Source organism: Coregonus clupeaformis, chromosome 12 (assembly GCF_020615455.1).
Source record: "Coregonus clupeaformis isolate EN_2021a chromosome 12, ASM2061545v1, whole genome shotgun sequence".
NCBI lineage: Eukaryota > Metazoa > Chordata > Actinopteri > Salmoniformes > Salmonidae > Coregonus > Coregonus clupeaformis.
The window spans coordinates 34,301,250-34,368,860 of NC_059203.1; the positions used below are offsets into that span (position 1 = coordinate 34,301,250).

Consider the following 67,611-nt stretch of genomic DNA (forward strand, 5'->3'; position numbering starts at 1 on the left):
AATTGATGGTCAGTCCTTGCATCCATAGCTCTGTCTATGAATCTGTGTAGATGAAGGGGAGTAGGGTTAAAGAAGGATTGAGACAATTGAGACATGGATTGTGTGGCTGCTTTGTTATTGTTTCAACTAAGGATTCTACACACAAGAAAAGGTGCTATCTAGAACCAAAAATGGTTATTTGTCTGTCCCCATAGGAGAACACTTCGAAGTACCCATTTTGGTTCCAGGCAGAACCCTTTTGGTTCCAGGTAGAACTGTTTTTGGTTCCAGGTAGAACCCTCTGTGTAAAAGGTTCTACATGGAACCCAAAAGGGTTCTACCTGGAACCAGAAAGGGTTCGGCGCTGCCATTTCAAGGTCTTTAAATACACAGCAGTGGGATGCTGCTTCCCTACATGCCATGTTGGCCTCTGTGTTCAGGGCTCTGTGTGTGCAGAACTGGAGAGGACACTAAACATAGTATTCCCAATGGTCTGAGTCTCCTCTTTCTTATACCGCCTCTGAAAATGTTTGTTCCCTAACCAGTCTTTTACAGCACATTCAATTTGGCTATATGGGTGAAATAGAATATGCACCATATCCATATAGTGACAAGTGCTGGAAAGAAAACAGAAGCATACTGCAAATGACACATACAGTAAAACATCACACTGTAATAGCTCACCAACTTTTAAAACAAACACATTTTTCAATGTCTACCTTGGGTGAAGAGAAGCCATCATGACACATTCCATCTCATGACACAATAGAGACAGAGTCAACTCATTCTTAGTTTTTATGGATTGAATAAAATGACTCTCTCTCTCTCTCTCTCTCTCAGGCTAACACAGATGGCTTTTTCCCACTGCCAATGATGTCAGTCTCCTGGGCCAAATCGCCACGTCAAGTCATTCTTTAATCTTTACTGTCTCACAGTCCCAGTAAACTCTTAACAGTCTTGGTCACACTTCCATAGTAGCACTTCATTTTGATAGAACACATCTGTAGAGGCTCAAACTATCCAAAATATCCACAAACAAGTTATTGAATATTTACAGTGCCTTCAGAAAGTATTCACACCCCTTGACTTTTTCCACATTTTGTTGTGTTACAGCCTGAATTTAAAATTGATTACATTTAGATTTTTTGTCACTGGCCTACACACAAGTATTCAACCCCTTTGTTATGGCAAGCCTAAATACGTTCAGGAGTAAAATTCTTAACAACTCACATAAGTTGCTTGGACTCACTCTGTGTGCAATAATATTGTTTAACATGATTTTTGAATGACTACCTCATCTCTGTACCCTACACATACAATTATTTGTAAGGTCCCTCAGTTGAGCAGTGAATTTCAAACACAGATTCAACCACAAAGACCAGGGAGGTTTTCCAATGCCTCGCAAAAAAGGGCACCTTTTGGTAGATGGGTAAAAAAAAAAAAAGACATTGAATATCCCTTTGAGCATGGTGAAGTTATTAATTACACTTTGGATGATGTATCAAGACACAGCCATCCTTCCTAAATCAGTTGCCGGAGAGGAAGGAAACCGCTCAGGGATTTCACCATGAGGCCAATGGTGATGTTAAAACAGTTACAGAGTTTAATGGCTGTGAAAGGAGAAAACTGAGGATGGATCAACAACATTGTAGTTACTCTACTATACTAACCTAATTGACAGAGTAAAAAGAGGGAAGTCTGTACAGAATAAAAAATATTCCAAAACATGCATCGTGTTTGCAACAAGGCACTAAAGGAATACTGCAAAATAATGTGGCAAAGCAATTCACTTTTTGTCCTGGATACAAAGTCTTATGTTTGGGACAAATCCAAAACAACACATTACTGAGTACCACACTCTCCATATTTTCAAGCATAGTGGTGGCTGCATCATGTTATGGGGAGTTTTTCAGGATAAAAAATAAACGGAACGGAGCTAAGCACAGGCCAGGAAAACCTGGTTCAGTCTGCTTTCCACCAGACACTGGGAGAGTAATTCACTTTTCAGCAGGACAATAACCGAAAACCCAATGCCAAATCTACACTGGAGTTTTTATCAAGAAAACACGCACCACTGGCTTAGTGCGGGGATCAGTGGTGCGTGTTCCGAAGTGGCGAAGTTACAGTTTTGACTTAAATCTGCTTGAAAATCTATGGCAAGACCTGAAAATGTTTCTCTATCGATGATCAACAACCAATTTGACAGAGCTTGAAGAATTTTGAAATGTTGCAAAATCCAGGTGTGGAAAGCTCTTAGACTTACCCAGAAAGACGCACAGCTGTAATCGCTGCCAAAGGTGATTCTAAAATGTATTGACTCAGGGGGTTGAATACTTATCTAATCAAGATACAGTGCCCTCCGTAATTATTGGGACAGTGAAGAATGTCTTGTTATTTTGGCTGTATACTTCAAAAGTTTGGATTTGTAGTCACAAGTCTGATATAGTCATTGTGTGCTATAAATATGGGACCAAATACTTCATTTTTAACTACTTTAATACACATATAAGTGAATTTGTCCCAATACTTTTGCTCCCCTAAAATGTGGGGACTATGAACAAAAAGTGCTGTAATTTCTAAACGGTTCACCCGATATGGATGAAAATACCCTCAAATTAAAACTGACAGTGTGCACTTTAACCTCATTGTCATTGTTTCATGAATTATTTTACAAATGTTCCAATTATTCTTCCACTTTGACAAAATAGTATTTTGTGTAGATCGTTGACAAAAAATGACAATAACATTTTAATCCCACTTTGTAACATAGCAAAATGTCAAGGGGTGTGAATACTTTCTGAAGGCACTGTATGTTTTCTGCATATCTGTTGGCTTAATCTTCAAACGAACAGCTACGGTTCCTCTTTATACACTGATTAACGTTAAACACTGATTAAATGAATAATTGATTTAGACATGCTACTTGAAGAATGGTGACAGAGGTCCTATACCACTAGTTTTTAACTCAATAATGCTAAGCTGTTGCTAAATAAACAAACCCCGATGTAGGTCCATAGCATACTTTCTATGTGTATCAACAAGATGAGTTCAAACTAATCCTTGAACTATCTCTTTAAGAACATTGAATTCAGACCATATCTTTAGTATGGTGAAAGTGTTTACAAGTGAAACACACAGGAACTCATTATAATTGATGATATGACTCGGTTAGACCAGTTGTACCTCCCCTTGCGGCCTCTAGCATGATGGCTTGCAGCACACAATGACTGATTGATACATGTAAATCATTTGACGCTTGTTTAATTGTGGTTCTGTCAAAGTTACATTTTATTCTGACAGAAAACATATTTTGAGAACGATACATCTCAATAAACATGACCACAAGAAAATTATTTAATTGTTGAGCACACTTTTTTCGCAATAATTCTGTAAAATCTATTATTGGGCCAACTGAGAACCATTGCAATTATGACCTGAACAAGAGTCTGAAACTCTTGAGGGCCTCAATTTCAGAATAAGCCAGAATCAGTGTTTTGCTTAAACTTTTATGAGATGGGGTGCAAAGGCGGCCTATTAACCCACATGAAAACATACTACAGTTTACTATAGAATACTACAGTACTTACTATAGAATTATGTAGTATACTGTAGTATACTGTAGAATACTATACTACACATTGTAGTATCCCTCGATCATGTGTAGTACTTACTATATAATGTTGTAGTATACTGTAGAATACTATAGTAAATACTACAGTATTATCCACAAACACTGTAGTAAATACTACAGTAATGTCCGCAAGAACACCACAGTCCACAAAAACACTATACTTTTTTAACTATAGTAAATACTACATTATTTTATTTGCATATATTCCCTACAGGTTATCCGTTCAGACCCCAGTTCTACCTAGTATTTCTCCAGTAGGTTTCCTCAAGGAGAAAGCCTCCACTTCTATGTCAAAGATAATAAAACAAAAACACTACAGTAAATACTACAGTAATGTCCGCAAAAACACTACATAAATACTACAGTATACTACAGTCCGCAAAACACTACAGTAAATACTATAGTATACTACTGTCTGCAAAAATACTACAGTAAATACAACAGTATACTACAATCTGCAAAAACATTCATTACTATGGTATATACTCATTTTCTTTTACTACAGTATTTATACTATAGTTTACTGTAAATACTACAGTATACTACAGCAAATGCAACAGTATTCACTGTACTGTTTTTGTGGACTTCAGTCTGCAAAACACTACAGTGAATACTACAGTAAAGTCCGCAAAATACTACAATGAATACTATAGTATTTATACCATAGTATACTATAGTATTTTTTCATGTGGGAAGTGATTTTAGTAAAACACTGTGAAGGTGGGGGGAAACACAAATGAAAATATCCACATTCTGGATGCCTTACAAATGCTATTTCCAACCCAAATTCAGGCTTGTGATGAAACATCAATATCCTAGAACTGACCTCAGTTCTGGGGCATAACACATTCATTAACAGCACCTCTGGGTATTGGCAATGGCGAAAGAACATCTTTATCTCTTTGTGTACTGATTAGAGGCTTCAGCGGTAGTCCAGTGAGCATGTGCTGTTGTTGATTATCACCGATGAGGGAACCTGTCCAAATAGCACAGTGATTAATGATTGACTTCTGAGTGCCAGACAGGTAGATGGAGAGTGTGTATTTCAAAATGAATGACAATTGTAAGAAGCGCGTTCTACTATGTGCATATGGATATAGGCCATTAGACCCCAACCTGTCTCTCTGTGATGAACATTTCCCAGCTGTCGAGAATCCCTGTGCTGAATCTTACCTACCGGTATTCAGAACACATTGTGAAATTAGCCTAATGATTCCAAAGAAGCCATTTTGGATAAAAAAACTGACAAAGACAATTTAGGGTTAGGCTATGTATTTTTTTTATTCGTTTGGCATATTTTGGTCAATATCATGATCACTTTCACTTTAAAATCAACCTAAACAAAGAGAGGAGTACTCAGTACTCAAACGGATGTTTTTCTTGGTCTAACATTATGTAAATGTCAATGAAGAAGGCCCAAAGCGTTGTTGCTTTCTTCAGTGACACACAGTGTACAGTAGATGCTTTAGGATGGGTTAGGCCGTTGTAAAAACAATGGCTGTTAAGTGAATTAGTCCAATCCCATCCATTGCACATTATGTGCCAGGCATGGGTGCCTGGCTGGGATAGAAGCACAGTCTTCAGGACCTCTTCTGTCCCCACACAGTACTGAAAACCTGGGACAATGAGCACTTGTGTCAACAAAGAAGGGGTGCGCTACAGAGGAAATGTAATCATGAGATGACATGACTGTAATCACTGTAATCATATGAGATGACGTGACTGTAATCACTATAATCATATGAGATGAGATGACTGCAATCATATGAGATGACATGACTAATCACTGTAATCATATGAGATGACATGACTGTTATCACTGTAATCATATGAGTTGACATGACTGTAATCACTGTAATCATATGAGATGACTGTAATCATATGAGATGACATGAATTTCACTCCATGATAAGAGTCACTGACTCAAAGCCACAAGAGGGTAGAACATACAGTATCTCATTATCACTGTAATTGTGCAGTAATTCCTGTAAGACGATGAGGACAATATGTCATCTGGGTATGTTGGTTGGTTGGTTTATCGAGTCCGGATGACTGTTTCAGGTAGGTGTGTGTGTGTGTGTATTCTTGTCTATGTCTTTTTGTTTGAGTAAGTCACTCGCTGTGTTTGTGTGTGTATGTTCATGTTTTTTTGAGTAAGTAAGAAGCCTTAAATGAGTGTGTGTGTCAGGATGGGTGTGGTGGACAGGCTACAGTGAATCCAGTAATCTGCTGGATTCAAACAGGCTTTCCCACACCCTGCCTGAGGCTACACCACACCAAAACACATTCCCTTCTGTAGGGACTAACAGGGAGAGATAGTGCAGGTGTGTACAGACAAGGAGACATGGCATTATACACCAGTGGTTCTCAACCTGGGCTAGCCTAGATGGACCCATGGAAGTACTTGGCCTATCCACAGAGGGTACTTACCTGGGAACAAGTTTCAAGTTTCATGTTTTATTGTCAAATATATACTGGAGTGGTAGAGGTAGGTAGGTATGTATAGGGTTAAGGTGACTAGGCATCAGGATGTATGATAAACAGAGTAGCAGCAGCATATATGGCATTATATAAGTCGCTCTGGATAAGAGCGTCTGCTAAATGACTAAAATGTAAAATGTAAATGTATATAGGTCCAAAAGACTTCTCAACTAGGTCCAAAATACTTCTCAACAGCTTCTACCCCCAAGCCATAAGACTCCTGAACAGCTAATCATGGCTACCCGGACTATTTGCACTGCCCACCCACCCCCACCACCCCCAACCCATCTTTTTACGCTGCTGCTACTCTGTTAATTATTTATGCATAGTCACTTTAACTCTACCCACATGTACATATTACTTAAACTACCTCAACTAGCCGGTGCCCCCGCACATTGACTCTGCACCGGTACCCCCCTGTATATATAGCCTCCCTACTGTTATTTTATTTTACTTCTGCTCTTTTCTTCTCAACACTTTTTTGTTTTTATTAAAAATAAATGCACTGTTGGTTAAGGGCTGTAAGTAAGCCTTTCACTGTAATGTCTGCACCTGTTGTATTCGGCGCATGTGGCCAATAAAATTTGATTTGATTTGTATATGATGATTGTATGTGAGTGTGTGTGCGTGTGTAGAGTCAGTATGAATGTGTGTGCGTGTTGTGTGTGTGGACAAATCAAGTGTGTGTGTGTGTGTGTGTGTGTGTGTGTGTGTGTTGGAGTGTCAGTGTGTGTTTATGTGTGAGTGAGTGTGTAGAGTCCTGTGAGTGTGCATAGTCTGCAAAAATAAAAATAAAAGGGTCAATGCAGACAGTCCGTATAGCCATTCTGTTAGCTATTTAGCAGTCATGGCTTGGGGATAGAAGCTGTTCATGAGCCTGTTGGTATCAGACTCGACGCTCCGGTACCTCTTGCTGTGCGGAAGCAGAGAGAACAGTCTATGGCTTGGGTGGCTGGAGTCTGTAACAATTTTCCGGGCCTTCCTTTCACACCGCCTGTTATAGAGGTCCTGGATGTCAAGAGCTCGGTCCCAGTGATGTACTGAGCTATCCACACCACTCTCTGTACGACTGTGTGCGTGGACCATTTTCAGTCCTCACTGCAAAATGTGAAATCTAAGCAAGCCTAAATATCTTATATTGAGTGATATTTCAATCTTGAAATATATCTTGAAATAAGATCAATTACTTGTATTAAGCCTTTTTTAGGTTAAAATAGTTTTAGTTTAATCAGACTTGTCTATACGTGAGTAAAATAACTACTACCCGTGTATCTTTATGAAGGCAAATGTATTGCTATCTTGACGTTGCTTCACATTACAAGCCACATGAGCGAGAGAAACACTTTCCTCATGAAGCCCTAAATTCCCACAAGCGCTCATTAGCATATGGCCAATAAGGATGCAATAAGCAAATGACACCACATCTCCCCTTTTTAGAGAACAAAGGGTAGACTGCCTTTGTCTCAACAGACAAGGGATTATTCTGCCCTTATCTCAGTAGGACTCTTCCTGACTAGTTCTTCTGGAACATTTCAACATAGTCATGAACATAAATATTTTCTGTAAACTTGAACCCAAAATGCATCTCTCACTTCTTTTAACACAAATCTACCCACAGGTAAGTTAAAACTGTAACAACTTGTCAGCTGTTTTTTTTATAAAGTTTTTTTAAACTTAAAGATCAGTCTTTTGTTCTTGTTTCCTCTTTGAAGTTTAACTATTGCTCGCCCAGACCTTGTTCTGGGTGTAGCAGGTACATTCATAATTACCTTGGGTGTTGGTGGTTCTGGCAATGCGGTGTATTGGAGTGGTGAAAACACTTCAATCTTCTCCTGCGTAGCGTTGTTGTTCTCAGGTCCATCCATATGGATGAGGTTATGTCGGTTTCTGCGGACAGACCAGTGGGGAAACTTCCACCATGTAGGATTGTGGTGCTGCATGTTCCCTCAGCACTGTTCCTGTGACTTTTGAGTCAGTCACCCACACCTGTTTTCCAGGTGGGAGTCTGCTCAGATCGCTGACTCTGTGATGCTTATTGAAGCGTTGCTGATCCACACTCCTTCTCTCCTTTTCCTTTGATCTGACCGCAGCTGTGTTTGGGAGTGATGGGTCTAGCAGCGATGGGAGTGTTGGCACTGTGGTACGAAGCTGTCGTTCCATCATCAGTTGTGCCGGGTTGAAGCCTTTATGGAGTGGAGTTGACCGATAGGCCAGCAAAGCAAGGTAAGGGTCAGCTGCTTTCTTGAGGAGGTTCTTCACCGTCTGAACGGTGCATTCCACCTCTCCATTGCTTTGCGGGAACTTTGGATTTCTAGTGACATGGCAAAATCCATACTCTTCAGCGAAGTCGGAAAGGGGTCTTCCAGAGAACCAGGACCTCAGGTATCCCATGGCAGGTGAAGATGGACTTCAGATTAACTACGACGTCCGCAGACTTTGTTAGTGACTGGTTTGCGATTTCCACATACCTTGAGAAGTAGTCCACCACCAGCAGGTAGGTGGTGCTTTCAGAGTGAACAAGTCCGCTCCCAGTCTTTGCCAGGGTCTCTCAGGAAGTTGTGATGGTATGAGTGGTTCTGTGGGGTTTGTGCACTCTTTGATGCATGTGCTGCAGTTAAGCACAATCAGTTCAGTTGCTGGCTGAGTCCAGGCCACCACTATTGTGCACATTCTATGCAATTGACCACACCTTGATGACATCGTTTTGTAAGGCTGATTGAATGTTCTTGTTCCTTTCAACAGGAGACCGTCGTGCACTGTGAGAAAATCACGTTCTGCCCAGCACAGTTTCAGTGGTCCTTCGCATCCGCTGAACTCAGACCATTTTTCCTGACACATTGTCATGACTTTTGAGCACACACTGTTGGCTTTGAGTTGTTCTCTCATATTGTCCATGTAGGAAACACTCACTGGAAGCTGTTACATGATGGCATCCACATAGATATTTGTGCTCTCCATAAGCTCCTTTTCTGCAGAAGTAGCTTTGGCTTTGACTGGCCCACGTGACAGCGTGTCTGCAGTGTCACAGACTCTTTCCAGGGACATGAGCAATACTGTAGGAGTATCTCATGAGTCTCATCCTGAAGCGTTGGATTCGTGGGGGAAGGTTGTCCAAGGGTTGGTTCCCCTGAAGGCTCAGGAGAGGTTTGTGATCAGTTTCCAACTGAAAGTGTTGATTAATGAGAAAGTCTTTGAGTCTTTCACATGCCCATGTCAGCCCCAGAGCTTCTTTTTCCACTTGATCGTATCTCTGCTCGGTCGGTGTGAGAGACCGGGAAGTGTAGGCAATGGGTCTCCATTCCTCGCTCTTCTTCTGTAGCAGCACTCCTCCTAGTCCGTAGGAAGACGCATCGGCTGACACCTTGATCTCTTTGTTTGGCTCGTACAGGGCTAGCACAGGTGTGGATGTCAGCTTCTCCTTCAGCTCTTTGAGGGCTCCGACTTGGTTAGCCCCCCAGTATCAGTGTTTTTTCTTTGAGAATAGGTCTCTGAGAGGTTTGTCCTTTTCTGCTAACTGAGGGATAAACTTTCCCAGCTGGTTCATCATTCCTAGGAAACTCTGCAGCTCGCTGACTTTGGATGGCTCCGCCATCTCCTTGATAGCCTCTGTCTTTGTCGGGTCGGGCTGTATTCCTTTGTCCAAGATAATGAGGCCCAGGAACTTCCCTTCCTGCTTTGACAGGTCACATTTGTCCATGTTCAGAGTTAAGATGGCTTTTTCCTTCTTCTGCAATGCGGCATGAAGTCTTGCATCATGCTCCTCCTGTGTTTGGCCCCAGACTAACACATCATCCATGTGACAGACAACACCTTCTAGGCCTTCAGTGACCTCTGTCAACATTCTGTTCTGGAAGTGTTCAGGTCCTGAAGCGATGCCTAAAGGCAGACGGTTGAAGTAGTAATGCCCGAAAGGTGTGATGAAGGTTGTTAGCTTAACTGACTCCTCGGCTAGCGGGATCTGCCAGAAGCCCATGTGCGCATCGAGCTTGCTGAGGATCTTCGCCCCGGCTAGTGAGCCAAGGGTCTGTTTGACAGTGGGAAGTTTGTATTTTTCTCTACACACTGACTCGTTGAGACTGGTGAAATGGACACATATCCGCACGTCCCCATTCTTCTTTGGGACAACCACCATGCCGGCGCACCAGTCCGTAGGCTCCTCCACTCTGGTGACAACCTTGAACCCTTGCATGTGCTCTAGCTCTTAACTTTTGGCAGCAATGTCAGAGGAATCCGTGGTGGAGTGTGGAGTGAGTAGGGCTCTGCGCTGGGTTTCAGCTTGATGGTATATGGTTGTTGTACTGTGCCAAGACAACAGCACAGCTTTGGATAGCTTCTTTCAGTGTCTGTAAATCAATGCTGTCGAGTCGAGCAACTAGCTCAAGCTTTGTGATAGCTGGTCTGCCTAGTAAAGCTGTGTGTAGATCTCTGAGGACATACACGTCCTCCAGTTTCTCCTTTTCTCCCTGTCATAGAACCATACTTGCGACGCCGATCACATCCTGCGGTGCTCTTCCTGGTCCTAGCAGAGTTTTTTGGGGGTTCTGCAGAGCTGGCTTGCTGGTACCTGCAAAAATGTGATTACCCACATTTGTCAAGGATAACAGTCACATCGGCACCTGTGTCTATTTTGAATTTCACATTTCTGTCCATCACTTAAATGTCAATCATCCATAAGTCACCTCCTGCTGTTATTGTTCCTAGGAAAATGCTATCATCCTCTTCTTAAAACTCGTTTACGGCTCTTGATGATATACACACACGTTGGTAATGTACTTTTTTTCCCCACAGGAGCGACACACTACTTCATTAGCTGCACACTGTGCTCTTGGATGTGCAGGGCTTTTGCCACAGTTTCGACACTGACTGCTTTTTGTCATAAGTATTTCCATGGCTAGCTGTCTCACCCTGGAATTTCTGTTTGCACTGATACTGGCTGCCTTTCTGCATAACTCTATCCACTGAGCATGCCTCTTTTGTTGTTACTGTTTGTTGTTTCTAGTCCACTTCTGACACCATATCGGGTAATCAGACTTGTCCATACGTGAGTAAAATTACTACTAACGGTGTATCTTCATGAAGGCAAATGTATTGCTAACTTGACATTGCTTCACATTACAAGCCACATGAGAGATGCTTTCCTCATAAACCCCTAAATTCCCACAGACCGTCATTAGCATTAGGCCAATCAGGATGCAATATGCAAATAACACCACTAAAATAATTAAAAAATTACGTTAGATAATTTTGCTTGGTACGAAAAAACAAGAAAAAACAGGACATTTTAAGAGAATTATCAATCAATATCAGATATTTAGGCTTGCTTAGATTTCACTTTTTGCAGTGTAGGGTTTTGGACACCGTGGAACTTTAAGCTCTCGACCCGCTACACCACAGCCCAGTTGAGGTAAGGATAGGGGTGTGCACGCCCCCCCCGTTTCCTGTAGTTCACGATCAGCTCCTTGGTCTTAATTTTTTTAATGATGTTTATTTATTGTCCTGGCACCACACTGCCAGGGAGAGGCTATACAGACATGCTGGTGCCCAAATTGATGACGTGCAGTACCAGTCAAAAGTTTGGACACACCTACTCATTCAAGGATTTTCTTTATTTTTACTATTTTCTACATTGTAGAATAATATTGAAGACATCAAAACTATGAAATAACATATATGGAATTACATAGTAACCAAAAAAGTGTTAAACAAATCAAAATATATTTTATATTTGAGATTCTTCAAATAGCCACCTGCCTTGATGACAGCTTTGCACACTCTTGGTATTCTCTCAACCAGCTTCACCTGGAATGCTTTTCCAACAGTCTTCAAGGAGTTCCCACATTAGCTGAGCACTTGTTGGCTGCTTTTCCTTCACTGTGCCATCTGACTCATCCCAAACCATCTCAATTGGGTTGAGGTCGGAAGATTGTGCCAGGTCTTCTGGCCAGGTCTTCTGATGCAGCACTACATCACTCTCCTTCTTGGTAAAGTAGCCCTTACACAGCCTGGAGGTGTGTTGGGTCATTGTCCTGTTGAAAAACCAATTATAGTCCCACTCAGTGGCGGCTCCTGAAAGAATTCTCAGGAGGGGCAATTTTTCTGATGATTTAGGTGACCTACACACATTTTAAAAAAGATATGTCCAGCAACAACATGAAGACAGGGGCAGCATATAAGTCAATACCAGAAGCATTTATTGACTGATCTCAAAAGTGTTGGCTTACCAGGGTTGGTGGAGCCCTCAGTTTCATCTTTGCCTCGCAAAGCTAACTCAAACACAAAGCTAACGCAAAACTTCACACACTGGATTAGCCGGCTGAGGATGTGGCGGTTCTTGCTAATGTCGTAGTAAATATATTTGTTATAGTGAATATGGAATATGATATGTTGAGTAAAATGTTGTGCTAAGATCTATTTAGGTCAGGAGCTGGTTATAAGTTCTGTTCCTATCCAATAACAATGGACAAAAGGGTCCTATCTTGTCAGCCTTGTCAGTTTCAGTTCTCCAGTAAACTTGTGATTATCAACACTAACCTCATCGTTGTGGCGGCGGACAGCTAGCCTGTATCCCTCATCCAGTTGAGTGGGAATGTTCACTCTCCCCAAAGCAGACAATCTCAAACAGCTATCCATGTGGGTCTTTGACAGCTCATGTTTCTTAATCTTTCCTGAAAGATGGTGCATGTCCGTTACACACCAGTCGCTGTCCAAGCGGTGCTGTCTGCCGTGCCGCCTTCAGGGTGAAAGAGTAAGCAGGGGGTAGCAGAAGACTGCATTAGCTACATCGCAGCCTGCTAGCCAGGTTTTTCGTTCGTACCAATTTTTGGAAAATCCTCGGGTGTAGGACTTCCCCCTTTAGTAGAAACCTGTTGAATTATTAAATTTGGTCTGGGAGGTCCTAATTGTTTCGTTGCCAATTTATCTTCATTTGTTCGCCGACAAAAAGGAACTTCTTTCAAAGACACAATCGAGTTGCACTGAAGCCTAGCCATTTTGATAGAAGTAGTGAATTGATTGACGCTGCTACCCGCTCTTTTCTTAGTTACGTTCATGGTTATATGTTACGTATGACGAAAGCGCGTAAGTGCAAGCCCTCAGAAAACCCATAGAGATTGTATTGAAAGCTCTGATATTTGAAAAAATAGATTTTACATGGGGAGTCTATGACAGACTTCTGGGCGATTTTCAACCTGACTGAAATCGCCCCAAAAGGGGGGGGGGGCCATTTGAAGCACGACTTTAGCCTGATTGGACATTTAGTGGCACTGTGGCAGATCAGACGTCTAGATTACAACACTGATAACTACTGTTGCCGTGATATAATTGATTAGAAAAAAAATCCCTTCCTTTTCCCGTTTGGCAGTGCGTCGCCCATATCGCCCTATTGAACACACCGCCCCTGGTCCCACTAAGCCCAAACCAGATGGGATGCCGTATCGCTGCAGAATGCTGTGGTAGCCATGCTGGTTAAGTGTGCCTTGAATTCTAAATAAATCACAGACAGTGTCACCAGCAAAGCACCCCCACAACATAACACCTCCTCCTCCATGCTTTACGGTGGGAACCACACATGTTGAGATCATAAGTTCACCCTCACTGCGTCTCACAAAGAAACAGCGGTTGGAACCAAAAATCTTAAATTTGGACTCCAGACCAAAGGACAAATTTCCACCGGTCTAATGTCCATTGCTCATGTTTCTTGGCCCAAGCAGGTCTCTTCTTCTTATTGGTGTCCTTTAGTAGTGGTTTCTTTGCAGCAATTCGACCATGAAGGCCTGATTCACACAGTCCCCTCTGAACAGTTGATGTTGAGATGTGTCTGTGACTTGAACTCTGTGAAGCATTTATTTGGGCTGCAATTTTTGAGGCTGGTAACTCTAATGAACTTATCCTCTGCAGCAGCGTGAGGAGGTGCCTAAGGTTGTCAGAGGATGACACCAAGTGGGTCGCTCCGGAACTGCGACCCACTCCTGTAACACAGAGGTAAATCTGGGTCTTCCATTCCTGTGGCGGTCCTCATAAGAGCCAGTTTCGTCATAGCGCTTGATGGTTTTTGCGACTGTACTTGAAGAAACTTTCAAAGTTCTTGAATTTTCCGTATTGACTGACCTTCATGTCTTAAAGTAATGATGGACTGTCGTTTCTCTTTGCTTATTTGAGCTGTTCTTGTCATAATATGGACTTGGTATTTTACCAAATAGGACTATCTTCTGTATACCTTGTCACAACACAACTGATTGGCTCAAATGCATTAAGAAGGAAAGAAATTCCACAAATTAACTTTTAAGAAGGCACACCAGTTAATTGAAATGCATTCCAGGTGACTACCTCATGAAGCTGGTTGAGAGAATGCCAAGATTGTGCAAAGCTGTCATCAAGGCAAAGGGTGGTTATTTGGAGAATTTCAAATATAAAATACATTTTGATTGGTTTAATACTTTTTTTGGATACTACATGATTCCATTTGTCTTATTTCATAGTTTTGATGTCTTCACTATTATTCTACAATGTAAAAAATAGTACAAATAAAGAAAAACCCTTGAATGAGTAGGTGTGTCCAAACTTTTGACTGGTAGTGTATGTCGCACAGCTGAGTCAAGTTTGGAGATTAATGGATTCGGTTCAGTCGTCTTGATGAGCCCTTCCCAGCTACCTAGTTTATATGCTGGGCTTGCTAGCTGGCAACAACAGCATCATGGCACTAGTTAAAACTTGTTTTTAAAAAAGTGTTTATTTTGATGGGAGAGGGAGAAATAACTTGTAGTATTGGTCACTATCTGGATGTCACCGTGACATGCCAATTAGCTAACGTAACAAGCCGGTGTGAATGACCAATGCAACGGTGTTGTATCGAGGTGTTTTCCGACATGAGTTGCATCCCACTGGGCAGCAGTTGCTTCAAACCGGGAAGCTGTACGCTATCACATGTCGCAGGAGGTAGCTAACATGGCCAATTTCTTCCATCCCACTTGATTTTATTTAGAGTAGGATAGCAGCCTACATGAAAAAGAACTTGTAATATTGGTAGTAACCATCTGGATTACATTTACATTTACGTCATTTAGCAGACGCTCTTTTCCAGAGCGACTTACAAATTGGTACATTCACCCTATAGCCAGTGGGATAACCACTTTACAATTATTATTATTTATTATTATTTTTTTAGGGGGGTAGAAGGATTAGTTTATCCTATCCCAGGTATTCCTTAAAGAGGTGGGGTTCCAGATGTCTCCGGAAGGTGGTGAGTGACTCCGCTGTCCTGGCGTCGTGAGGGAGCTTGTTCCACCATTGGGGTGCCAGAGCAGCGAACAGTTTTGACTGGGCTGAGCGGGAACTATGCTTCCGCAGAGGAAGGGGAGCCAGCAGGCCAGAGGTGGATGAACGCAATGCCCTCGTTTGGGTGTAGGGACTGATCAGAGCCTGAAGGTACGGAGGTGCCGTTCCCCTCACAGCTCCATAGGCAAGCACCATGGACTTGTAACAGATGCGAGCTTCAACTGGAAGCCAGTGGAGTGTGCGGAGGAGCGGGGTGACGTGAGAGAACTTGGGAAGGTTGAACACCAGACGGGCTGCGGCATTCTGGATGAGTTGTAGGGGTTTAATAGCACAGGCAGGGAGCCCAGCCAACAGCGAGTTGCAGTAATCCAGACGGGAGATGACAAGTGCCTGGATTAGGACCTGTGCCGCTTCCTGTGTAAGGCAGGGTCGTACTCTCCGAATGTTGTAGAGCACGAACCTGCAGGATCGGTCACCGCCTTGATGTTAGCGGAGAACGACAGGGTGTTGTCCAGGGTCACGCCAAGGCTCTTCGCACTCTGGGAGGAGGACACAACGGAGTTGTCAACCGTGATGGCGAGATCATGGAACGGGCAGTCCTTCCCCGGGAGGAAGAGCAGCTCCGTCTTGCCAAGGTTCAGCTTGAGGTGGTGATCCGTCATCCATACTGATATGTCTGCCAGACATGCAGAGATGCGATTCGCCACCTGGTTATCAGAAGGGGGAAAGGAGAAGTTAGTTGTGTGTCGTCAGCGTAGCAATGATAGGAGAGGCCATGTGAGGATATGACAGAGCCAAGTGACTTGGTGTATAGCGAGAATAGGAGAGGGCCTAGAACTGAGTCCTGGGGGACACCAGTGGTGAGAGCATGTGGAGCGGAGACAGCTTCTCGCCAAGCCACTTGGTAGGAGCGACCGGTCAGGTAGGACGCAATCCAAGAGTGAGCCGCGCCGGAGATGCCCAGCTCGGAGAGGGTGGAGAGGAGGATCTGATGGTTCACAGTATCAAAGGCAGCAGACAGGTCTAGAAGGACAAGAGCAGAGGAGAGAGAGTTAGCTTTAGCAGTGCGGAGAGCCTCCGCGACACAGAGAAGAGCAGTCTCAGTTGAATGACCAGTCCTGAAACCTGACTGGTTTGGATCAAGAAGGTCATTCTGAGAGAGATAGCAAGAGAGTTGGCTAAAGACGGCACGCTCAATAGTTTTGGAAAGAAAAGAAAGAAGGGATACTGGTCTGTAGTTGTTGACATCAGAGGGATCAAGTGTTGGTTTTTTGAGAAGGGGTGCAACTCTCGCTCTCTTGAAGACGGAAGGGACATAGCCAGCGGTCAAGGATGAGTTGATCAGCGAGGTGAGGTAGGGGAGAAGGTCACCGGAGATGGTCTGGAGAAGAGAGGAGGGGATGGGGTCAAGCGGGCAGGTTGTTGGGCGGCCTGTAGTCACAAGTCGCAAGATTTTGTCTGGAGAGAGGGGAGAAAGAAGTCAAAGCATAGGGTAGGGCAGTGTGAGCAGGACCAGCAGTGTCATTAGACTTAACAAACGAGGATCGGATGTCGTCAACCTTCTTTTCAAAGTGGTTGACGAAGTCATCCACAGAGAGGGAGGAGGGGGTGGGGGGAGGAGGATTCAGCAGGGAGGAGAATGTGGCAAAGAGCTTCCTAGGGTTAGAGGCAGATGCTTGGAATTTAGAGTGGTAGAAAGTGGCCTTAGCAGCAGAAACAGATGAAGAAAATGTAGAGAGGAGGGAGTGAAAAGATGCCAGGTCCACAGGGAGTCTAGTTTTCTTCCATTTCCGCTCAGCTGCCCGGAGCTCTGTTCTGTGAGCTCGCAATGAGTCATCAAGCCACGGAGCTGGAGGGGAGGACCGAGCCGGCCGGGAGGATAGGGGACACAGAGAGTCAAAGGATGCAGAAAGGGAGGAGAGGAGGGTTGAGGAGGCAGAATCAGGAGATTGGAGGGAGAAGGATTGAGCAGAGGGAAGAGATGATAAGATGGAAGAGGAGAGAGTAGTGGGAGAGAGAGAGCGAAGGTTGCGGCGGCGCATTACCATCTGTGTAGGGGCAGAGTGAGTAGTGTTGGAGGAGAGCGAGAGAGAAAAGGATACAAAGTAGTGGTCGGAGACATGGAGGGGAGTTGCAGTGAGATTAGTAGAAGAGCAGCATCTAGTAAAGATGAGGTCAAGCGTATTGCCTGCCTTGTGAGTAGGGGGGGACGGTGAGAGGGTGAGGTCAAAAGAGAAGAGGAGTGGAAAGAAGGAGGCAGAGAGAAATGAGTCAAATGTAGACGTAGGGAGGTTGAAATCCCCCAAAACTGTGAGGGGTGAGCCATCCTCAGGAAAGGAACTTATCAAGGCGTCAAGCTCATTGATGAACTCTCCAAGGGAACCTGGAGGGCGATAGATGACAAGGATATTAAGCTTAAATGGGCTAGTGACTGTGACAGCATGGAATTCAAATGAGGAGATAGACAGTTGGGTTAGGGGAAAAATTGAGAATGTCCACTTGGGAGAGATGAGGATTCCTGTGCCACCACCCCTCTGACCAGATGCTCTTGGGGTATGCGAGAACACATGGTCACCGTGATACAATGGGGAGAGTTTGCGCTGCAAGCCGGCAACAAAACAATACAGGGAACAGTGTCCTTCGCTCCCACAGTACTTCTTCTTCGGTGAGGTTTAACGGCGGTTAGCATCCAATTTATGTTGCATTACCGCCACCAACTAGACTGGGATATAAATCCATTATACTTTGTAAAATTGAAGAATTTCAAAGGAAATAAAAATAGTCATTAAAACCCACCACCCTATTCCACTATTTAACCCTATCTGGCCCTACCCCAGGCCAACGGACAGCACCATTCAACACGCCCTGTAACTCTTCTGAAGTCAAATCTCGTAACTCCAAATACTTCTCTGCCGCTGCCACCACAACATCTATTTTCTGTGACTTAAATTCCATCTCTGCTGTACAGTTGATAACCATAGCTATAAATGCTAAAAATTCAACCTTACTGAAGCATGTATCACTCATTGATCAATCCCTCTGTGCTGGCACAGATCTACTACTCGCGGGGATCCTCTCAGGATCCCTCACCCTTGATCCATCTTCCTCTACTTTTTTCACTGCCTCAGCATATGACACCTGCCTCTCTCGCACCGGACACTTCTGATCCCTTCCTAATTGACCTGGCCCAGGTATCCTGGATGGATATAGATCTCATTCCGTCAGTAGAGGATGCCTGGTTGTTCTTTAAAAGTAATTTCCTCTCAATCTTAAATAAACATGCCCCATTCAAAAAATACAGAACTAAGAACAGATATAGCCCCTAGTTCTCCTCAGACTTGACTGCCCTTGACCAGCACAAAAACATCCTGTGGCGTACTGCATTAGCATCAAATAGCCCCCGCGATATGCAACTTTTAAGGGAAGTTAGGAACCAATATACACAAGCACTTAGGAAAGCAAAGGCTAACTTTTTCAAACAGAAATTTGCATCCTGTAGCACTAACTCCAAAAAGTTTTGGGACACTGTAAAGTCCATGGAAAATAAGAGCACTTCCTCCCAGCTGCCCACTAAACTGAGGCTAGGAAACACTATCACCACCGATAAATCTACAATAATCGAGAATTTCAACAAGCATTTTGCTACGGCTGGCCATGCTTTCCACCTGGCTCCCACTACCCCGGCCACCAGCTCTGCACCCTCCGCTGCAACTTGCCCATGCCCCCCCCGCTTCTCCTTCACACAAATCCAGACAGCTGATGTTCTGAAAGAGCTTCAAAATCTGGACCCCTACAAATCATCTGGGCTAGACAATCTGGACCCTTTCTTTCTAAAACTAGCCGCCGAAATTGTCGCAACCCCTATTACTAGCCTGTTCAACCTCTCTTTCGTAACGTCTGAGATCCCCAGAGATTGGAAAGCTGCCGCGGTCATCCCCCTCTTCAAAGGGGGTGACACTCTAGATCCAAACTGTTACAGACCCATATCCATCCTGCCCTGCCTTTCAAAAGTTTTTGAAAGCCAAGTTAACAAACAGATCACCGACCATTTCGAATCCCACCGTACCTTCTCCGCTATGCAATCCGGTTTCCGAGCTGGTCATGGGTGCACTTCAGCCACGTTCAAGGTCCTAAACGATATTATAACCGCGATCGATAATAGACAGTACTGTGCAGCCGTTTTCATTGACCAGTGTCCTTCATCGACTCTGTCAACCACCGCATTCTTATTGGCAGACTAAATAGCCTTGGTTTCTCAAATGACTGCCTCGCCTGGTTCACCAACTACTTCTCTGATAGAGTTCAATGTGTCAAATCGGAGGGCCTGTTGTCTGGACCTATGGCAGTCTCTATGGGGGTGCCACAGGGTTCAATTCTTGGGCCGACTCTTTTCTCTGTGTATATCAATGACGTCGCTCTTGCTGCTGGTGACTCTCAGATCCACCTCTACGCAGACGACACCATTTTGTATACATCTGGCCCTTCATTGGACACTGTGTTAACAAACCTCCAAACGAGCTTCAATGCCATACAACACTCCTTCAGTAGCCTCCAACTGCTCTTAAACACTAGTAAAACTAAATGCATGCTCTTCAACCGAACGCTGCTTGCACCCGCCCACCCGACTAGAATCACTACTCTCGACGGGTCTGACCTAGAGTATGTGGACAACTACAAATACCTAGGTGTCTGGTTAGACTGTAAACTCTCCTTCCAGACTCACATTAAGAATCTCCAATCCAAAGTTAAATCTAGAATCGGTTTCCTATTTCGCAACAAAGCCTCCTTCACTCATGCTGCCAAACATGCCCTCGTAAAACTGACTATCCTACCGATCCTTGACTTCGGCGATGTCATTTACAAAATAGCCTCCAACACTCTACTCAGCAAATTGGATGTAGTCTATCACAGTGCCATCCGTTTTGTCTCCAAAGCCCCATATACTACCCACCACTGTGACCTGTACGCTCTTGTTGGCTGGTCCTCACTACATATTCGTCGCCAAACCCACTGGCTCCAGGCCATCTATAAATCACTGCTAGGCAAATCCCCGCCTTATCTTAGCTCATTGGTCACCATAGCAACACCCACCCGTAGTATGCGCTCCAGCAGGTATATCTCACTGGTCATCCCCAAAGCCAACACCTCCTTTGGCCGCCATTCCTTCCAGTTCTCTGCTGCCAATGACTGGAACAAATTGCAAAAATCTCTGAAGCTGGAGACACTTATCTCCCTCACTAACTTTAAGCATCAGTTGTCAGAGCACCTTACCGATCACTGCACCTGTACACAGCCCATCTGAAATTAGCCCGCCCAACTACCTCATCCCTATATTGTTATTTATTTTGCTCATTTGTACCCCAGTATCTCTATTTGCACATCATCTCTTGCACATCTAATTATTTTGCACTATAGCCTATTTATTGCCTTACATCCATAACTTGCTACATTTGCACACACTGTATATATTTTTATTTCTGTTGTATTTTTGACTTTGTTTTGTTTTACCCCATATGTAACTCTGTGTTGTTGTTTTCATCGCACTGCTTTAATTTATCTTGGCCAGGTCGCAGTTGTAAATGAGAACTTGTTCTCAACTGGCTTACCTGGTTAAATAAAGGTGAAATAAAAATGAAATAAATAACAAACAAAAAAAAAAATACCCAGTATCATGTCCACCCCTACAATTAACACACACCACTTCTTTCCCCAATACTACACATTCCTTTGTCTCATGCCCTTCTGCACACTTCTCACACATAGGAACCTCCCTCCTACACACTGCTGCCACATGTCAATAAGCTTGACACCTGTAACAACGTAATGATTTGGCACAAAAGCTCGTACTGGATAACTGAAATATCCTAACATCACTTTGTCGGGCAAAGACTCAACATCAAAACTCAAAACAGACAACGACTCTTCTGTCTCACCACTCACACCACCCTGCCTACGTTACTTCAAATGACGAGCATCACAAATACTGGGAATCTTCTCCTTCAGCTGGTCCATCTTCACATTTACCGCTACCCCAGTAATCACTCCTTTCAATGGGGCCCTGTTCCTAAGAGCAAAGCAAGAAAACGATCTTGCCCCCAGTTGCGTGACATGGAGTGCCTGCTCCATCTGGTTGGAAGAAACACACAAATATCACAAGCTCACTACGGGTTACCTTCACTGACTCAACTGCACCCAACTCCTTTTCCACCCACCCTGAAACCACAAATGGATCCGCCAAAAGGCAAGGATCTACTTTCTCCAAAAATGTCACTCCTACTGGACCAGATTCTTCTTTCTCATGTCCATCGATGCAAGGCTCAGGCACCGAGCTCTTCACCACACCTTCCCCTTCACTTAGCTTACCCTCACTCACTTCCATTTCACCTCCAGCACTCAACCTGGCGTACTGCTCACTCTGTTTGTACTTGCCACCAGTCTTATTCGCCCCCCCATCTCCCTTTCTATCGCTATCTTCATCAAATTCAACCTCAACCTCTGCTTTCCTCATTCTCTTCAACGCCTTCTTCCTCTTTTTCCTCTTCCATTCCTCACAGCTGAAACAGAAGACTGTCTCATGCAGCAGTAACTCCCCACACTCATAACAGAAGTTCCTGTGGTTCCCGCTTGTCTCTGTAGCCTTTTTACACTCGACCGTCCCCACAAAATCCATGCTCCTCTGCTCCCGCAGTAAGGAGAGGGAAGTACCTAGATAGTGTCGCCAAAATCAGGCCAGTGTGACAGCTAAAGCACATTTATTGTAGGCAAGTTATTTTTACCGAAATCTCTGATTTCCAATTTCAGTGTGTTCAAGACAACTGGGAACTCTGAAAAAAACAAGCTCCGACTGGGAAAAATCATTTTGAACAAACATCCAACTCGGAATTCCAAGTCGGAAACTCAGGCATCTTTCTAGAGCTCCGACCTGAATATCACAGACGTCATGATTTTACCTCGTTTTTTCCCCAGAGTTCCCAGTTGTCTTGAAAGCACCATTTGAGTCGTGCGTGGCCACCCGCAGGTTAGCGTTTTTCGTCATAAATCTATTTATGGAGGCAGCTCTGCAGAGTGGTCACTAGCCGGCACAGCCACAAAGTAATAAAATCTGATTTTAAACCTAACCTTGACCTTAACCACACTGCTAACCCTAATGCCTAACCCTAACCTTAAATTAAGACCAAAAAGCTATGTCATAAATTTGTACAATATAGCCAAATTTGACTTTGCAGCTGGCCTATCTAAGGGGAAATCACTCAGTTCTGCCTCCAGGACAAGACTCATGAAAATAAACGTCAACCTGCTGACCACTCAGTCCTGGGTGAACAGGCAGTACAGGAGGGGACTAAGCACACACCCCTGTGCTTCATAACAACATAAGCCTACTGGTAAAATGTAAATGTAAATGTAATCTGGTCTAAGGAAAATATGTAACCAAAAAAGGTTGAGACAGCTGCTCTTCCATGGTTACTGGTTTGGCCAGTATGCCTCTAATATTATTTACTATGAGGGGCTCATCATGTTGAATATGGCTAGTCTTTTATGAAACCCTACAGTGAAAATGAATTGTTTTCACTATAAATTATTGTAAGAGAATATGTATTGTGTCAGTGAAAAGCAATGGAAAAAATCATAGAATTTAAAGTAATACCTGTCAGTAGTAAATAAATGTCAACGATAAAAACGTTGTAAGTGTCAGCAGCATACATTTCCACTAATTCCAAGTGGACATTATGATACCGTATTGTTCTATGATGTAGTAGTGGACAGACCACAGCTGATTCGATCCATACATTTCACTTCTCCAAAGAAAGAGTTCTACAATGACAAACTAACATTCATACACTGAGGGAGTGAAGTCTCTGAGGAGGGCTGAAATTACATATGGTTATTAGAGAGGAAAGAAAAAGTCAGACCAATCAGACTTCAAAAACTAGAACAAGCCCTTGTGGGAGTCCCTCCCTTGAATTTGTGCTAGGTAGAGTATCTATATGCTCGGACATAAGACTGACTCAGAGAGACGATGGTGGAGGGTTGGTAAAGATGGCGGCGCTCTCCGAGGATGGGAGGTATGGACTGAATTGTGGCGGACAGAATACAGACCGAGTCACTGTATTGCACGTAAAATTGACAGAGACAGCTTTCAGAGCGATAGAGAGGTACCAAACATCTAAGGTAAGTTGAATACATGTCTTATAGCTTACCTTATACGACTACCGATGCTATCAAAACTGGTGAACAAACTGCCACGCACAGTCAGCTTGAGCTAACGTTATTCAAGTTACCTAGCTAGTTAAGTTACTAACTGTCAAACCGAGAATGCATATGCCATGAAGTGAGTTAACAATTTGTGGATTACAAGTAAAAGTTTGAGAGAAATGCCTGAAATTGGATTTGTGTAGTCGATGTACTGTAGTTAGCTAAATTAGGCAATGTAGCTAACGTTAGCTAAATTAGCTGGCTAACCAAATGTAATTTCGCCCACAACAAAAAAGTAACGTTATCCCCAGCAAGTCCACTTTTTTCTACTCAAGCCAGGCGAAATAGATGACTGACTATTTGGATGACAATTTCGTGACATCTTTACTTAACTTTTAGCTAACTTACCGTATGTTCCGAAACCAGCTTCAGTATTTTGGCGTTTGGAGATGTTAGGAAATCAGTTTAACAAGTTTAGCTAGCTAGCTAACGTTAGTTAGCCCCCAACTAGCTAAGGTAACTATCGTAATCCTTGATCGTGACTCCGTTCCATTACGTTTTCTGTACGGGGGAGTTTTGTAAAGAGCCCAGATACTCGGTCTGAACATTAACACGCATCGGTTGTGGAAGCATGATAAGGACCGTAACTTTAATATCAGCGAGAAACGATTTTCAAAAAACAAAACGTTAAATGAATACACACCATTATAGGGTTAGTGTTCCCACACGGCCATATCTCCATGTTACAGCGCGTGTTTACGGAAGAAGAGGGACCACCTGTGCTAATTAGCTATCTAGCGTGCGCTAAACACCTGTGTGTAATGGAAGGCGGCCAGAAACGCGTTGTCACTGAAAAGTACAGTAAGTGTGTATTTTGAATTTGTGAAATTATTTTGATGTGATATGAAAGTAAAGGCCTTTATGTTTCTAGAACCAAATCGCAATTGATAATCGATTCACGTTTAGATTGAGTTTTTGGCTGTTTTGTCTACCTGTAAATAACATATAAAAGGTCCTTGGACCTTAAAGGTGCAATATGCGGAAATCGCGCCGCCATTTCCTGGTTGCTAACATTACAATAGTTTGCCTAATGTCAGTTTGTGACAAAAGAAGCTGTCATTGTGTAGAGAATAATTGTACCATCTAAACTGCTGTGAAATATATTTTCCATAACAGAAAATATTGTTGAAGTAAAAGATGCAAAAACAAATTAAGAACAGCTAGCTTGCTAGGTAATGCTAACTTGCTGGCAAGCTAGCTAGCTATACTAACACAGTTTTAGTAGATACATTTAAGTGACAGTAGCTAACTTATTTTGTAATTTAAGTGTGATGTTCCTTTTACCTTGAAAGTAGTCAGGGGTACTGTTGTCAACAGTTGATATTAGTTTACTTAGCTAGCCACTGTCACCAGCTGCTACCATTAGTAGGTCAAACCTGTTTTCAACATTTCTAAATGTATAGTTTACATATTCGCACACCACCATGTCTACCAATTATTTTTTTATTTTTTTGATATACATTTACATTTTAGTCATTTAGCAGACGCTCTTATCCAGAGCGACTTACAGTTAGTGAGTGCATACATTTTTCATAGTGCCCCCCCGTGGGAAACGAACCCACAACCCTGGTGTTGTAATTACCAACTGAGCTACACGGGTCATCAGAGTCCACTACATTAGTGTGTCTGTGCCAATATATATGTGTGTGTGGTGTGTGTGCATGCATTCGTGCATACTTTGGGTGTCTGTGTGCTATCTGTTTCTTAGGCTAAACGTCCTTCTAAGCTACTGGGTCAATATGTACGTCAAGGACAAGGTAGATATTTAAAAGGATAGATTTTGTCTTTGTTTTGAATATCAATATGAATCTCAAAGTAGTTATTTTGACTTTTAGAATTTCTATCAAAAATATCAAATACCCCCACCAACGAATAAGGCTTTTGAATGTTTTGATAAAAATGTATATTTGTATATCTGAAGACAGTAGATTAACATGATTTACAAAACAAACATTTAAACAACTATGTTTATTCGTATAGAAATGTTCATGTTTTACTTACATAGCTTTGTAGTAACATTGTTAAAAATAAAGAATAACACTATTAGCATCATCACTAAGTTTCTCTCAGATGAATGAGCAGAGTAGATTTCATTTCAATGTTATTGTGTGACATGTTCATTGATATACTCTGTGTGTGTGCGTGTTGCAGACCTACTATTTGAAATAATTTCAAATACTTTAACTGGGCTTGACGGAGCTTGCCTGTTGCAATTTAACCAGAAGAATTGTCCCACACTCCAAACCCCTCCCATCTGGCAGTCCAGGCAGGCCTAAAGCAAACCAATAAAAGTGTTTGAAAGATTTCAAATAGTATTTGAACCCAGGTCTGGTGTGCTGTGTGTGAAATTAATTTTCCGCATTAAAGATAGCGGAAGGAATCTACAGACAGACTGTCTCAAAGTCCTCTCCACCACCGTCTCCCTATTCATGTACTGTGGGAGGAAGCGTCATTGAGAAACAACAGGGCCCAATCCCAGATGGACACTAGACACGTCCTATACACTTGTGGAGATCTGAGAGGACCTGACTGGTAGAAGCAATATGGTGAAACTTCCACCTAGCCTATCAGAGGGCAAATGGAGCTATTACCAGATTGATTGCACCTGTCAAATCTTCTCAGATCCCCACAAGTGCAGAGGGTCTAGGGGTCCATTTGGGATTGGGCCAACAACATCCACTAGTCCTAGTGCAGAGAATTTATACAAACCAGCTGTGTATTCTGTTCATACCCAGTACATCATAATACAAACCAGCTGTGTATTCTGTTCATACCCAGTACATCATAATACAAATCAGCTGTGTATTCTGTTCATACCCAGTACATCATAATACAAACCAGCTTTGTATTCTGTTCATACCCAGTACATCATAATACAAAACCAGCTGTGTATTCTGTTTATACCCAGTACATCATAATACAAACCAGCTGTGTATTCTGTTCATACCCAGTACATCATAATACAAACCAGCTGTGTATTCTGTTCATACCCAGTACATCATAATACAAAACCAGCTGTGTATTCTGTTCATACCCAGTACATCATTATAGTTAAGGTATTCAGGCTACATGTGTAGCTAGCTATGTTAGCACGTTTTATGAAATGATCTCACCCAAAAATCACCTTTTTATACAAAAATTATTTCAAATTCACTCCATTGTTACTTCCTATTATCTGCATCAAAATGTTGGTTTTATTCCAAACTATTTTTGGAATAGCAATACACCTTATTATAACATGCTGTTTTGGCTACAGACCTATCCAGTTGCTCTACACTCTGAGTTTGTCAGTGTACGTTATGTTCATGATTAAATTATGTTCATGACTAAACTCTTGACTTAAATGTGAATGTTACATTAGCTAGCTCCCCAGGCAAGAAATGTTATTACCAACTTTGCCAATCTTTATAGTAAGCATATAGCCTAGGCTACTTGACTGTGTTGCAGGTTGACTGCGATTTGTTATGAAGTGATAGGCCTATTGAACATTGATTGGGTATTTGCGGTTTTCTTCAAAATACTAGTCGCTGTGCACGACTTGAGTACTGGTGTTTTCACTCCTTTTACTTCTAATCTGGTGCTGTTCTCTCTTAAAGCTACAGTAAAAGTTCAGGACCGCATGATCACTTTTAAACTAGTGCTTTTCAAGGGGATCCTGGACGGGAGAGCGGTTTAATTTGCACACTGTTTAATCTAATATAACTGAAAGGCTATTTTATTGTAAAAAAAACAAAAAAACATTACAGATTCACACGTTAGACCTACAAGATATTCACAGAAAAGGGTTAACAGCAAAAAATATTAACATTGTTTAGCACATTGAGGCTACCATTATTTCCTCCCTGTATTGGCCAATACATTTCCTCTGTCCTGATGGACAGTAGTGTTGGTATGTGATGTGGATTTGGTCTCATTCCACGCCTTTGCATACCATGCTTTTCTCAGTGGCAAACACAGAATCATGACTCAGGAAAAATAAATAGTTGTCACAGTTTCGCAGATTCCTATCACGTCAGCCTCTGGTGATTGTGGGCCCTTACGGGCGCTGTTACCAAACCAACCTGTAGGTACGAAGTAAATCTAACGTGTTAATCCCATGGCCGTACAACCTGTATTATCTGGAAGCACCTCAACAGAGATGCGCTAAATGGGCCTGTGATCAACGGAGGCCAGGAGCCCTGGGAAGTTCAATGGACTGTCAACACTTACATAATTCCAGCAACAAGCTAGTCAGACTCTGTAGCATAATCTCAGAATGTTCAGGCCAGGGCCCAGTAAAATCATTTTTAAAAATCCCAATCAAAATTATTTGGTTTGAAATTGAGAAGCTGGGCCTAAAGGATTTAATTCAGGCACAGTTAGGACTTAGAAAGTTTGTTGAATCAAGAAGTTAAGACCTTGTCCAGTTAAGTAGCCTATGTTTGAAAGTGGTCAATGGTCAGAGGTGAAATTGCCCTCGGGTCACTGTTTTGCCTGCTAAATGCAGATTGCCTCTGGTGTTGGAAAGGGTGTCAGGAGGTGATATGGGAAGGAACACTGCCTTGGCCAATAGGAGCTTAGAACAAGCTGACAACAAGCCAATCGAAGTTGGAAAGTGAAGGGGATAGCGTCACTGTATATGACTGGTACAGGACACAAAAGGAAATGATAAGGTGAGCAGATACTTACGTGTTTGTGTTGCCTATTCTTATATCTGTATGGGTTCTGACCATGCTGCAAAGCAAATAGCAGTAATGGGGATAATGAAACATCTCTACTAAACTCTACTCCAAGTCCTAGTAGTTAGCCTAGGCCTAAATTCTGATGACCCAACAACCTTATTACCTGTATGCTGCAATGACCAGCCTACCATCTCTTGCTGACTGAGCAGCCAAAACTGCCTGCTTTTCGTTTCTTTCTCTCTCTCTGATTTGTGTGCAGGCTGAACTATCCGCTGGAGTGGGAAAGCTGGCTAGCCCTGGCTCTGTGTGGTGGCATGAAATGTGATCAGGAGTGTGCGTGGACTGGATGGTCTGCGAGTGTGTGTTGGGGGATGGGTGAAATGCTGTGGCTGGTTCTACAAACTTCTGTAGAGGAAACTGCCGAATTCAGCATTCAGGCCAAATGCGAGAGAACATCATTTAGGCTACTCCACATCTCCATTGAACTTTGCTCATCATGGGCCAATAGATTGTAGCTAGTTGGTTTGGTGAAGTTGAATACATATTTTTTTAGTGTAACCTATCACTCACTTATTGTTTAAGGACTGATATCAATAAGAAAATTGTGATACTAATTAAAAACATTAGGCCTTAGGGAATCTCAATTTACAGGTTTCCTCACGTTGGTTCCTAAATGCCTGAGTGATTGAGAAGATTTGGGAGTATGGTAACGCATAATCTCGGAAACCCAGAACTAAAGTCTTGTGTAATTGTGTCAGATGCTCGATTAAGTTCTGGGGGCAGATGTGTTAGCGTAGCTCCTCGTTCTAGTATATTTTCTAACTCTTGAGTTTTCCATTATGTGTCAATGGGACATTCATTTTTGAGATTTGATGTTGGAGCTCAGAAAATGCTTTGAGGCCTCTAAGCCCTGCCCAGGAAACAAACAAAATTTCAATATGGCCTACCACTGTGCATTTTTTTGTGTTGCACGGTATACCGAAACTTCTGTACTTTTTAAGATACTAGAACATGACAAACGGTTTGGTACTATAATTTGTATTACTTTCGGTACTTCTATCAAATGTGTTTCGCGTTGTCTGCTGATTTGAGAGAGGATCAAGTCTATCAGTGCAGCCGATTTCCCCTTATAGTGTGAGTGTTCTGTTCCTGCTCCTAGGGCTGTGATGTTCATGGAGTTTTGAACATCACAGTGCAGCCGATTTCCCCTTATAGTGTGAGTGTTCTGTTCCTGCTCCTAGGGCTGTGATGTTCATGGAGTTTTGAACATCACAGTGCAGCCGATTTCCCCTTATAGTGTGAGTGTTCTGTTCCTGCTCCTAGGGCTGTGATGTTCATGGAGTTTTGAATGATGGAAAATGGCCAGCCAAATGACCGCGGTTTCTGTAATAACTGCTCGACTAGCAAAAAATAGTTTTTCTTTATTTTTTAGATGCACATTTGATCCTTTCCTCCTCTCCTGACTGCATGTGCTGCTAAATAAATAGAATGAATAGAACGGGCGTCCCCATTCAAGTCAATGACTGGCGGCCATTGCGAGTGTAGCCATAGGAGCAAAGCAGGAAGTAAAAGTAGGAAGTGTACCCATCAATATGTCAGTTGAATCAACAAATCACAGCACATTACACAAAATACATTCATTGCATGAGCAACATCCGTTAACATCATTTGAAAGAACATTCTACATTATCATGGAAATTATTGCATCACAATACAAGGCAGCCATTGCGAGTGTACCCATGAGTTTACCAGTCAAATTGCCAGGGTTAGAGGTTCCAAGTCCGTATTATTCATTCTATTTCTATGTGTGCTGCTGCATTGTGGGGGGCGTTGCCTAGTGTGGCAACAGAAGACTCGTTTGCTACAACACCTTGCTTGTTTCAGCAAGAAGCAACAAAGTTTCATCACTTTGTTAAGAGTCCATGTTACCGCCGGAAATGGACTCGACTGCACGAATGCCCCAGCCGTCCCGTCTTCAGTCAGCTGTTCATAAAAATATATATATATATTTTTAACGGGTCTGTATCCATAACCGGCGGTTACACGGTTATATGTAATTGTGCCAGCCCTACCTGCTCCACTTACTCTTTGCTAGCTCTAGCCTGTCCTCATCTTAGCTCCCCACTCATGCTGTACAGAACTTAACACACTTGAATAATGCAACACAGCATTTAGAAATGTTGCAACTGTTAATTACTTTTCACAAAACAATGTACATTATTACAGGCTAGAACGCTTTACAATGCAAGAAGATACCGGTAGCTTCCAGCTTTGTAGGCTAACGTACAGATGAAGCTAACATCAATTCACTACCCTAGTCTCAAAGCTGATTGTCACCATAAACCATACAATCATTGCCAAAAACGTTATCTATTCACTTGCCTCCCGCGCCTCAGTCATGTCTCTCCTGTCTCTCACTGTGTGTGAATGACATCATTAGGTTTAAAAGAGACCGCATACACTTTTATAAAAGATGAGATTGCTTCTTCTATGCAAATGTTGATGATCAGTACAATTAAAATAAGTCCCGAAAGGAAACAATAGTTTTTAATCTGTAGCCCCATTTTTAAAAACAGCCAAAACAAGCTCAATAACTCAATGCATGAACACACTCACTGAATATGCATTCACCTGTATTGTGAATAGGCCTAGGCTACATCTTGATTTATCTAGTTTATCAATAGAGGTTTACATTAGGTTGTTATGTAGTTCGGTAAAGATAAAGTCAAATTGATTGTATTAGGGATGGGGGTTTGAAATTATTTCACTATTCGAATAGTATCATGAATGTCTTTCGGATATCCGTCTTACCTTAGCTCACTGGTCACCATAGCAACACCCACCCGTAGTCTGCGCTCCAGCAGTTCTATCTCACTGGTCATCCCCAAAGCCAACACCTCCTTTGCCCGCCATTCCTTCCAGTTCTCTGCTGCCAATGACTGGAACGAACTGCAAAAATCTCTGAAGCTGGAGACACTTATCTCCCTCACTAACTTTAGGCGTCAGTTGTCAGAGCAGCTTACCGATCACTGCACCTGTACACAGCCCATCTGTAATTAGCCCATCCAACTACCTCATCCCCATATTGTTATTTATTTTGCTAATTTGCACCCCAGTATCTCTATTTGCACATCATCTTTTGCACATCTATCATTCCAGTGTTAATACGAAATTGTAACTATTTTGCACTATGGCCTATTTATTGCCTTAACTAAATAACTTACTACATTCGCACACACTGTATATATATTTTCTGTTTGTATTTTTGACGTTATGTTTTGTTTACCCCATATGTAACTCTGTGTTGTTTTTATCGCACTGCTTTGCTTTATCTTGGCCAGGTCGCAGTTGTAAATGAGAACTTGTTCTCAACTGGCTTACCTGGTTAAATAAAGATGAAATAAAAATAAATAAAATATTTCACCTGAGCACTGCTGCGCAAAGGCTGGTGCTCTATTGCTGCGGCTGGTGAGATTGGAGCGAGCGAGCAGGAGTGAGAGAGAAGCTGTACCCAAGGCAACTCTGCTACAGCCAAGACTAGCTAACTTGTAGCAGCCACAATGTTATTTATCATCCCATAAAACAGTGCCTGTCTTGACTGGAGTAGCCTAAAGAAGCTTGCGAAGCTAACCAGCTATAGCTAGCTAGGCTAATTCCTGAGGCCACATGATGCGCTTTCTCCCCAACCCCATACAAATAAAACAGCCTACCTGTTGTAGCCTACTCCTTTATCATTTCGCTAACTTTTTAATTCCGTAATTTTATTCCATCTTGCATTGCATTGATTCTCTTTGCCACTTTAATTGGCCAACATAAACAAGCTACCCACATGAACTTCACCTTTATTTAACCAGGTAAGCCAGTTGAGAACAAGTTCTCATTTACAACTGCGACCTGGCCAAGATAAAGCAAAGCAGTGCGATTTAAAAACAACAACACAGAATTACATATGGATAAAACAAAACGCACAGTCAATAACACAATAGAAAATCTATATACAGTGTGTGCAAATGTAGTAAGTTATGGAGGTTAGGCAATAAATAGGCCATAGTGCAAAATAATTACAATTTAGTATTAACACTGGAGTGATAGATGAAGGCTACTGTTTTTTATGGGGCGTCATAACCTTCTTCTTTTGAAATGTCATGGTATATCCTTGTATGTAACAATTATTTTAATGTAATTTAGCAAAATCATTTTCAGTGTTAAAATAGGTCTGTCAATTTTTTGAACCCGCACAAGTATTCGAATACTAACATCCGTTCGAATATTCAAATAACCTCCCGAGATTGTATAATTGATTCATTAATACATACATGGCTGTCTCTGAAATTAACATAAAACATTTCAAAATGAATCATATTGAACTCAAAAGATCTCCCTGGATCAAGTGCCATTCTGTAACTAATACGCCTTTCTTGTTTTGCCTTGGTATCGAGTATCGTAATGGTAAACCTGGTATCTGTGTCGAAGTAAAAATTCTGGTATTGTGACAACACTAGCAAGTTTACTTACTATTACTTATCAATTTTAGTGTACACTGTAAAGGGGAAGTTGCTGAAAGGAAGTTTCAAAACAGCCAGGAAATAACATATTCTGCAGTGCCAATGTTTACTCATGTAGCTACCATTTATACGCAACCTGCTGTTGTAATCTGACTACATGTGATTTCCTTTATCATAATCAGGCATAAAGTGCCTTCGGAAAGTATTCAGACCCCTTGACTTTTTCCACATTTTGTTATGTTAGTCTTATTCTAAAATGGATTAAATAAAAAATAAATCCCCAGCAATCTACACAAAAACAGGTTTATAGAAATGTTTGCAAGTGTATAAAAAAACCCGGAAATATCTTATTTACATAAGTATTCAGACCCTTTGCTATGAGACTAGAAATTGAGCTCAGGTGCATCCTGTTTCTATTGATCATCCTTGAGATATTTCTACAACTTGATTGGACTCCACCTGTGTTACATTCAATTGATTGGACATGATTTGGAAAGGAGCACACACCTGTCTATATAATGTCCTACAATTGACAGTGCATGTCTGAGCAAAAACCAAGCCATGAGGTCGAAGGAATTGTCCGTAGAGTTCCGAGACAGGATTGTGTCGAGGCACAGATCTGGGGAAGGGTACCAAAACATTTATGCAGCATTGAAGGTCCCCAAGAACACAGTGGCATTCATCATTCCTAAATGGAAGAAGTTTGGAACCACCAAGACTCTTCCTAGAGCTGGCCGCCCGGCCAAACTGATCAATCGGGGGAGAAGGACCTTGGTCGGTGAGGTGACCAAGATCCCAATGGTCACTCTGACAGAGCTCCAGAGTTCCTCTGTGGAGATGGGAGAACCTTCCAGAAGGACAACCATCTCTGAAGCACTTCACCAATCAGGCCTTTATGGTAGAGTGGCCAGACGGAAGCAACTCCTCAGTAAAAGGTACATGACAGCCCGCTTGGAGTTTGCCAAAAGTCACCTAAAGGACTCTCAGACCATGAGAAACAAGATTCTCTGGTCTGATGAAACCAAGATTGAATTATTTGGCCTGAATGCCAAGCGTCACTTCTGGAGGAAACCTGGCACCATCCCTAAGGTGAAGCATGGTGGTGGCAGCATCATGCTGTGGGGATGTTTTTCAGCGGCAGGGACAGGGAGACGAGTCAGGATCGAGGGAAAGATGAACGGAGCAAAGTACAGAGATCCTTGATGAAAATCTGCTCCAGAGCGCTCAGGACCTCCGACTGGGGTGAAGTTTCACCTTCCAACAGGACAACAACCCTAAGCACACAGCCAAGACAACGCAGGAGTGGCTTCGGGACAAGTCTCTGAATGTGCTTGAGGGGCCCAGCCAGAGCCCGGACTTGAACCCGATCGAACATCTCTGGAGAAACCTGAAAATAGCTGTGCAGCAACGCTCCCCATCCAACCTGACAGAGCGTGAGAGGATCTGCAGAGAAGAATGGGAGAAACTCCCCAAATACAGGTGTGCCAAGCTTGTAGCGTCATACCCAAGAAGACTCAAGGCTGTAATCGCTGCTAAAGGTGCTTCAACAAAGGACTGAGTAAAGGGTCTGAATACTTATGTAAATGTTATATTTCCAGGTAATTTTCTTTTAAAAAATCCCACATTTTCTAAAATCCGGTTTTTGCTTTGTCATTATGGGGTATTGTGTGTAGATTGATGAGGAAAAACAATGTAATCAATTTTAGAATAAGGCTGTAACCTAACAAAGTGGAAAAAGTCAAGGAGTCTGAATACTTTCCGAAGGCACTAAGTTGAACTCGCTAAATCTGAGGTAATGCCCTCCTGTAGCTCAGTTGGTAGAGCATGGTGCTTGCAACGCCAGGGTTGTGGGTTCGATTCCCACGGGGGGGCAGTATGAAAAATGTATGCACTCACTAACTAAGTCGCTCTGGATAAGAGCGTCTGCTAAATGACTAAAATGTAAAATATGTGACCATTTTGTCTGAGTTGCCTATGATGTACACCGCTTTCAGCGTAAGAGGGAGTTTCAAATTCCTACTCTTACTGCACTTTTTGCTCGTTGCAAATTCATGAAACTATAAACATGCTTTTGCTAACTAGCTTCTTAGCTAGGTGATATGCCAGATGAAAGACAATATATGCTTACCAGTAGCATATTAGCTGTGACTGGTTGACAGAATAGCCTACTTTTGTCACTTAATGAGAAACAGCTCTGGTTGTTTTTTTCTCAACCACGTCTGTGATAGTCCAGTTGTAACTGAGTGACATTAAAATTATTTTTATGATGGAACAACTTACAATCAATGCTTACGTTGAAAATGTGATTGTAGAGTCTAATCCCTTCCTCTCTTTTTCAGAATGTAACTTCCTCGCGGCCAACAATGCAATTCAAGGGACTCCAAGGGGTAAGTATGTTCACACCTCAATTCTTCATTTTGACTTGAGAGCTACAGTACTAGTTATGGGTCAACCCAGTGGGTGGTGAACTGAATATTGTAATGCAACCATTGTTGAAGACTTAAGCAACCTATCATTTGAGCGCTGGTGGTATACACATTAAATACAATTCCTACCCCAGTTGTTGTAGACCCAATGATTTGTGTTGGTTTCAGTGAAATGCACATTTGTTTCGCTACGAGTTGTATTTGGAGGCTTGTGGCCTAACTCTTGCCACCCATCTGTGAAAGCACCTGGTTAACCCATGACTACCTGAGCTGTGCACTATGAATAGTTGAACTCTCCAATGTCTCAATATCTATAAATACTTCTCTGGCAGTCTGCAGCTGGGCCCAGAGCAGAGGGAACAGACACACAAACCCCTAGCAACTCAGACCTCTAAGATCTGCTTGTGTCATGCAAGCTCACATTCCCATTCGTCTCAGATCAGTCTATATTGACAGATGCAGCACACTGAACATCACAAGCATTTTGCTACACTCACAATAACATCTGCTAACCATGTGTATGTGACCAATACATTTGATTTGATTTTTAAAGGGTTAATGAGAAATTAGACCTAGTTGAGAAGTGTTTTTACAGATGGTTCGCAATTTGGCATGACTGACTCTGTCACATTCAAATATGAGTAGAATCTCTGCTCCCCCGCCACCCAAGCGCTATAGCAGTAGAGGAAAATGAAATCCCATTTCCCTTCAGAATGATCGAGTACCTCAGGGCAATACCTCACTCCTGGCAGTTTCATGCATACAGGGAAGAGAGAGACACTCCTTGTTTTCTGTGGTTGATGAATTGTAATTTTTTTTATTAATTCGTTGATTGATCTCCTTTTGATGTGAACCTCACAGCGTATTAAGATCCCAAGGACTGATTCTCCAGATGGATCTCAGAACTTTGACTTCTACCTGTCCAACGTGGGCAAGGACAACCCTCAGGGAAGCTTTGAGTGCATCCAACAATATGTGTCCAGGTAAGCGCCCTCTGGAACGAAACCGAACATGTAAATAGTTGTAAACTGGGTAGTTAACTGGAATAATTGTCACTCTGGTGTCAGAATTTGATGTCATTGAACCTTGTTAATGAGTAATTAGTTGAATTGAAATGGGTCCACGTTGAGAAACCCTGTGCTGTATGACTGAAATCTCCTCTTCCCATCCCACTACCCCCCTCCCTGTCCTCTCCAGTTCGGGGATCCCCCACCTTGCATCCTTGGGGATGGTTCAGGACAAAGTCACGGTGTGTGCCACCAACGACTCCTACCAGGTGACTCGGGAGCGCATGGCGCAGACAGAGGAGGACAGCCGCAAACAGGGGACCAAAGTCCTCAAGCCTGGAGGCCAGTTCAGAGGCAAGTTCCATGCACTTACCTACCCCCCTCCCCAACAGTAGTCTCTTCACAGGCCAGGTCCCACTACTACAAAATTGCTTATTTTTTCCTATCCTCCAGCCTTTGTTAACCGCTGATTCTCTTAAGAACTAGCTTGGTCAAAATCAATGGAACTTTAAGCCCATGTTGCCATTGTTTGCGCCTGACTAAACCCTTTGGGTCCTTGGGTCCAGTCTATTAAGTCTTGTTCACATTGGCAGTTTGAAGTGACTCCAATTTTTTTGCATATCTGATTCAAATGTGTTATTTTTCCTGCAGTCTGAACAGCCAAAAAGCTCATGGAATCAGATATTTCAAGACACATTTCAAACCACATTCGTAGGTGGTTTGAAATCGGATACAAATCTGATTCCTGGCCATGCGACTTGTCTGAACGCATATAAATCAGATTTATGTGGTGTTTAGCTTACTTGGCATATATTGTTGCTTGCTAGCTACTCTGACAGTTTGACAAGAACATGTGGTAGTTAACTAGCTTGTTAATTGTTACAAACAAATTAGTGAATGTGCTATAAAGCTAATCAGCTACCTAGCTAGCTAGTTGACTGCTGTGGCTAGCCAAAAAGGACTCATTTTGAAAGCTAGCGTTAGCGCAATGACATGCTAGCTGTTCCCATAGACTTCCTGTCATTGAACGACCATCCATTTAAAAGTGCGTCTCGGCAGATGTAATTATAGATAATTACATCTATCTCATTACATCATTTTTTTTTTGCAGCGGTGGGAACAGTTCAGCAGCGGTGGGCCACCACTGCTAAATGAATATAGGGGAAACACTCACTTATGACTTGATACTGTCTGCCACCACAGCCATATCTGGGTTAGTCGCACTCTCCAAATAGTTCTTATTTAAAGACAACACTGGTCTACAGCCCAACTCTCTCCCAACACACCCACCCACACCAACACCTCTAAACCAATTGTCTTGCCTTTCTATTTCTAATACACTGCGACTGGATTAAGTTCGGCCAAGTGGAAAAGTGAAAGTAAATCTTGGGGTAATCTAATTTGGCCCACCGCTCTCCCGTCCCGTCTTGCCGGTGGAGATACGAGGGAAAAGGAGATTGAGAGAATGTGCAGCGTAACAGCTGTGTTGATGTAACTGGCCATGCCAAATCTACCTCCACTGACCTGGGAGTGGACTGAGTTCTCTCACAGCAGAGAGCCATAAACTGAGTTTCACTGGCAAAGAGTTTCTCTTCCGGCGCCATGCAACATCAGAGAATTGATGTCACCCAAATGGCCCATTTGCCACCAGTTATGTTACTCTAAAAGGCTGTGTTCCCCATAGGCTTCTTTGTATGTGATTACAATTTTAGTGCCATGTGTTTTGCGCAATCATCTGACATGCCTGGATTTGAAACTTTTATTTAAAGATTTTTCATAAAACTGTCCCCTTTTCATTATGCCAGACGGTCCAGCACCATCCTCAGACAATTGCTTTCAATTTTGGTGTAATTCTCATTGCGCAAAACACAGCGTCTACAAGTTTGTCTAAACAGGCTTCACAGTTTAGACGATCGTATAGTAACGATCGTGGCGGGGGAGATGTTCAGGTCCATGGTTTCCCATAGAAATAGAGTTCCAATTCTCTACATGAATTGGTGTTGTTGTCTATTTAACATGGAATTCATTGGGGTTGCATGTTTTCTCAACAGTAAGCAGATTTGTATCTTTGCTGGGAGGTTTTTTTTTACCCCTAGGGCTGCTCTGGAACTATAGTTAATGTGGCAATATGTAACTTTTTGGGTGACTTGACCAAATTCACATTGAAATGTGTGTTATAAATCTGTCATTCTCATTGAAAGCAAGTCTAAGAAGTGGTAGATCTGTTCTAAGTGCGCTATTTCTATGCTTCCCATTCTCAAGTTTAGTTTTTGCATCTTTTACTTTCGGTTTTGTACACCAGCTTCAAACAGCTGAAAGTACAATATTTTAGCTTATGGAAAATGTATTTCACAGCAGTTTAGATGGTACAATGATTCTCTACACTATACTTGCTTGTTTTTTCACAAACTGAAATTAGGCGAACTATTAGAATTTTAGCCAGGAAATGGCGGAGCGATTTCTGCATAGTGCATCTTTAAATGCAGGAATCCATGAAATCTGCTTTGCTACTCTTGTCTCAGAACTCTCACCCACTCACAAACTTGTAAAGTCAGGTAAACCAACCCTCTTTCGGTCTAGTTTCTGCCGTGGGGATTCATTTGCATATTGTGGCCCAGATGGAAACTGAGAGGGGAGCAGAGGAAAGGAGTGGAGTTTGGGCATGTTACAGCTGGCTCAGTAGAAGCGCTCCGATTAACATGTGCAAAATGAGCCCTAACCTTCATTTATGTAGTTTGTTTAGGCTATGTCAGTTAGGTATGTCGGTCTGGGACCTTAAATGGGAGACCATTTACTTGATGCCATTCAGAGTTTAGTACGCTAAAGTGAATGCATAAACACACATGCACTGCTACACAACACAGCTAGGTCTGTTGGTTTGCTATCAGAATGACAGTTTCTGCCATGACATGCATCAAATCAAATTCTATTGGTCACATTGTTGTGAATTGTTAGATACTATTGCACTGTTGGAGCTAGGAACACAAGCATTTCGCTACACCTGCAATTACATCTGCTAAATATATGTATGAGACCAATAACATTTGATATGATGCATGTCATGGCAGAAACGATCATTCTGATAGCAAACCAACAGACCTGCTGTGTTGTGTAGCATGGCTGTGCTTTATCTCCCACTGTAAGTCTGGCATATAAAGTCACTAGGCTGGCCAGCGCTGAAGGCAAAGCTCATTAGCAGCTGACGCAAGCAACTCACCTACCTCAGTCTCTCACCAGGCCGTGAGACAGCAAAAATGTATGTGTGGTTTGTGCGCTTAGAGATCTCTCGCAGTCTATCAGCATTTGCCCAGACGAGGGTACAAGTTTCTCTCTGACCTTAATCTTGTAGAGAGCTTTAAAATGTCATAATCGCTGGAGAGCAGTATGGAGAAATGTCAAGGCATCCTGACTAATCAGATGACTTATGAGCTGGGGGCCAGATTCTCTGGATCCTCTTAATTACATAGACTTTTACATTGGGAACTCAGTCTCTCCAAATCAGGCATCTATGATACATCTTGTACTAGTAGCATACAATCAGTTCAAATTCAGTCCACATACAGTTCCGAACACAAAATAGTTGTGTAACAACTTTGACTCTTAAGGGCAGGGTCCCCCAACGGGCGGTCCCCGGGCAGAATTTGGCCCGTAGGTGGTTTTTATTTGGCCCAACAACAACTCGGAGCATTAAAACAAATATTTTTTCATTGTTTGACATAAGACTGTAAAAACACCAGGAAATCATCTCCAAGTGATTTTTAATTTTGGAAATCTGTTCACAAGTATTCCCATCATAATAGGGAGACACATGATCTTATACAAATGTAAGAGCTGTTGCCAGAGAATTACCTACCTCTTCCAATGTTGTTTTAGAGAATTTGGCAGAACGAACACAATTGCATTTTATCGATTGCAATTTGATTACCATGACGAGATCCTGAGGCCCATTGTCGTACCATTCATCCGCCGCCATCACCTCATGTTTTAGCATGATAATGCACGGCCCTATGTCGCAAGGATCTGTACACAATTCCTGGAAGCTGAAAATGTCCCAGTTCTTCCATGGCCTGCATACTCACCAGACGTGTCACCCATTGAGCATGTTTGGGATTCTCTGGATCGACCTGTGTGACAGCGTGTTCCAATTGCCGCCAATATCCAGCAACTTTGCACAGCCATTGAAGAGCAGGCCAAAATCAACAGCCTGATCAACTGTATGCGAAGGAGATGTCGCACTGCATGAGGCAAATGGTGGGCACACCAGATACTGACTGTTTTTGGGATCCACGTCCCTACTTTTTTTGAAGGTATCTCTGACCAACAGATGCATATCTGTATTCCCAGTCATGTGAAATCCATAGATTAGGGCCTAATGAATTTTTCAATTGACAGATTTTCCTTATATGAACTGTAACTCAGTAAAATCTTTGAAATTGTTGTATTTATATTTTTGTTCAGTGTATATCTGTTTGGACTTCTTGCGTTCAATTTGACAGACCATCCGCTGAAGAAAAAATCTGCCCGCTGCTGAATCTAGTTGATTATCCCTGCTCTAGGGTTCCAAGTGCCTGCTGGCTTTCGTACTCATCTTTCAGCCAGTGTCCAATAACCCTATTATATTATTATGTTGTCATATTAATAATAAAACGTTTTATTGTAGGATTGACAGCAAGCAATTTAGCCGCTAGTTAGCGACTAAGATGCTAGTTAGCGAGGAGTGCCGTTTCTGCTGTAAACTCAATTCTGAGGTAAGCAATACAACATTTAACTGATTTCATTTAAGTATCAGGGAAACAAATGATCAACTAAATGGATTGTGGAATTCTTAGGTTCCATAATTCCATGGTCTCAACGGAGATTGGGTTTGGGCAGATTTTGTGTCATTTTCTCAGCGTCACCTCCTTCGCCCCTCTCTAACCTCAGGTAAGAAAGTCCAGATCCGCAAGCCAGCACCGTCAGGCTCTGAACCAGTCGCGGAGCGCAAACGCTCCACCCCTATCAACCCAGCCAACACCATCCGCAAGTGCCTTGCCAACAACCCGGTTTCCCAGCGCCCGTACCGCGACCGCTTGGTCCACCTGCTGGCGTTGCGCACCTACAAGAAGCTGGAGCTACTGGCCAGACTGCAGCGGGATGGGGTCAGTCAGAAGGACCGCAGCTCTCTGGGGAGCACTCTGCAACAAGTAAGGCTAGCACTCTGCAACAAGTAAGGCTAGCACTCTGCAACAAGTAAGGCTAGCACTCTGCAACAAGTAAGGCTAGCACTCTGCAACAAGTAAGGCTAGCACTCTGCAACAAGTAAGGCTAGCACTCTGCAACAAGTAAGGCTAGCGCTCTGCAACAAGTAAGGCTAGCGCTCTGCAACAAGTATGGCTAGCGCTCTGCAACAAGTAAGGCTAGCGCCCTGCACCAAGTAAGGATAAGGCTAGCACCCTGCAACAAGTAAGGATAAGGCTAGCACCCTGCAACAAGTAAGGATAAAAGCCAATTTATGGTTGGATGCGCCGTATAGAGGGTGTGACGCAATTGCGGCGCCTCTGGAGACATGCAGATGCCAAAATTTAGCTCCGTACTGCATCGCCGTGCGCCTTCCAAATTTTGTAACAATGCGGAGGGCTCAGTATAGCTCTACATTGACATGATTGGTTGACGGTAGGTGGGGGCGGGAGGTTCTGAATAATCAAACTCACTTCCTTGACAACTTCCTTCACAACTGCTCTGTGAAGCGCAATAAGTATGAATGCCCTGACTTCTGCAGAGGCCATATCGCAGCAAATGCTGTACGGCCACTGCAGATGTCGGATTGACCATGCAAAGCCTTTGAGGCTAGCACCCCTGCAACAAGTAAGGAGGAGGCTAGCACCCTGCAACAAGTAAGGAGGAGGCAAAAAATGTATACCAGCGGTTGTATTTGAATTGCTTTTAATGCTCCCAAATTATTGGACAACACTTTTTTTCAACTGGAAGGACTACAAAATTAGACACTGCTGATCTTGTTTGTGTGTATGTTTGTCGTCAGGTGGCCAACTTGAACCCCAAAGATAACTCGTACTCTCTGAAGGACTTTGTGTACCGTGAGGTGCAGAGGGACTGGCCGGGCTACTCTGAGGACGACCGCGTTCAGGTCAACGGGATTCTGGCCCGGTAGGTCACAATACATTTTTATCTGAAAGTTTCACCCTCCTGAACAGATCCCTGCATTTCTTGCAAGCGGAACCTCATGGTGACGGAGTAGCAGTGGCTCACAGTTGGTTCTCCCTCTTGTCTCCCCTCTCTCTCAGGAAACTGGGCCTTCCCACTGAGACACTTTCCTCCAGCAGTCCTCCCAAAGATGGCCTCCCGAGCTCCCCACAGGTAACGCCTCAACTGTACACTCTGTTACACACTCACTTTCAGTATTACTTGCACTACTTGCACAAACCAGCGTGGAAGCTAATAGACAAGCCACACCTGATGACCAGGTCTCTCCTGTAAAGAGACATTTAATCTCAAACCTATGCAAATAAATATTTACTAAGATTAAAAATAGCCTTTTTATTACTCATTCACCATAGATCTTTGTGTTTGAATTGTTTGGTTGTGGTCTTTCAGAAGTGCCAGCCCGAGTTGCCGAGTCACTTCACCGACCCCCTGATGCCCAAGAAGCCCCGCATCTCCCATGTCACCAACCAAGGGCCACCTGCCGCCCCCACCTTGTCTTCTAGAGATCGCTGCAGCGCCACGAAGGGGGATGACAGCCACCACAGCGCCGCTGCCACCAAACGCTTGTCTCTCCCAGCCAGGCTCACCATTGCTGGCCCTCCCCTCAACCACCTCCCCCCTCCCTCCCAGCTGCCCGTTTCTCACCGCCCTCCTCCGTCGCATCACCCCGGCCCGGGCTCCAACTCACCCAGCACGCCTGAGGGCCGTGGCACCCAGGACCTGCCCCTTGACCAGAGCTCCACCTGCCTGGACCCCTCCTCACCGAAAGCCACCCCCAGCCCCTCGGGCAGGACTGCCGACCACTATGGCATGCCGCCACCGGCCAGCTCCAGTCCCCACAGCCGCCCAGCCCTCACCATCTCCACCATCTCCTCTTCATCATCCTCCTCCTCCTCCACCATTATCCCCCCTCCCTTGCCCAGCAGTAGCAAGAAGTCAAAGAAAAAGTCAAAGAAGCACAAAGAGAAGGACAGAGAGAAGGAGAGGTGCAGGGAGGGGCGCAGCATCACATGCGATGGCAGTGGTGTCAGGCCCCCAGCGGTGCAGGTTGAGGACGGCCAGAGGCCCAGGAAGAGACACCGGGCCAAGGGGGAGGAAAGACTAACACCAGTCATCCCCGCCAAAAGCCCAGTCTGCTCGGACGAAGGTAGTCTCCCTTAATGTCTTGGTTCGGCTTCATGCTTGAAAGGTGTGAGAATGCTTGCTCATTAGCGTGCAAGGCCTGATTCCTTAAAGTCTAGTTTTCAAGTAACGGTCGCTTTCAAAGCTCAGAAACGGATCAGTCAAAAGCACTGCCAATCCATGGTTTTGTAATGACAGCGATGCACTACTACTGCATTGAACAACCAGGCATTGACAGGCACATTAAAAGTGCGCTGATAGTGTGACTGCTTGGAAAGGGCAAAGTGTATTCATGCTTTGAACGTGATGGGCTGCTTGCATTGCCTTGTATGTTGGAGTACATTTCTCACTGCAGTTGTATGTATGTAGGCTACCATATGTGCCAATTCTGATATACGTTGTCTTTATGATAAGTAAAAGTTGGTCCGCCCTGAGCAGCACACAGTTCCATTTTACTCTCTTGGTTCACTCTGACAACTGTTTCAAGACCAGTACTTTTGTATAGCTCATTTACATTTACATTGCATTTTAGTCATTTAGCAGGCGTTCTTATCCAGAGCGATTTTACAGTTTATTTTAAGATGGGTGGGACAACCACGTCAGTCATAGTAAATACATTTTTCCTCAAAGTAGCTTTCAGCAAATTTAGAGCTAATAAGAGGGGAAAGAGTCAAGTGTTAGTTCAGTGTGTGGGGAGGCGGTGCGAGGGGGGGTGCTGTGGGATTATTTTAAGACTAGTAAAGAGATGTTCTAATGTCAGTTGGTGATGTAAAATAATTGTCAGACGTGTGTCTTTGCTATTCCCCAGACACTAAAGAGAGGCCAGTCCACTCCACAGACCTCTCCTCCACCACCGTGATGCCAGATTACATATGGTGAGTACTTTATTTACTGACTTAATCCTCTTTGTTCTATGTGGAACATGAGGCTTCCATGAGAGTGCCACTACTGCCAATCATCAGCCTTTTTGGGCATGGTACCCCCTTTTAGCCCTCTCAAATACAATTTAATGGCACGGTGTGAATGTTTCCTGGTCACTGTCCTGTGCTGGCCTGTGCTGCTGTCCCCCTACAGTGAGTACATGGCAGTGGTGTCCATGGACCAGAGGCAGATTTACAAGGACAACTTCAACGCCGAGTATGAGGAGTACCGCGTCCTGCATGCCCGCGTGGAGAAGATCACTCGCCGCTTCACCCAGCTAGACGCCCAGTGCAGGAGGCTGCCGCCTGGCACCAAAGAGTACCAGGTCAGATTATAACAAACTACACCACAGAACACCAGGTCAAAATACAAGACTCACCACAGTTACAACCAGGTCAAAACACAACAATCTATGCCACATAACGTGAGGATATACTACAAAGCCGGTTTAATGAGTTAGCCAGCTAATTTCAATAAACAACCAGAAATAACTATTGATTTTCTGGTTCATTAAGAAAGCTAAACTTGGATACAGTGCCTGGATATCTGAGCATGTCTTTCTCCAAACTGATACGGTGCCATCAGAAAGTATTCATACCCCTTGATTTATTCCACATTTTGATGTTACAGCCTGAATTCAAAATGGATTACATTTGTTTTTTCTCTCACCAATCTACATACAATACCCCATAATGACAAAGTGAACACATGTTTTTAGAAAATGTGTAAATGTAATGAAAATTAAATATAGAAATACACAGTATGTGGACACCTGCTCGTAGAACATCTCATTCCAAAATCATGGATATTAATATGGAGTTGGTCCCCCCTTTTGCTGCTATAACAGCCTCCACTCTTCTGGGAAGGCTTTCCACTAGATGTTGGAACATTGCTGCGAGCACTGATGTAGGGCGATTAGGCCTGGCTTGCAGTCGTGTTCCAATTCATCCCAAAGGTGTTATATGGGGTTGAGGTCAGGGCTCTGTGCAGGCTAGTCAAGTTCTTGTTGGCTGGTCCTCACTACATGTTCGTCGTCAAACCCACTGGCTCCAGGCCATCTATAAATCACTGCTAGGCAAATCCCCGCCTTATCTTAGCTCATTGGTCACCATAGCAGCACCCACCCGTAGTCTGCACTCCAGCAGGTATATCTCACTGGTCATTCCCAAAGCCAACACCTCCTTTGGCCGCCATTCCTTCCAGTTCTCTGCTGCCAATGACTGGAACGAATTGCAAAAATCTCTCAAGCTGGAGACTCTTATCTCCCTCAATAACTTTAAGCATCAGTTGTCAGAGCACCTTACCGATCACTGCACCTGTACACAGCCCATCTGAAATTAGCCCACCCAACTACCTCATCCCTATATTGTTATTTATTTTGCTCTTTTTGCACCCCAGTATCTCTATTTGCACATAATCTCTTGCACATCTAGCATTCCAGTGTTAATACTATTGTAATTATTCTGCACTATAGCCTATTTATTGCCTTACCTCCATAACTTGCTACATTTGCACACACTGTATATATATTTTCTGTTGTATTTCTGACTTTATGTTTTTTACCCCATATGTAACTCTGTGTTGTTTTTATTGCACTACTTTGCTTTATCTTGGCCAGGTCGCAGTTGTAAATGAGAACCTGTTCTCAACTGGCTTACCTGGTTAAATAAAGGTGAAATAAAATAAAAATAAAGTTCTTCCACACCGATCTCGACAAACCATTTCTATATGGACCTCGCTTTGTGCACGGCGGCATTGTCATGCTGAAACAGGAAAGGGCCTTTCCCAAACTGTTGCCACAAAGTTGGAAGCACAGAATCGTCTAGAATGTAATTGTATGCTTGCTGTAGTGTTAAGATTTCCCTTCACTGGAACTAAGGGGCCTAGCCCAAACCATGAAAAACAGCCCCAGACCATTATTCCTCCTCCACCAAACTTTACAGTTGGCACTATGCATTCGGGCATGTAGCGTTCTCCTGGCATCTGCCAAACCAGATTCATCCATCGGACTCCCATATGATGAAGCATGATTCATCACTCCAGAGAATGCATTTCCACTGCTCCAGAGTCCAATGGTGGCGAGCTTTTACACCACTCCAGCGACACTTGGTATTGGGCATGGTGATGTTAGGCTTGTGTGCGGCTGCTCAGCCATGGAAACCCATTTCATTATGCTCCTGACGAACAGTTGTTGTGCTGACATTGCTTCCAGAGGCAGTTTGGAACTCCTGTAGTGAGTGTTGCAACCAAGAACAGACGATTTTTATGCGCTTCAGCACTCAGTGGTCCTGTTCTGTGAGCTTGTGTGGCCTACCACTTCGCCGCTGAGCCGTTGTTGCTCCTAGATGTGTCCACTTCACAACAACAGCACTTAGTTGACCGGGGCAGCTCAAGCAGGGCAGAAATTTGATGAACTGACTTGTTGGAAAGGCGAGATCCTATGCTGCCCTATCAAGCAAAAAGGCAGTAACTGCTCATTTGGTCGAAAAATGAGTTGTCATTTTTGCTACATTAAATACATGCTTAATCATGTGGACAAGTATCCTGCCTCTATTGTGTTTTGGAGAAAATGGGGGTCATGTTAACAGTAACTGCAGAAGGTTACTGTGAAACCAAGGTAAATAAAAGCACTTTTTCTCAGTTCCACGCTATGAGCAGTTACTGCCTTTTTGCTTGGTAGGGCAGAATGATGGTGCCATGTTGAAAGTCACTGAGCTCTTCAGTAAGGCCATTCTACTGCTGTTTGTCTATGGAAATTGCATGGTTTTATACACATGTCAGCAACAGGTGTGACTGAAATAGCCGAATCCACTCATTTGAAATGTTGTCCACATACTTTTGTATGTATTGTGTATTTGTATATATTTTGTATGTGTGTGTATATATGTATTTGAATGTGTGTGTATATTATATTATTTATATATATATATATATATATATATATTGCTCAAAAACACTTAAACAACACAATGTAACTCCAAGTCAATCACACTTCTGTGAAATAAAACTGTCCACTTAGGAAGCAACACTGATTGACAATACATTTCACATGCTGTTGTTCAAATGGAATAGACAACAGGTGGAAATTATAGGCAATTAGCAAGACACCCCCAATAAAGGACTGGTTTTGCAGGTGGTGACCACAGACCACTTCTCAGTTCCTATGCTTCCTGGCTGATGTTTTGGTCACTTTTGAATGCTGGCGGTGCTTTCACTCTAGTGGTAGCATGAGACGGAGTCTACAACCCACACAAGTGGCTCAGGTAGTGCAGCTCATCCAGGATGGAACATCAATGCGAGCTGTGGCAAGAAGGTTTGCTGTGTCTGTCAGCGTAGTGTCCAGAGCATGGAGGTGCTACCAGGAGACAGGCCAGTACATCAGGAGACGTGGAGGAGGCCGTAGGAGGGTAACAACCCAGCAGCAGGACTGCTACCTCCGCCTTTGTGCAAGGAGGAGCAGGAGGAGCACTGCCAGAGCCCTGCAAAATGACCTCCAGCAGGCCACAAATGTGCATGTGTCTGCTCAAACGGTCAGAAACAGACTCCATGAGGGTGGTATGAGGGCCCGACGTCCACAGGTGGGGGTTGTGCTTACAGCCCAACACCGTGCAGGACATTTGGCATTTGCCAGAGAACACCAAGATTGGCAAATTCGCCACTGGCGCCCTGTGCTCTTCACAGATGAAAGCAGGTTCACACTGAGCACATGTGACAGACGTGACAGTCTGGAGACGCCGTGGAGAACGTTCTGCTGCCTGCAACATCCTCCAGCATGACCGGTTTGGCGGTGGGTCAGTCATGGTGTGGGGTGGCATTTCTTTGGGGAGCCGCACAGCCCTCCATGTGCTCGCCAGAGGTAGCCTGACTGCCGTTAGGTACCGAGATGAGATCCTCAGACCCCTTGTGAGACCATATGCTGGTGCGGTTGGCCCTGGGTTCCTCCTAATGCAAGACAATGCTAGACCTCATGTGGCTGGAGTGTGTCAGCAGTTCCTGCAAGAGGAAGGCATTGATGCTATGGACTGGCCCGCCCGTTCCCCAGACCTGAATCCAATTGAGCACATCTGGGACATCATGTCTCGCTCCATCCACCAACGCCACGTTGCACCACAGACTATCCAGGAGTTGGCGGATGCTTTAGTCCAGGTCTGGGAGGAGATCCCTCAGGAGACCATCCGCCACCTCATCAGGAGCATGCCCAGGCGTTGTAGGGAGGTCATACAGGCACGTGGAGGCCACACACACTACTGAGCCTCATTTTGACTTGTTTTAAGGACATTACATCAAAGTTGGATCAGCCTGTAGTGTGGTTTTCCACTTTAATTTTGAGGGTGACTCCAAATCCAGACCTCCATGGGTTGATAAATTTGATTTCCATTGATAATTTTTGTGTGATTTTGTTGTCAGCACATTCAACTATGTAAAGAAAAAAGTATTTAATAAGATTATTTCATTCATTCAGATCTAGGATGTGTTATTTTAGTGTTCCCTTAATTTTTTTGAGCTATATATATACAGTGGGGAGAACAAGTATTTGATACACTGCCGAATTTGCAGGTTTTCCTACTTACAAAGCATGTAGAGGTCTGTAATTTTTATCATAGGTACACTTCAACCGTGAGAGACGGAATCTAAAACAAAAATCCAGAAAATCACATTGTATGATTTTTAAGTAATTAATTTGCATTTTATTGCATGACATAAGTATTTGATACATCAGAAAAGCAGAACTTAATATTTGGTACAGAAACCTTTGTTTGCAATTACAGAGATCATACGTTTCCTGTAGGTCTTGACCAGGTTTGCACACACTACTTTCAGCTCCCTCCAAAGATGTTCTATTGGGTTCAGGTCTGGAGACTGGCTAGGCCACTCCAGGACCTTGAGATGCTTCTTACGGAGCCACTCCTTAGTTGCCCTGGCTGTGTGTTTCGGGTCGTTGTCATGCTGGAAGACCCAGCCACGACCCATCTTCAATGCTCTTACTGAGGGAAGGAGGTTGTTGGCCAAGATCTCGCGATACATGGCCCCATCCATCCTCCCCTCAATACGGTGCAGTCATCCTGTCCCCTTTGCAGAAAAGCATCCCCAAAGAATGATGTTTCCACCTCCATGCTTCACAGTTGGGATGGTGTTCTTGGGGTTGTACTCATCCTTCTTTTTCCTCCAAACACGGCGAGTGGAGTTTAGACCAAAAAGCTCTATTTTTGTTTCATCAGACCACATGACCTTCTCCCATTCCTCCTCTGGATCATCCAGATGGTCATTGGCAAACTTCAGACGGGCCTGGACATGCGCTGGCTTGAGCAAGGGGACCTTGCGTGCGCTGCAGGATTTTAATCCATGACGGCGTAGTGTGTTACTAATGGTTTTCTTTGAGACTGTGATCCCAGCTCTCTTCAGGTCATTGACCAGGTCCTGCCGTGTAGTTCCGTGTAGCCATTTTGAGCCTGTAATCGAACCCACAATTGCTGATGCTCCAGGTATTCAACTAGTCTCAAGAAGGCCAGTTTTATTGCTTCTTTAATCAGCACAGCTGAAAATTGTTGTGCTAACATAATTGCAAAATAGTTTTCTAATGATCAATTAGCCTTTTAAAATGATAAACTTGGATTAGCAAACACAACGTGCCATTGGAACACAGGACTGATGGTTGCTGATAATGGGCCTCTGTACACCTATGTAGATATTCCATAAAAAATCAGCAGTTTCCAGCTACAATAGCCATTTACAACATTAACAATGTCTACACTGTATTTCTGATCAATTTGATGTTATTTTAATGGACAAAAAAATTGCTTTTCTTTCGAAAACAAGGACATTTCTAAGTGACCCCAAACTTTTGAACAGTAGTGTGTGTGTGTGTGTGTGAGAGAGAGAGAGAGAGATATATGCGCGTGTGTGTGTAAATACAGTGGCTTGCGAAAGTATTCACCCCCCTTGGCATTTTTCCTATTTTGTTGCCTTACAACCTGGAATTAAAATTGATTTTTGGGGGGTTTGTATCATTTGATTTACACAACATGCCTACCACTTTGAAGATGCAAAATATTTTTTCTTGTGAAACAAACAAGAAATAAGACAAAAAATGTGAACTTGAGCATGCATAACTATTCACCCCCCAAAGTCAATACTTTGTAGAGCTACCTTTTGCAGCAATTACAGCTTCAAGTCTCTTGGGGTATGTCTCTATAAGCTTGGCACATCTAGCCACTGGGATTTTTGCACATTCTTCAAGGCAAAACTGCTCCAGCTTCTTCAAGTTGGATGGGTTCCGCTGGTGTACAGTAATCTTTATGTCATACCACAGATTCTCAACTGGATTGAGGTCTGGGCTTTGACTAGGCCATTCCAAGACATTTAAATGTTTCCCCTTAAACCACTCGAGGTTGCTTTAGCAGTATGCTTAGGGTCATTGTCCTGCTGGTAGGTGAACCTCCGTCCCAGTCTCAAATCTCTGGAAGACTGAAACAGGTTTCCCTCAAGAATTTCCCTGTATTTAGCGCCATCCATCATTCCTTCAATTCTGACCAGTTTCCCAGTGCCTGCTGATGGAAAAACATCCCCACAGCATGATGCTGCCACCACCATGCTTCACTGTGGGGATGGTGTTTTCGGGGTGATGAGAGGTGTTGGGTTTGCGCCAGACATAGTGTTTTGCTTGATGGCCAAAAAGCTAAATTTTAGTCTCACCTGGCCTGAGTACCTTCTTCCATATGGCTTTTGGCGAACACCAAACGTGTTTGCTTATTTTTTTCTTTAAGCAATGGCTTTTTTCTGGCAACTTCCGTATAGCCCAGCTCTGTGGAGGGTACGGCTTAAAGTGGTCCTATGGACAGATACTCCAAACTACGCTGTGGAGCTTTGCAGCTCCTTCAGGGTTATCTTTGGTCTCTTTGTTGCGTCTCTGATTAATACCCTCCTTGCCTGGTCCGTGAGTTTGGTGGGTGGCCCTCTCTTGGCAGGTTTGTTGTGGTGCCATATTCTTTCCATTATTTAATAATGGATTTAATGGTGCTCCGTGGGATGTTCAAAGTTTCAGATTTTTTTTTATAACCCAACCCTGATCTGTACTTCTCCACAACTTTGTCCCTGACCTGTTTGGAGAGCTCCTTGGTCTTCATGGTGTCGCTTGCTTGGTGGTGCCCCTTGCTTAGTGGTGTTGCAGACTCTGGGGCCTTTCAGAACAGGTGTTAATATACTGAGATCATGTGACAGATCATGTGACACTTAGATTGCACACAGGTGGACTTTATTTAACTAATTATGTGACTTCTGAAGGTAATTGGTTGCACCAGATCTTATTTAGGGGCTTCATAGCAAAGAGGGTAAATACATATGCACGCGCCACTTTTCCGTTATTTATTGAATGATTTTTTTTAAAGTTATTTTTTTTCATTTCACTTCACCAATTTGGACTATTTTGTGTATGTCCATTACATGAAATCCAAATAAAAATCAATTTCAAGTACAGGTTGTAATGCAACAAAATAGGAAATACTTTGTAGAAGCTCCTTTGGCGGTGATTACAGCTTTGACTCGTCTTGTGCAAAGCTGATACAGACATACCCATCTGGATTATTCCTTGCAGATTTTCTCAAGCTCTGTTAAGTTAGATGGGGAGTGGCAGTGAACAGCAATCTTGAAGTCTTTCACAGATGTTCAATGGGATTCAAGTCTGGGCTTTTTCTGGGCCACTCAGACGTTCACATTCTTGTTCTGAAGCCATTCCAGCGTTGATGAGGTCCTGCTTCAGAATGCAAGTGACTGGGGCGAAGATTTACGTTCCAACAGGAAAATGACCAAAGCAGGAGGGAGGGTTCTGAACTGTGAGCGAGTGACACGGGGACTAGGGTGGAAGAGACAGCAACAAACCAAGCCGACTCACGCTATAGAGCAGGGTGGTCAAGGGGTATGAATTAAAGTCTTCACAGATCCACCTTTTACCTGAATACCCAAGCTGGTCCGGATCCAGAATTCTAAATAATGTCACGGGTCTCGGGTATGTGTAATTTGAACTGACTTGTCCAGAAGGGCCCGTACAGATCCGAACGAGGCTGCTGCAGTAGAGCAAGTGTGAGAAATTAGATATTTTATATTGCTGCTCTTGCTTTTCATGAGAGTTGGGTGTGTAGCTTGTTGTTGGCCAACCATAAGTCATCAAAATCGTCCTTAGCGCCAGAACGGTTTGGCCTACAAACTAGATGAGACTCTCACGAACACAATGGTGTTCTCCGTTGTCCTATACGCCCCCCACAAGCGTCTTGGGACTCGGTACAGCCGATCTGACAACTTCTGCATGTAGCGTCCGAACAGTTTGGGCTACACACCAATTTGACCAATCTGTGCAAAGGTGATACTCTCACGAACACGTACATGTAGGTTGTTTTGCTCTAGGACGCCCACAGGCTTCACAAGACTCGTCAAGGTCCCCCGGTACCAGTTGAAAAAATGAATGGAAGTATATGAGACTGTTTAGTGCCAAAAATAAGCGCTTATCTTACATCGACAACAAAAAATAAGACTCTTATGGGTTAAAGGAGTAGGATAGGTTACAACAACCAAGAGCCAACAAGTAGTCTGCTACTTAATCCTAGAGTCGATTGACACACCGGTGCGTCAATCTAAGTAACACAATAAAAAAATCCCCATCAAAATCCTTCAGTTTAAGCTAGAGATATCTGCCGACTTTGCAATTCTGCATCTGCGGTGAAAGGTGGCAGCGCTCTACGACCCCCACAAGTGTTACGGGACTCATCTGAAGGTAACCGGTACCGGTTTTTAAAAATGAATGGAAGTATGAAGGTGGTTTTATGCCTACCCAAAAAAGGGGTTAAATATGTTTAGTTAAAAAAAGGTGTGTGTATATATTTCCTGAGTTTTTTTATATCTCCTAAATATAGGACAAACACTTCAAAACCTTGTTTCTTGTTATTTATTTTGCCTTTTTTTTTGCCATTTATTAATGTTATTCAATGTGTTTCTCTGGGCTATAGTAGTAAAGGCCAAATTCAATATTTTATCAAATTGTATTTAAAATAAAATTACTAAAGGGGTCCAGAAATTCCAAATCAAATAGCTAAATTATCCATAGTATGATCATCTTAAAACAATTACATATGTCAGTTTAGAACCCTCCCTCTCCCAACGGCTTAGACTTTGAATAATTAATATTCTGAATGGAGTTTTTATTTGAAACTATAGGATGAGAAAGCGCGTGCACTGCAGCCTCAATTAGCCTAGCTAGCTTAACTAGCTTATCCCAGTTTGATGCAATCAAGACAGGTACTACGTTATCATATTTGATGATAAATAACCTAGCTATGGTAGCTATTAGTCTACTATAGCGTGAGTCGGCTTGGTTTGTTGCTGTCTCTTCCACCCTGCTCCCCGTGTCACTCGCTCACAGTACGGCCCTTCCCCCGCCTGCTAGAGCTGCACCTGTCTCTCCCTCCTCTCGTGCTTCATCAGCTCCGATTTTTTTTATAAAGTAGCTTAAAATACTTTTCTGCTGCTTCCCGCACTCTGATCGGACCGGGTCTGGATCCGACCAGTTCTGTACGGAGTGGGTCTAGTTGTCCACAGGTCCGTTTGGAACAGGTCTCTATGGAACAGGTCTCTATTTTAAAATATATATTTTATGCATATCGGGTCCGGGGTCCATTTCAGAATGGGTCCAACTTTTTGGACCCTTGAAGACTAGTATGATTACTTTCTGAAAGCACTGTATGCATTTTTGGTTGTTGAGTCAATTATACCATGCCCATTTTCAAGCTTAATATATATAATTAAGAATATTTAGGCAAATTAGCTGGCTAACTCATTGATCCTGCTTTGTAGTATACCCCTCAGGTCATATAACAACTAGGTCTACACCAAAGAGTACCAGGTCAGATTAAAAAATATATATATATATTGTCTCAATGGAACACATTATGCTCATGTAAATGAAAGCGACACTGTTTCAACTTTTGCAGGAGGTACATGAAGAAGTGGTGAAGGAGTACAACAAAATGAGACTAGTAAGTAAAACAAATACTTATATAGCAAATGTAGTCAATGAGCTACTAGCTAGTTAATGTGTCTAAAACCAAATTTGCTAGGCAAAATAGTGTTTCCTTGCGTAGTTGTGTCAAGCCCAAATTTTGGGCTTGGCACTTGCATGTTGTTGCGATGCAACTACGCAGGACAGCCATTTTACGCTCTTGCATTACATACAGTTGAAGTCTGAAGTTTACATACACTTAGGTTGGAGTCATTAAAACTTGTTTTTCAACCACTCCACAAATTTCTTGTTAACAAACTATAGTTTTGGCAAGTCGGTTAGGACATCTACTTTGTGCATGACACAAGTAATTTTTCCAACAATTGTTTACAGACAGATTATTTCACTTATAATTCACTGTATTACAATTCCAGTGGGTCAGAAGTTTACATACACTAAGTTGACTGTGCCTTTTAAACAGCTTGAAAAATTCCAGAAAATGATGTCATGGCTTTAGAAGCTTCTGATAGGCTAATTGACATCATTTGAGTCAATTGGAGGTGTACCTGTGGATGTATCTCAAGGCCTACCTTCAAACTCAGTGCCTCTTTGCTTGACATCATGGGAAAATCAAAAGAAATCAACCAAGACCTCAGAAAAAGATTTGTAGACCTCCACAAGTCTGGTTCATCCTTGGGAGCAATTTCCAAACGCCTGAAGGTACCACGTTCATCTGTACAAACAATAGTACGCAAGTATAAACACCATGGGACCACGCAGCTGTCATACCGTTCAGGAAGGAGACGCGTTCTGTCTCCTAGAGATTAACGTACTTTTGTGCGAAAAGTGCAAAGCAATCCCATAACAGCAAAGGACCTTGTGAAGATGCTGGAGGAAACAGGTACAAAAGTATCTATATCCACAGTAAAACAAGTCCTATATCGACATAACCTGAAAGGCCGCTCAGCAAGGCCACTGCTCCAAAACTACCATAAAAAAGCCAGGCTACGGTTTGCAACTGCACATGGGGACAAAGCTCGTACTTTTTGGAGAAATGTCCTTTGGTCTGATGAAACAAACAAAAAAAACTGTTTGGCCATAATGACCATCGTTATGTTTGGAAAAGGGGGTGGCTTGCAAGCCGAAGAACACCATCCCAACCGTGAAGCACAGGGGTGGCAGCATCATGCTGTGGGGGTGCTTTGCTGCAGGAGGGACTGGTGCACTTCACAAAATAGATGGCATCATGAGGAAGGAAAAGTATGTGGATATATTCAAGCAACATCTCAAGACATCAGTCAGGAAGTTAAAGCTTGGTCGCTAATGGGTCTTCCAAATGGACAAGGACCCCAAGCATACTTCCAAAGTTGTGGCAAAATGGCTTAAGGACAACAAAGTCAAGGTATTGGAGTGGCCATCACAAAGCCCTGACCTCAATCCTATAGAAAATGTGTGGGCAGAACTGAAAAAGCGTGTGCGAGCAAGGAGGCCTACAAACCTGACTCAGTTACACAGCTCTGTCAGGAGGAATGGGCCAAAATTCACCCAATTTATTGTGGGAAGCTTGTGGAAGGCTACCTGAAACGTTTGACCCAAGTTAAACAATTTAAAGGCAATGCTACCAAATACTAATTGAGTGTGTAAACTTCTGACCCACTGGGAATGTGATGAAAGAAATTAAAAGCTGAAATAAATCATTCTCTCTACTATTATTCTGACATTTAAATATAGTTGTGATCCTAACTGACCTAAGACAGGGAATGTTTACTAGGATTAAATGTCAGGAATTGTGAAAAACTGAGTTTAAATGTGTTTGGCTAAGGTGTATGTAAACTTCCGACTTCAACTGTACTTACAGTGCATTCGGAAAGTATTCACTTGACTTTTTCCAAATGTTACATTACAGCCTTATTCTAAAATTGATTAAATAAAGCATTTTACTCATCAGTCTACACACCATAATAATGACAAAGCGAAAACAGGTTTTTATAAAATGTTACCTTATTTACATAATTATTCAGACCTTTCGCTATGAGACTCGAAATTGAGCTCAGGTGCATCCTGTTTACATTGATCATCCTTGATGTTTATACAACTTGATTGGAGTCCACCTGTGGTAAATTCAATTGATTGTACATGATTTGGAAAGGCACACAGCTGTCTATATAAGATCCACAGTTGAAAGTGCATATCAGAGCAAAAACCAAGCCATGAGGTCGAAGGAATTGTCCGTAGAGCTTCGAGACAGGATTGTGTCTAGCCACAGATCTGGGGAAGGGGACCAAAACATTTCTGCAGCATTGAAGGTCCCCAAGAACACAGTGGCATCCATCATTCCTAAATGGAAGCAGTTTGGAACCACCAAGACTCTTCCAAGAGCTGGCTGCCCGGCCAAACTGAGCAATCAGGGGAGAAGGGCCTTGGTCAGGGAGGTGAGCTCTAGCATTTCTCTGTGGAGTTGGGAGAACCTTCCAGAAGGACAACAATCTCTGCAGCTCTCCACCAATCAGGCCTTTATGGTAGAGTGGCCAGACGGAAGCCACTCCTCAGTAAAAGGCACATGACAGCCTGCTTGGAGTTTGCCAAAAGGCACCTACAGGACTCTGACCATGAGGAACAAGATTCTCTGGTCTGATGAAACCAAGATTGAATTCTTTGGCATGAATGCCAAGCGTCACGTCTGGAGGAAACCTGGCACCATTCCTACGGTGAAGCATAGTGGTGGCAGCATCATGCTGTGGGGATGTTTTTCAGCAGCAGGGACTGGGAGACTAGTCAGGTTCGAGGGAAAGATTAACAGAGCAAGTACAGAGATCCTTGATGAAAACCTGCTCCAGAGCGCTCCGCCCCAGTCTGAGGTCCTAAGGTTCACCTTCCAACAGGACAATGAACCTAAGCACAACATGACGGAATGGGGTCAGGTTGGGAAGTTATCCATGACACTGGGGTTAACACTCATACGATAAGTGCCATGGGATTTTTTTATGACCACAATCAGGACACCCGTTTAATGGCCCATCCGAAAGACTGCACCCTACACAGGGCAATGTCCCCTTCACTGCCCTTGGGCATTGGGATCTCCTTTGACCAAGCCAGCAGTGGGATGCAGGGTGGTGTGCTGTTGATGGTGTATTTATTTCTTATTATTTTTCTATTTATTCCTTGTGTTTAGTATTTTTATTTTTTTGTCTCTGCATTGTTGAGAGAAAGGGTCCGTAAGTAAGCATTTCACTTTCAGTCTACACCTGTCGTTTCCCACGCATGTGAAAAATACAATTTGTTTTGATAACATTAGATGATTAAACTTTGACTCTGCTAAGCTTGGCTACAGCTGTCCAGTTTTATTCAGCGCAGGGAGGCAGACCAAACACTGCATTGGAACGTTGAGCGGTCAAATAACAGTATTTCAACCAAAAAACGTTATGAATGGCTTTCTAAACACTGCATATCAGGTAACATATATTATGGAGTCTAATTTCTTTGAGTGTGTGTCACCCTGCAGCACAGCCCAAACTACCAAGTGGAGAAGCAGCGCTGCGAGTACCTGCACAACAAGCTGGCCCACATCAAGCGCCTCATCGCTGACTTTGACCAGCGCAGGGCCCAGTCCTGGAGCTAGACCACAGTTTTGAGGTGGTTTAAGGGGTGTGTGGAGTAAGGGGGTTCCAACTGGCTTTTATTTATTCCGACCCCCCTGCCTCTGCTGCCACAGTTAACACTTCTAGCCTATGAAGGACTTTATCCAAAAATTAAACTTATTTTTGAAAGCAGAGAAAATATTATACTTACACTTGTATTTAAGTAAAAAAAAAAAAAAAAGAGGGAGATGTATTTATTTTCGACTGGTCAGATGATTTATTGTTTAAAAAGTTTATATTTTCCGAACGCAATGCAAAAAAACATGGACCTTATGTGTTTGACTTTCTGAAGCCATTTTGCACGTGAGAGGAGATCCCATGCTGCGTCCCAATTGTCCGAAGTTGCTTATCTTCCCGTCACCCTCTTCTTTCATTGTGAAGTAGAGGGCATAAGGAGAGGAATCCACTTTAGACCATTGAGACGCAACACCAATGTGTGTGTGCCTGGTTTATAATGGCCATGGGGGAGTAATGGGAGGCTGGGGTAAATTTAGGAGTATCGTCCCCTGACAGCAGGGGGGCGCTACCTGTGCAACATCAGTGTTTCTGCTCTCGGCGCAAAAGGATGCCTTAAGGTGTTAGTTTACACTCTGTAATGTCGAGTCGCAACACGGGGGAACTACAACCACCTGGCTACAGGTCACACACCAGCATGAAGTGTGTGTCTGTCTGGGGGGACGGAATATGAAATATGTGAGGTTGTAAGTGGTACCTGTGTCATTATTATTATTATTATTATTATTGTTTTTTTGAGAGGTGACAGGGGTGTCAGAAGAGGAACTACAAAGGTCAGGGTGGTTTGTGGGTGGATATGTGAGTATTATGTGTGGGTGGGCGCCTATGTAAAACGGGGGGGAGTAAGAGATTTGGGGGGGGGGGATAGCTAGGTTTCCATCCAATGGGTGACCGATTTTCATGCAAATATTCTAAAATCAACATTTTCCCACCAGAGATGTTTTCATCAAACTGACTTGTTGCGGATAAAAGTCTGTGCGTGATGAAGTAGTGCACATAAAAATTACTTTTGCTGATAAATTCCCATGTACCGATTTTTTTAAAATACAAGTTAAATGGATTTCCATCACGTTTTCAAAGGCTGATGGAAAATGTCAGAGAAATGTTGCGTTATATAGCGTATGTGCCCACTCTGGTCGTGGCACGCGCTCTAGCCAACAGCTAGCAGGTACAGTGCGAGTAGGCTACCTACATGATGAGAGCGAGATTCTTTTTATTTGTCAAACGGCAGCCAAGCATTGATCATCATGTCACCAGAATAAGACCCTCAATATTTATTGGAAAAGAGCATCAAGCTCATCACCATGCACTTTCACCACACTGTGAAGTTCATAATTTATTTAATCTGTAGCCTAATAAACTGCATGCTTTCCCGAGGTGTAGTGGGAGGACCACATGATATCATTGCGTGACTCCAAGTTTACTTCAATATGATGGTTATTATATCAATATTTGCGCATGAAGGCATTTACACCTTGTCTAGCGTATTTTGTTTATTTTATTTATTTCACCTTTATTTAACCAGGTAAGCCAGTTGAGAACAAGAACAAGATTCCAGTTTTGTCAGTGCAGCAGAACTATGGAAGAACTGCGAATAGCATTTCTGTTTGTTTTTTAATTGAACTCATGTTGATTTAGTTTGACGGACAGATGGATGGATGCATGCGTTATGAGTATGAAAATCAACATCTTTATTTCAAGGTCTTGAGCTCAAGGGAAATATTATGTTTACAAACCTGTGTTAGAATGTCTGTCCCAGAAAATGAAATACTGTTCTGGTATATATCTACCTACTGGTTCAGCCTTTATTTATGAGACACTAGACACTGATACTGGAGACGGGATATAAAATGTGTTCCCTGGAAGATATTTCAGTTTTGGGGTAGTATTCTAGTACTTATCCTAAATTTGAACTTTTTTTTCCTCTACTTTCTCAGTGGGGGAGGAAAAAATCCAAAATTATAAGTAAGAAACTGAAGATGATGCAGTATGATGTAATGTAAGGTCTGTGATAGACCTCATATCTACTGTCATAATATGATTGGGGCTTCCTTTGGATGGGTCTCTGCAGCAGACTGACTCTTTCCAGAGGTAGTGTCACTTTAAAACAGGAAGGCCCTCTTTAGTCACAATTCAAACTAAATTCCAGTGTTACTACATTTCAGTTTGAAAGTCAAACTATGCAAGGACCATGAGCTCAATACATGCTTTATAGGGATTTGTAGACGTGAAAAATACTTATTTGGAGATCCCTGAAACATCTTGACACTCATGGGTCCCAGTAGAGTACTACAGAACAGGGTCCACTCCCAACAAAATAGAAACTTTGTTGGAACCTCACTCAAATAACTTGAGTGATTGGCTCAGTTTTTCTAGATTTTTTTTAACGCTAGGCTACACACAACTCCCATGGTCTAGTCTGTCTCACTGCCCCCCTCCTTCCTCCTTTTAAAGACTGCTCCGAAAATTTAGCAGCGTTGCTACGAACAGTGCGTTTACACTAGGAAGCGGCATCGCGCGGTGAAACATCGGAAGCTATTCACTCTCAATGGAAGGAAAGCAAGAGAAGCTTAGTGGGAAGGAGGACCGTTGAGCGACGCGAGCATGTGCGAGGGAGCTGTACAGGGTGGGACTAAATTTTGGGGAAGCTGAATTTATTCAAATCCGTCGCAATGTCGTGACGCGAGTGACCAATCGACGCGCACCATAGCTTCCAAACCCTACTGGATTGTCTGACAATGGCTGTTTATACATAGCACTACCTAGCTTGCTTGTTAACACCCACATGAGGGCGAGGCTAGCGTGGCTAGGCGCTAATCGTTCTCATACGACGGCTTGGGGAGAGGCTGTCCTCGCCGCGACCCCGCAGGCTAACACCCAGCTGCAGCATCAGCCAATTGACTGGTCAAAGGACATTCATTTGATGGGGGTCTTAACAACGTGGCAGGCCGCTAAGCGACTCATCCGAACTGCTGGAAGGAAGGAGGGCTGAGGGAGCAGGAGCGGAGGATTTTATTTTTGTTGTTGGGGGAGGAGAGGCCTGAAGTCTTACTGAGAAGTTGTAAAGGGCGAACAAGCATTAAAAGACATCTCAATGTTTTGGTGTGAAAGACGACTCGGAACTGTATGGATTGTGAAGGAGTGCTGAACCTGCCCACCTGAAAATACATTAAATCTGTAAAATAAAAGTCAACTTGGCTCTACATTGAAGATTGTGGACTGTTCTTTTTCTTTTTTTTTCTCAGTTGCATGCCATCTGCATACCAGCGTGATCAATGGGCCTTGACCCCTGGTTAAAAGTTCCATATGAATGCAACTCATTGTTATGAAGGCGTGTTTGGAAGCTTTGGAATGTTGATTGATCATTTCGGCTACCAAGACTTCACATTTGTTTCATCATGATTAGTGTGAAAAATCATACTGTTGAATATACTTGTCATGGAATGAACAGTCAGTTTCATAGTTAGAAACGTAGACTGTTGAACAGTAGCAAACTGGATAGAGTCCCTCTGGCTCCATCTGTGCAAAGGTATACAGATCCTGCTCTTGTGCACACATGGAAAGGTCATTGTTTAAATAGTTTCAAGCAACTTGGGTTGTACAGGGATTTTTTTTGGAGCAATGCAAATTTCCTTCAACGTGTCAGTGACTGTTCATATTTTCACACATGCATGCATGTTCCAGGGGTTTAAAATTATAGGACTGGGAAAATAATTTTCCATTTTATATTTCAATGTTAACTATTGTAACTGAGGTGGTTCAGTGAACCACGTGATGAGTAACCTTGCCTGAAGATGTGCTGGCTCATTGAGCAAATGTCATCACCTAATTTGCATAATTGGCCATGTGCATGTAATTGTGATGGACGCTGTAGGAGAGCGGAATAACGTTGTGGGAGAGACAAAAAGTGAGTAAAAACACCCTAAATATGTTTAGAACTGCAAATGAACTTTCTTCTGTCGATTCTTGTTTTTTTTTTATGTCACAATTCCAACCATCCTCCATTATCTGGGCTTGGGACCGGCAAAAGTGACCCAAAAGAGAGACACTGGCGGAGTTACTTAGTTTTTGATTTATTTTATTTTTGTTTTATTTTTGTTTTTTAGTTTAGTTTTCTTAAGTTTGGTTTTTAACCTTATGGTCCACTTAGGATCCTACAACAAGTCACAGTAAAACATGAACATTTTTAACCATAACATTTAAAAAAAAAAATTTGTATACAATCTAGATGGACCAAAAAGAGACCAATAGAAAAAACTGTCAATGGCAATGTGAGAAAATGATGGTAACTAGTCTGGCCCTAATTCAGGTTAATTGTTATTGTTTTTTCAGAACCCCCTCCACACACACACACACACAGGCTGTGCTGGCTCACAGAAAGAGTGGGTCATCGTCATTTTGGTCAAGGCTCTCTATGGCAGGTTCAGCAACTGAGGGAGCTGACTTAAATGAGTAAGCATTATCAGGCAGCTGGTGCTCATAGCAAGCCTCACCAGACAGCTTCAGTCCATATTGAATGTACAGGATGGAGTTAAGGGTCTGCAAGGACATCCGATTTCTAAGTTTGCTTTTTACCACACTCATCTGGCTGAATACTCTCTCGACTTCAGCATTCGAGTATGGCAAGGACAACACAGAGACAGCAGCCATGGCAAGTTCTTGAAACGGGTTGATATCAGCTGCATCCCTGAACTTCCAAATCTCTCTCCAGAAGCCCAGTGTGTTTTTTGTCTCATTCCATTTACTAAGATGGATGGCACGCCATTGCTGGACAATCTTGTCTATTTCTGCAGGGGAGTAGCCAAGGAGCTTGGCTATTTTTTCTATTTCTCCAGGGCTCTTATTGTGCTTTAGAGTTTCCTCCACATTGAAAACTGACATGGACTGCAATGCTTTGATGTTGTCCTGCAGTCTCACCCTCAACTCATAAGTGAGGGAGATGGTGAAGGCTACACACCGCTTTCGGACATTGTTTTCATCCTCAGGCGCAAGGTGGAGCTCAGCTGCCTTTGACTCAAAAAGCTAACCAAGGTACGGTTTGGGACTGATGTATCCATCTATTGGCCCTTTGAGTACATCTACATTTGCCAGTGGATTCAGCACCCTGCTGCTCACAGACTTGATCAGGCTAACCAAGCTGTCAAGTAGCTTAAGAGGATCTACTTGCTCTCCCTCAAGCCTTGATGGCCACTGTACCTCACCCAGCACTGACTTCAAAAAAGTCGGATACAATATGTTTTGAGGATCACTGTACATGGAGTATAAAACCTCAGCCATGTAGCAGTGTCCACTGGACTTGGTGACTGCGAAATGCAACCTAAGCTCCTCCCACTGGTCCAAAATGCGTGAAACCGCGGGTTCAATGGAGAGCCAACGTGTGGCACACACCTTGGTTATCTGTAAAGGTTTTTCCCCACAGTGGATGGTCTCATATGGCCTTGTAGGTCTCCCTACGCTTTGGAGACACTGAAAACCAGTTATAAGGACACTGAAAACCAGTTATAAGTCTCTCGTACCAAGTACTCCACACTACGGGGATGGTGTCATTGGAAGCATGACTTACAGCAAGCTGCAGAGAGCTTCACACACAGCGAATAAGAACCAGATCTTTGAGGCCATACTCCTCCTTCAGCACTTTATGGACCCCATTGTTAATCCCCGTCATAATAGAGGCATTGTCAGTCCATATCCCCAGGAGTTTCTCTTTTTTAAGACAACACTTCTCGAGGAAAGCCACAACAGCACGGGCTATAGATTTGGCATCTCCTCCCTCCAACTCAACAAGCCCCAGAAATGTTGATACAATTGTCTGCTTGGTGTCACTAAAGTACTGTCGTATCGGGTGAATGGTGGCAATTATTGCTGTCAATCAAGGAGTCCGCTCAAGCTGCACCGTGTTAGAGGCTTTTATTAAAATCACGAGGTTACGATAAGTTACAGACCCGCGGTTCTGGAGAACCCCCAGATTGCAATGGGTCTGCCTTCGTCCCCCTACTTATAAACATGCAAAAAGATGCTCCCTCTTCTGGCCAATCACCAGTCTCCCTGTCTACAACACACTTCCTGTCTGTGTATGTGACGTTACACTAAAACATTCCCTCTTGATACTAAAATCAACATTCTTTCAGTTCCACTTAAAAACATTTAACAACGTCATAATCTCAATACACGACAGTACCTTATCACAACCCCCAGGTACTTAGAAACACTTACATCCGTGGACTTATCGAGGAGGAGGCTGAAATGCTGGTCACCCACATCTGCGACCAACTTTTTCAGAAAGTATGTTGCTAGAACACCATTAATAATTTATGTGCACTTTGTCCTGTGCATTTTGAAGTGGGTAGCAGCAGTGGAGTCTGAGAAAACAGCTCTACATGCTTCTCCAATGTGATCACATGCCAGCATGGAACAGTGTTCAGCGATAGCTAATGCCATGGTGGCCTCAGCCTTTTTTGCAGAGTCAATTTTTTTTAACCATAAATGGCAGCTTGTTTTGGGTGGAACTGTTATAAGGCTTTGCCTTTTTGAGTGTTTTTGAGTTGTCATGTGTTTTTTTACAACACTAAGTTTGGTGTAGAAATCAGCCTTACAATACAGGCAGTATGCCCGTGTATCATCTCCAATAAACAGCTTCAACCAACCTTTGAATTCAGGGTTTGATTCCCACTCCTTTCTGTATTTTTGAGAGTACAGTTTAGACTGAGACATGATGAGCTAGCCAGCTAGATGTTTAGCTTATGTCCACAGAGAGGCACACACACAGTGGACGAGGTGATTAAGTGACTGAGGCTGTGTGAGTCAAATGCAGTGATTTATTTTTGTGCAATGATTTATTTTAGACACAGAACATTTTACATTTACATCCCGCCCTGAATGTAAGCCAGGGCGGGATCAGCCAGCGGTGGCTTCCCGCATGCGCGATTCATTTGCGGTCTGGACACGGAGGGGTGAACATCTCCTGCTCTGACTGCAGCTGGGAGGGCCTGCTGCGCGAGGACTGGGCCTAAGAGTGCTTTTTGGAAAATGAGTTCATGACGAACATAATAACTAGACGTCTAAATTTTTTGCAATGTCTTTTGTAAAGCAAAATATTATTGTTCCAACAATAAGCTAACTAGTATTGTACATGTTCAATTGTTTTTGTTTCAGTGTTTTGATCAGCCATCTCAATGACTCCGCAATCCGTGAACGTTGATTGGCTTGAAGCTCATCACCTGTGAATGTATTCAACCATTCATATTCATTTGACTAGCCGTCATCACTGAATTCTGAATCCATAATGAAGATAGCATATTGCTCATGCACAGCTGCACATTCACCTTTCAAGTTAATTTTCATGCTCACATGGATGCATTACACAGTGACTTGAAATATTGATTTCAGTCTGTTACATATCCCATCAACAATGAATAGGGCAGCGATCATCAAGCAAAGATGTACAGTATTATGCCTAACATGATAGATTTGTTATAGTCCTCCTAAATCTCCTTTTTGGTTAATGCTGGCCTGTTGATGGACTTTACTAATGACATGGCCTAAGAAATGCAGGTTCTGCTTTTGCAATTCTTAATGATATTTTGCTGTGTGTGTGTGTGGGTCCCACAGGTTTTCAGCGGCGAGGAGTGTGTGTGAGGGGGCAGTGACGTGGCAGAGCTGAATGAGAGTGGGAAACTGGAGGGGATGCTGCAGTCCATTGGCGGTCTGCAGTGACACGCAAACACACTACCCCAGGTATGTGCACAGACACACACGAAAGGGAGTGAGGAGAGGGAAGCGCAAATAATTAGTTTGTAGAGCTGGAAGATGGGGGGGAGAGAGTATGAGGGAGTCATGCGTCTCTTTTTAGCAGGCCCCCAGACTGGGTGGAGCATAGGTGATGCTTTATTATTATTATTATTATTATTATTATTATTATTATTTATTATTATTAGGAGGCCGCCAGACTGGGTGGAGTAGAGGTGGTGCTTCAGAACACTGGAGACCAGAGAGTTCAGGGACCAGAGAACCACGCCACCTGCTGGCCAAACAGGTCCTCTACAGCCACCTTGGGACAACACAGCCTAAGGCCCAAGATTTAAATAATATTTCTGTCCTTTTAGTGGACCCTTTTTGGCTCAGGAATGCCCCCAGAGGCAAAAATTCTGTATATTCTCTTTAAGTCATAAGCTTCCACCAAGGTACAGAGTGGGGTTATTCTTCTCCAATAACTGAATAAAAAATGCAATTATTGAATTGTTGGTAGCCTCAGTCCAGCCCTCCCCTTCAAAGCAAATGTGAGATTAGTGAGTCTGGCAACACAAGATTAGATTGATGTTTGCAATGCATGTGTCATATGCAGTATACAAGGCAGAAGGGAGTGAAGAGTGAAACAGAAGCTCTTTTACCTGCATCAAGGTATCCCTCAGCCTCTGTGCGTCTATGATTTTGATTTATTTGATGAAATAAAATGCATCATAACATGCATCTTCAGGATGCCCAGCCCAAATAGGCTTGTAAGACACTGTATTTGCTGTAGGAAAATAAATATTCATATTTGTATATGCATAGAGATCCCAACGTACAGTATGTCTAATATACACCATTTGAGCTGTCAGTCACATGCTGCCATGGGGGGATTGGCCATCTGGCAATTCTGGGTTGGTCGAAATTGATTAAAAAAAGAATATATATATATATACTACCAGTCAAGTTTAGACACCTACTCATTCAATGTATTTCTTTATTTTTAACAGTTTTTTACATTGTAGAATAATAGTGAAGACTTCAAAACTATGAAATAACACATGTAGTAACCAAAAAAGTGTTAAACAAATCAAAATATATTTTATATTTGAGATTCTTCAAATAGCCACCCTTTGCCTTGATGACAACTTTGCACACTCTTGGCATTCTCTCAACCAGCTTCATGAGGTAGTCACCTGGAATGCATTTCAATTAACAGGTGTGCCTTCTTAAAAGTTAATTTGTGGAATTTCTTTCCTTAATGCATTTGTGCCAATCAGTTGTGTTGTGACAAGGTAGGGGGGGTATACAGAAGATAGCCCTATTTGGTAAAAGACCAAGTCCATATTATGGCAAGAAAAGCTCCAATAAGCAAAGAGAAACGACAGTCCATCATTACTTTAAGACATGAAGGTCAGTCAATACGGAACATTTCAAGAACTGAAAGTGCAGTCGCAAAAACATCAAGCGCTTTGATGAAACTGGCTCTCATGAGGACTGCCACAGGAATGGAAGACCCAGAGTTACCTCTGCTGCAGAGGATAAGTTCATTAGAGTTACCAGCCTCAGAAATTGCAGCCTAAATAAATGCTTCAGAGTTCAAGTCACAGACACATCTCAACATCAACTGTTCAGAGGGGACTGTGTGAATCAGGCCTTCATGGTCGAATTGCTGCAAAGAAGCCACTACTAAAGAGGGGACTGTGTGAATCAGGCCTTCATGGTCGAATTGCTGCAAAGAAACCACTACTAAAGGACACCAATAATAAGAAGAGACCTGCTTGGGCC

General features: G+C 43.1%; 1 protein-coding gene across 2 annotated transcripts; it reads left to right on the forward strand.

The window, feature by feature from the left end:
• The first annotated feature begins 23,269 nt into the window (after positions 1-23,269).
• On the forward strand, positions 23,270-58,941 carry ell2 (elongation factor for RNA polymerase II 2). Of its 2 annotated transcripts, none has more exons than XM_041892121.2 (12): positions 23,270-23,533; positions 35,123-35,170; positions 36,071-36,192; positions 36,407-36,570; positions 41,140-41,399; positions 42,236-42,360; positions 42,498-42,570; positions 42,808-43,564; positions 44,348-44,414; positions 44,614-44,785; positions 54,438-54,482; positions 57,948-58,941. In XM_041892121.2, exons 1-12 carry the CDS (start codon positions 23,402-23,404, stop codon positions 58,062-58,064), a joined length of 2,082 nt encoding a protein of 693 aa, XP_041748055.1. In that variant the 5' UTR covers positions 23,270-23,401; the 3' UTR covers positions 58,065-58,941. The 2 variants fall into 2 exon arrangements, with proteins under 2 accessions (XP_041748055.1, XP_041748056.1); XM_041892122.2 differs by lacking the exon at positions 23,270-23,533 and adding an exon at positions 24,371-24,418.
• The last annotated feature ends 8,670 nt before the right edge of the window (positions 58,942-67,611 follow it).

Bases quoted from the DNA above. Each gene is read 5' to 3' on its own strand.
- ell2 (XM_041892121.2), top strand. From the start codon at position 23,402: ATGGCGGCGCTCTCCGAGGATGGGAGGTATGGACTGAATTGTGGCGGA. The intron at 42,361-42,497 runs GTAGGTCACAAT...CCTCTCTCTCAG, and splicing joins GTCAACGGGATTCTGGCCCG to GAAACTGGGCCTTCCCACTG. The intron at 44,786-54,437 runs GTCAGATTATAA...CAACTTTTGCAG, and splicing joins CTGGCACCAAAGAGTACCAG to GAGGTACATGAAGAAGTGGT.